This window comes from Eptatretus burgeri, chromosome 2, assembly GCF_056783735.1.
Source record: "Eptatretus burgeri isolate ZD-2024b chromosome 2, Ebu_testis_v1, whole genome shotgun sequence".
In the NCBI taxonomy this organism is placed as follows: domain Eukaryota; kingdom Metazoa; phylum Chordata; class Myxini; order Myxiniformes; family Myxinidae; genus Eptatretus; species Eptatretus burgeri.
The window spans coordinates 74181030-74246029 of record NC_140962.1 but is presented as its reverse complement, the minus strand read 5'-3'; the positions used below and the strand labels follow the sequence as shown (position 1 = coordinate 74246029).

General features: G+C 42.5%; 3 protein-coding genes and 1 pseudogene across 14 annotated transcripts in view; 2 read left to right on the top strand and 2 right to left on the bottom strand.

The window, feature by feature from the left end:
* Window positions 1-5286: 5286 nt before the first annotated feature.
* Window positions 5287-29286, top strand: LOC147032338 (uncharacterized). Its single transcript, XM_085869863.1, has 5 exons — window positions 5287-5527; window positions 6853-7873; window positions 15532-15606; window positions 26476-26616; window positions 26729-29286. Exons 2-5 carry the CDS (start codon window positions 6862-6864, stop codon window positions 27127-27129), a joined length of 1629 nt encoding a protein of 542 aa, XP_085725989.1. The 5' UTR covers window positions 5287-5527; window positions 6853-6861; the 3' UTR covers window positions 27130-29286.
* A 2711-nt stretch (window positions 29287-31997) lies between these two features.
* Window positions 31998-45245, bottom strand: LOC147032337 (migration and invasion enhancer 1-like; annotated as a pseudogene). Its single transcript, XR_015055125.1, has 4 exons — window positions 45091-45245; window positions 43295-43392; window positions 32636-32712; window positions 31998-32515 (listed from the first exon to the last, which is right to left on the bottom strand). The product of XR_015055125.1 is annotated as a migration and invasion enhancer 1-like (transcript).
* A 13578-nt stretch (window positions 45246-58823) lies between these two features.
* On the top strand, window positions 58824-64067 carry ZNF575 (zinc finger protein 575). The gene is made up of 2 exons (XM_085869851.1): window positions 58824-58956; window positions 60966-64067. Exon 2 carries the CDS (start codon window positions 60989-60991, stop codon window positions 63491-63493), a length of 2505 nt encoding a protein of 834 aa, XP_085725977.1. The 5' UTR covers window positions 58824-58956; window positions 60966-60988; the 3' UTR covers window positions 63494-64067.
* Window positions 64068-64816: 749 nt separating this feature from the next.
* The window catches only part of LOC147032335 (Na(+)/H(+) exchange regulatory cofactor NHE-RF3-like), a 94228-nt gene continuing 94044 nt past the window's right edge, over window positions 64817-65000 (bottom strand). For all 11 annotated transcript variants that reach the window (XM_085869852.1, XM_085869854.1, XM_085869853.1 and 8 more), the window contains one exon: window positions 64817-65000. This exon is cut by the window's right edge and continues 15 nt beyond it. In XM_085869852.1, coding sequence (XP_085725978.1) covers window positions 64956-65000 — 45 coding nt within the window. In that variant the 3' untranslated portion in view covers window positions 64817-64955.

The window sequence follows — 65000 nt, the reverse complement described above, 5'->3', positions numbered from 1 at the left end:
CTATCTCGTCCCCTTTGGATGAACAAAAGAGCATCCATTACAGATTCACAATCACAGTTTACTCTGGCACAACACCGCACCCCCCCCCACCACCATATTGCACCACACCACACCTCCCATTCCCACACCTTAGACACCAGTATTTCTCCCTCCTACCACCCCCAAAGCGTACTGGGTTGCGTTGGTCGGCCGACCACGCCAGGTATTGCGAGGCCGTTAGTCCTCATCTGCTCTCTTTCCTTCTGGCTATCTGATCTTCCTCAGGTGTGTGTGTGTGTGTGTGTGTGTGTGTGTGTGTGTGTGTGTGTGTGTGTGTGTGTGTGTGTGTGTGTGTGTGTGTGTGTGTTTGTGTGTGTGTGATGGCACCTTTCTTAGCATAAGTTAAGATAGTAGAAGTTCTAACAGGATAAGTCTGCTGTGTCTGCTTTTGTCAATTGCTTGCCTTTTGTGGCACCTCACAAATTCTTGCTATCCCTGCTGTACATACAAATGAACCCATTCACTGTACCACATACCTTTCCTTGCTTGATTGTAAATAAATGTTTGTGAATAAATGGTCCCAGCTTGTTTTCGTCTTTTCCATCATTGGTCCAGCATGGTCCCTATCCTAGCCTAGCCGGGACGTTATCCCCCAACGATGTTTTCTAGCTGGTACGTCCTTGGGCAGTTACGCTCGGCTGCATCTGATTCGGTAAGGTGATCTGGTTTGAACAAGGCGTACCGAGGGCGTGTCCCCCCATAATTATATCACATGACCATTAGGTAACCCATATTCATTCGACAGAGGACCCTAAGTCACGTGGTTGAGTTATTGGCGTTCACGGTCGATTAGTGACCCGCCGTGTCACGGAGTTATCCGTGTGTGATGGCCTGCAATTCCGGAGAGTCTGGTGGGAACCCGAGGTAGCATCCTCCCCCATCGTGGTCTTCTCGCCCCCGACCCCAGGTCCGCAACAATATGTATAAATGTTAGTGTGTGTCCGTCAGTCCGTCCGTCTCCTCCACAACTCCAAAACCATGAAACTTAGTCACCCCAAACTTTGCATACATGGTAAGGAAACTCTAATGTGGTGCATGAATGAAAATTTGGTGTTTGGCTTAATTTAAACACTCCATTTGAAGATAATTTAGGGGGTGCTCATCACAAAGTACCAAAATAAGCCTTACCAAGATGGCGGCACACCATCTTTGTCAGTCTTCTGTCAGCTCGCAAGAGTCTTAAGCCTCCATTTTTTTTATTGGCCTGTTCAACAATGCCTTGGCTTGGAGCAGACCGCAACGTTTCTTTTCATCCAATTAAGGTGAAAGTTGAACAGGGTTTGCATATTGTTTCACAGATGTGGTTCACCAAAAATCAGAGTGATTGATTTTGCAGTTTTGACAAGTTAATGGTTTCCATGACAACAATTTCACCCAATTATAATCAAATGGGATTTTCGTGATTTGAGTGTTATCATACCTCAGCAGTTTTTAAAGATTTCAAATTGAAACTTACACAGCTTATTTGCAGATTATATGTGTTGTATATGTTAGGAAATTTTGGTCAGACTTAGTCAAAGGTAAAGGTCAAGGTCAAAACCGTCTGAAGCTTTGAAAACACCTATTAGACCACAATTAAAAAATGTATCAACCAAATTTGTTACGCACAACTTTCTGTCATGTAAAACACTTTGTAGATCAAATTTTCAAAATTACAAAATTGCTGTTTCCATGACAACTATTATTTATTTGGATTTCGCAAGGATCGTCCTATGCACGAGATCTTTCTGTGCATGAGATCTTTCCTGTTTGTTTGGCCACACATAATGCGCCAAAGTAGACCACAATTTTTAGACGTTATCTTTTTTTCAACCAATACCTCTATAAAGTATGAACAATTAGAATGTGAATAGATATTATATAAAGTATAATTTGTATTGTACTTTATAAATGTGTTATGTGAATACATCTATAAAGTATAATGTATAAAGTATACATCTATAAAGTATAATGTACAAAGTATAATGTATAAAGTATACATCTATAAAGTATAATGTATAAAGTATACATCTATAAAGTATAATATATAAAGTATAATGTATAAAATATACATCTATAAAGTATAATGTATCAAGTATACATCTATAAAGTATAATGTATAAAGTATACATCTATAAAGTATAATGTATAAAGTATACATCTATAAAGTATAATGTATAAAGTATACATCTATAAAGTATAATGTATAAAGTATACATCTATAAAGTATAATGTATAAAGTATAATGTATAAAATATACATCTATAAAGTATAATGTATCAAGTATACATCGATAAAGTATAATGTATAAAGTATACATCTATAAAGTATAATGTATAAAATATACATCTGCAAAGTATAATGGTGATGTACAATTCGAATGAGAGTACGTCCATAAAATACATCTTATAGAACTACCCAAACTCCACACAAAAGAAGTCCTGGCGAGGGTCTGCAATCTTTGATTACTCCTCCTTCCTCGTTCTGGAATTCTTGGAGGATCACTACTTATGTCGCCAGCAGGGAGGTTGTTCCAATCGGGTATGGAACGTTGGACAAAGGCAAATTTGTCCAACATTACCCCTTGGTTGGTATATCGTGTTGAAGGGTAAGAGTATGTGTGTGCGTGTGTACATGTGTGTTTGTGTGTGTGTGTGTGTGTGTGCGTGTATGTACGTGTACGTGTGTGCGTGTGTGTACGTGTATGTGTGTACGTGTACACGTGTGTGTATGTGTGTGTACGTGTACATGTGTGTGTATGTATGTGTACATGTGTGTGTGTGTGTGTGTGTACACATGTGTGTATGTGTGTGTACATGTGTGTTTATGTGTATGTATGTGTATGTGTGTGTACGTGTACACGTGTGTGTGTACATGTGTGTTTGTGTGTACGTGTGTGTGTATATATGTGTGTGTATGTGTGTGTACGTGTACACGTGTGTGTGTATATGTGTGTATGTGTGTTTGTGTGTGTGTATGTGTGTTTGTGTGTGTGTATGCATGTATGTGTGTGTACGTGTACACGTGTGTGTGTGTATGTGTGTGTAAGTGTACACGTGTGTGTATGTGTGTTTGTGTTTGTGTTTGTATTTGTGTTTGTGTGTGTGCAGTCACTCAATCAGATATTTGTTTGGAGGGGTGAGAGAGGGCCGGTTCATCCGAATCTTCAAACTTAACCCGGATCTGCCATTTCCATGCCAATAGAAATGTATTTTTTGGATTCTTGCTGACACTAGGTTCCCACTGTCGTGCGATCTGTTACTAACGCCAAGATTGGCCATTGGTAGCTGATCATGGAATTTCTCTGAAATTTCAGGTTTGGATACGAGGTGATGCGAGTCGATACGTTCTGATACGATTTGTTGCGCTCGGATGCGATCTGTTCACGATTTGTCAATTTCAGGTGTCACGATCTATCATGGTCTGATCTTCCGTTCAGATACGATCACATACGTTCCGATAGGATTGTTTCGATGGAGTCCACGATTGGGTCTCGATCTGACACGATCATCACGATCGGGTTCCCCGAATTGGGATGATCTGGTACGTGCAGATACGTTCCGATACGTTCATCAAGAACCGATGCGCTCCGTTACGATAGGATACGATTGTGGTGGCGATGTCTTTCACGATCATGATCGAGGGTGATCACGATTTGAGCTACGACTGGACCCCGACGGGTATATATACAGCCCGACTGACCATGGACTTCATTGTTTCTTGAACTTCTACAGAGTGAACAGGACAACCCTCAACCATTGATGATGGCAGGAGTTGCGGATGATGACAACGTGGCATTTGCAGTATTAATGTATACTTACATTATCGCCAGAGAGGAAGAAGACGAGCAGCAGACAGACCAGCTACAATCCCAACCACAAAGGGCCAGGAGAGCTGCAGTCAGGCAGTTCTGGGTGCGACCATGGCTCAGAGAGGAGAGGAGACAACAGCTTGGTCAGTTCTCCAGCCTGCTGATGGTAGAGGCAACTACTGAGTTTTGGTTGGTGGAAGGTGTGAGTTCAGTGCCACTGGCACTTGCTGCTGATGTTGCTACTGCAAAGGAGGCCACATTTCTGGCATCCACCGTCTCAATGTGAGGGATCAAAAAAGAGAACTTATCCCATACCCACTTCTCTGTGCTGTTCATGTCAGTAATTGCATCTCCTCCTGACCCACTCTTCTTGGCACATTTCTTCAGCCGGCCCATCATGGTCCTCATGCTTGAGTACCATATTTTTAGCTTCTCCACAGTACTACTCATCTTGGCAGCCTGTGCAGCCCAGAGATTCTCCTTCTGGGTAACATCCTTGAACCCCAAAAGGCGTTTGCTGTACAGGACCTCATTTCTCATGAGGAACTCAATGATTTCCTCCTTTTGCTGTTCAGAGAAGGCAGTGACTGTTTTTTTTTTCTCTTTGCTTTCTCGGAGAGGTAGCTCTCATCCGTCTCCTCTGGTGCCGGCTCTGGCTGGACTGGTTCAGGCTCCAGGGGTGGGACAGCCTTGCCCTTTCCCTTCTTGCCTCTGGTACCCTTGGGTGGCATCTCTCAAAGGCTCTAAAAATTACTAGCAAAGGCAGGTTACTAAGATGTGATCTCTGCAAGAGTAGATCGCTGAATGAGACGCATTAAATCTTGTCCGGTATATATATATATATATATATGCACGAGAACTCGTAACAGATCCTGAGCGTTCGTGTAAAAACGTATCTACTCGTATCAACTGGTATCTGCTCGTGAGTCATTCGTGTCAGGTCTTGAGGAATGGGACCCGACAGAGCGTAACAGATCGTGGGAGATCGCAACACGTCTCAACGGAGCGTGGTGTTTGTCTTGTCAAAGATCGATCCCGATCAGATGCGATCCGTCGCGCTTTGTTACGATGCAATACGATCCGATCCGATGATCCATATTGACAATTGATCGTGTTGATCGTAGAAAAATTTTGAACCGTTCAAAAATTTTTCTACGATTAACACCATTGCCACGACTGACCTCAACATCTCATAAGATCTGATAGGATCACCACGACTCGTCCACGATTCCAATCGTGCCACGCATCGTGATAGTGGGAACAGACAAATACATGATACCAAGTACCTCCGATGGGTGTGAAACGCAAAATATAAACAGATATGAACCAGCAAAGCACGTGTGTAGTATTGCGAAGGAGCGTGCAGGTTGGGGCTACGCACGTGGCGGGTTAACGTCCCGTGCTCTATGTTTAGTGAGTTCCGCGCGTTCCTTGCTCCTTATAGCACGTGCTGTGTTGCACACTTATAATAACCGTGCTTCTGCCTCGGCGCGTGGTCGGCTCTGATTCGGCTCGTGTCCGTTCGTCCGTACACAGTCCCGGCAGCGCCGGATTGTTACCTCTAACCCCCGCGGACCAGCCCCGTGTTCATGTACCGCCTCACCACCGCGTCGTCTTCGTACACCGCGGCCCGTGTCTGCAGTCCGTGCTACTCGCAGCCTCGACGATCCACTGTGCATCTCCCCGCCACCTGTTCAAGTAGGTTTGTCGATTCCCGTGCTCGATTCCGCCTTCGATGTCGAACGCAGACGACGAACTCTTTCACGAGATATTTAATTCTTGATCTCCATCTTCATGCCATCATCAATCTGCCTTATAAATACAGTATTTGTATTGTAAGTTATCGCTATCATTTAAACATCATTATTACTGGCTTCGTCTGACACTCGAATTCCATGTCTTGGACATGAAGATTAGCCCTGCCCTGAATTATTTATTTATTTATCATCATCATCATCATGTGATGAGAATACAGTTTTTAAAACTGAAATGAATAGAAGCACATTTACTTGTGTTGGAGATTCTTTTTTTTCTTTTCCTTGTTACTACTACTACTACTACTACTACTACTACTACCACTACCACAACACATGCCCAGATAAAAAAGAGGGGTGGACCCTTTTGCACTTCGTTCCCTTGGGACAGGAGGAACACGAGGTCAGGGCAGGAATTTTTAATTTGTTCAGGGTGCCGGCGATAGCTCACCTACTCTTCGCGAATGACACCGTTGGATCTTTGACGTCCACTAACTAATTCCAACAGACAGGACACCCGGCTTGATGTCCAAGTGTCCATCGGAGGGATGTGTCACTTTTATGATGCAACACCCTGCTTGCAAAACACCAATCCAAGAGTTTACTGTCGGGTCAGGAATCGAACCCAGACTTGACAGCTCAAAGCTAAGTGTACTACCTTTGCACCATCCTACCAAGCCGTGTTGTATAGCAGTTTCTGAGTTAAACGACAAACAGCTGCTGACATTAACATTTCATATTCATCTGAACGGAGGCCACTTCTTGACATTTAACACTTCATATTCTACTTGTTGACAATCCAATGAAGACCTTGCCTGCTGAGTGACAAATATTAGAATCCTTTTTTCATAACTAAAGTCAGACACACACACACACACACACACACACACACACACACACACACACACACACACACACACACACACACACACACACACACACACACACACACACACACACACACACACACACACACACACTGTCACCAAAGAGCTTGCCAAAAATATCAGAAAAATTTCATGCTGAAGCGCAATATGAAAACCGGTACCTGGCAAGGTGTCCCATCTTCCACTTCATTTTTTTGGGCAGGGGGTTTATTGATAGAATTGTGGGTGCTTGAAAATCTTCATTGCTACTTCTCATACTTTCCTGTTGTTTAATGAATCGGTTCATACTGTGTATAAATGAAATAATTGCTACATTGTAGATACTGTGCTCTCACCCCTTGGCCACGTGTTCCACTGAGCTTGTTTGTTCTGTATCGCATAGGGTTCCTTCATGTGGTCGAATTTCTTCAACGCTGACAACTGGTGGAACAGTAATCATCCTCCAGGGACCCCACGACCTGGGGGTGGCCATCCACGTGGCCGTCCACCCATCCATAGAAGCAATGGTGGTGGACATGCCATCGCTTGCTTGGGCACTCTTGGCCTGGCACTCTTCATCATTGGCTTAGCCTCTGATTTCTGGGTAGTTATACTACCTACACGAAGCAGGGATTTGAATCAAAATGACAGGAATTTTGCAGAAGCAAGGCAGCATCAAAAACACTACTCGCTTCAGACCCTGGAGCGTTTACGTAGAGACCGCTCGGCTAAGATCTGGCCGTTTGATGTTGAGGAAAAAAGGACTTCTGTGGGAGTCGGTGATTTAATACTGAAAGAGAATATCATTCAGATTCATTCAAATCAAATGGCCGTGAATCGGTCGGTAATCCTTCATGGAAATTCTTCAGGACACAACAAAGACGCAGACTATGGGTCAAAGGAATCTACGCAAGTGACTCAAAAAGCTTTGGGCATGCCGAAAAGGACAGGACTGGCTACGAGTGTCGGTGCAATGAAGCTGAAAGAACGGAAAGTTTCACCTGCAAGCTGGGGAGCAAATTCAATGATCAATTATGTGAACTCCACTGGTATCCATCTTGCAAAACAAGTAAAAGGGGCCCGAGAAAAGAAGTTGCAAAAACCTCCACATAATCAATTGGCTACTCCAGCAAGGGTTCGCAGGAGTGACGAGAAGAATGAAGATACCTTCAAAATGGATAATGCAACACTGAGCAACAAAACTAGTGCTTCTGGTGATGATCAACAACTGGATTCGAAGCAAGAGCAAAGCAAAACTGGAGAGACCAAAGATCTAGTTGAGGAGAATGAGGAGGATATTGCGACCGTGATACCACCAGGGCACTGTGGCCCAGGACATGCATCTGTTTGGAGGATCTGCTGGAAGTTCAAGTGGCCAGAAGCTCAAGGAGACACCAACTGTGGTCCTGTTAACTTCCGTGGAGGTATGGACGTCCACTTGTCTGAAAGGGCTTTACCTTTGAGCATGATTTTATGTTTTGGTCCAATAGAAATGAGCTTAGGGTTTGACGTGAGGCTTCTTTGTTCACCATATCAGTTTGTGTTTGTCAATGTTTAAAAGATGCTGTGACCAAATTTTTCAGCATTTAATTAATTTTTATGTTGGCAACACAAATGAAATGCTGGACTGGCAGGATAGCTCACAGGGACGTACACTCACCTTTGAGATGTTTCAGCTGGGTTTTATCTTGGTCCAGCTCTAAAAATGCACGTTTGTGTCACATTCAGAGTGATGTTTCAATGTGTGCATTCTCCATCAGAATGATATTAAACCGGAGGACCAATCTTCCAGCAATGGTTCTTGGTGTACGTGGAAGGTTCCACGGTGTCTTTCGCTAAGAGTAGCCAAGGTATCACCGGCACCATAGCCAGACTCCGAATTCAGACTCAAACTTACAGGAGGCATCAGCTGCATCGATGAGCTCCCAACAATGATGCGAATATGCAGCCATATCATGCATGAATTAATGAATTTTCAGGTGTCACCTGATCAAGATTGCCTTATTGAGTGTAGTATAACGTCAAGAAGATTGTTGTTTTCAACAATAGCAACAGCAAAAATTAATTTGTGAGTGCAACACAACAATGATAGGCCAACTGGGATCCTCATTTCCTTGTTTAAGGTCTTGCGGTAACATGCAACCCTTCATTACACTCGGTGGAGACTGTGGACACTTTGTGAATTAATTTCCATTCTGTGCATTTTATATATAAATACCAGCAAATACCACCCGTCGCTTCACTGACGTTAATACCAAAGGGGTGGGGGAGAGAGAATTGGAAGAGGTGGAGGGGAAAGGAGAGATGAGGGAGGGGAGCGAGGAGGGGTGGGGGAAGGGAAGATGGTGTGAGTAAGAGGAAGGGAAGGCAGACATGTGGTGGAGTGTTAATTATGATTCATAGCGTTTCATCAAAATGATTCTGCATAGAATAACAGTGAAGATGGAAACAAAATAATGTCTGAAATCCATTTTCTATGGATTAAATGCTGGACTGGCAAGATAGCTCACAGGTACACACACTCACTTTTCAGATGTTTAGGCTGGGTTTTATCTCAGTCCAACTGCAAAAATGCACGCCTGTGTTTCACATTTGGAGTAATGTTTCAATGTGTGCCTTTTCCATCAGAATGATATTAAACCGGAGGACAAACGCCGCCCGGACGCGTCTGGAGACAAAAACGCCGCCCGGAGACGAACGCCATCCAGACATAAACGTCGCCCGGATACGTCTGGAGATTAACACCACCCGGACTAACCATCGCCCGGACACAAACTCCCATCTGGACATGTCCAGAGACAGACAGACAGACAGACAGACAGAGACAGACAGACAGACAGACAGAGACAGAGACAGAGACAGAGACAGAGACAGAGACAGAGACAGAGACAGAGACAGAGACAGAGACAGAGACAGAGACAGAGAGAGAGAGAGAGAGAGAGAGAGAGAGAGAGAGAGAGAGAGAGAGAGAGAGAGAGAGAGAGAGAGAGAGAGAGAGAGAGAGAGAGAGAGAGAGAGAGAGAGAGAGAGAGAGAGAGAGAGAGAGAGAGAGAGAGAGAGAGAGAGAGAGAGAGAGAGAGAGAGAGAGAGAGAGAGAGAGAGAGATATATGGATGGATGGATGCATGCGCCTGGTGTTGGCTTTATGGTTCGGATGGTGGGCTTGGGATCCAAGGAGCCTGAGTTAAAATCCCACTCAACTGTTGAATTAATACCAGGTGGGGATGACTCTGCCTGTCATCCTTCCGAGGTCGGCAAAATGAGTGCGAGCTTGCTGGTGTACTGTCGGAGTGGTGACCCGTCCAGGATTGTGTCCAATAGCCAAGGAGACTGCTTAGGCAACACCAACACTCTGCACAGAGTATGGGACGGACGGACGGAAGTAGGGGAGTTCATAGAAAGAATATGTTATGCTTTATGAACAACACCGTGCACGTGCATATATATATATATATATATATATATATATATATATATATATATATATATATATATATATATATATATATATATATCTCTCTCTCACACACACACACACACACACACACACACACACACACACACACACACACACACACACACACACACGCTTGGCCGATATCAGGAATTAGCAAGTTGGAGTCAGTGTGATACCAACTACAGTAGTTACTGCATACAACCCAGAAACCTTGAGTAGCTTTCACCAAAAAAACAACATTGCATTTATCGACACGTTTGAGGGATATGTTCACAAACATTATTCTTTATAAACAGCTGCATGTGACAGGTGGGGGAAAAAATGAATAAATAAATAGGCTCGGTAATTTGGAAAACGCGTTGAAACAGCAAACGGCTCGGAAATAAACTAAATAAAATAAAAAACAAACAGCACTAAATAAAATGAATTCGTTCAAATAATGACATCATCCACAAAAGAGTTGCTGCTTAATGCAGAACAATCTTAAAGACATCACAAAGTTCAATTGCCCATGAAATAAACATTGCAGAAAATCCGCCATTTTGCCTGCTCGTCTGTGCATGTGTCATGTTGTCGGTTCGAGTGGTATACGTGGTACATCGGGCCGCACAAATGTTATAACTTTTTTTAATGTTTTTTTTTACCAGATTTGCTTTGATTCCCTGTAGAGCACCTCGCGAAACTCTGAAAATATAGATATGGATCTGGCAGACACTGGGGCAGACACTTTGGATGGGCGGTCCCTCTGGGGAACAGGGTGTGAGGTCTAGCAGCGAATGCATTAAATATTTAGTCCGGACGATATCCAATCCTCAAAAGTGAAATAATATTTCCATGATATACTTTAATTCGTCTGTGAGAGTAGATCGTGGAAAATCGTATCATATAATGCATGAAATCACCCCAAGCTCCTCATTTGAAAACTATAGTACAGTACTTACAAAAGTGATGTACACAACGATTAGTAGCTATGACGAACAGGCATTTGAAAGTGTGAGGAAAGTGAAAAAAATACTTTATCGTGAAGAAATCGTTGTGGCCTGTGACAAGTCAAGGCATGGTTGAGCAGGCCAAAAAACATGGCGGCTTCAGACCCCAGCGAGTGAGTTGGCCGAGGATCACCTGATGAAGGATATAATTAAATAAGGCCGTTAATTATCTTCAAAAGGGGTGTTTTAATTAACCCAAACACTCAATTTTCACTCTTGTACTTCCTTGGAGTTCCCTTCGTATGCATGCAAAGTTTCAGGCTGCTCGGTTTTATGGTTTTGAAGTTATGGAGGAGACACACTCACACACGCACACACATTGCCTTGTATTCATATAGATTTAAATGCAATTGGTTTAAATTCCCGACAGAGAATCCACTTTCGATCCGCTCCAGAGGCACAAGTCAAGCTCGACCCTTCTCCCCACTGAGGGGATTAGACGGCACCATGTTGCCGGCTATAATTCACCTGGAACTTAGAATTTCTTGTCACAGGCAGTGTCATTTAATTTTACGCCCTCGAAGCCGACTAGCCAGTGTTTGAATCCCGACGCAGCTATAAACTCTCATCCCCGTGTTTCCCAGGCAGGGTGATTCATCAATATCTGTGCTGTCTCTTGGATGGACGTTAAACTGGGTGTCCCATCTTGGACGCCAAAGATCTCACGGTGTCCTTTCCGATGAGGAGGCGAACTATCGCTGGCACCATGACCAAATTCCAAATTCCTGCCCGAAACTACAGAAGGCATTGCATCAATGGCACAGCTGCACCTTCAGCCAATAGTGCTACCCCACAGCCATGTGCTGCTTACGAAAGCAGAAGAAGTGGTTAAAGATACTAGTTCATTGTTTGTCTGGGTGTTCTGTATGGGATTTGTACTCTTGTGTCATAATCTTTTAAATATTGCTCCACAATTTTCTTATTAGCTCCACCACAGAAGGTAGAAGGGATTTTGTATTCACGTCTGTTTGTTTGTGTGCAGGATATCTCAAAGTTGTGGACGGATTCAGGTGAAATTGGGTGTGCGACAAGGACGAACTGACTAGATTTTGGTGAAGATCTGGAAGATTTTGGTGAAGAATTTTAAATGGCGACTAGAATTTTCAAGTGATTCTTCACCATTGAGAGATCGGGCAAAAAACGATATTTCGCATGATATTTCAAAAATGTGTTGGGCCCGATATGTTCCGGTGGATCAGGCATTGTGTGGTGGAGGTATGCGCTCTCCCGAGTGCCCTTATAGTTCTTAAAGCATTTACAATTGTTTGAGTGGAGGCATGTTGGGAAAAACATAGGCTTCCATCTCCTGTGCATAGCTTTGAGATTGATCAATCATGCCTCAGTTATTGCCGGCTACACTCCATGTGCGAGCGGCTGGTGAGCGAGGGTTCACACATGCAACATATCTATAAAACTCTTTCTAACCACTGACTGATTCACTCACTCACTGATATTAAAGATTGGTACCTTCCCGGTGACATAGAAAGCTGAAATTTTGCGTGCTGATGGACATTGAAGCTGATACACCGGAAAAAAAAAAGTCACAGAATCGTCGGACAACATCCGTAAATGAAAATAGAGATAAATGAAAAATAAAATGCAGGTGAGTGACCCGAGACAATGGGGAAGCACGATAATTTTGTGGGCCGACGGATACCAAAGCTGATACACCAGGAAAAATCCACAGAACTGTTGGAAAGCATCCGTAAATGAAAATATAAATAAATGAAAAATCAAGTGAATGTGAGCGACCTGTGACAATGGGGTAGCACTGTTTGTATGCTTGCACAATGTGTAAGCACACCCCGTTAGTAAATATATATATATATATATATATATATATATATATATATATATATATATTCTATCTAATCTAATACCTTATAAAAAGATTGTTACTCTATTTCTACATTACACTTGGTGATTGACCATTCCAACCCGTTGATTACAGTACTTAGTATTGTAGACATTGCACAGTTTAAGTAACTTGCTTTCAAGTTGGCCGGGGGTGGGGGGGGGGTGTTTCCCCCTCACCAACCCCCTGAGGTTATGACTGCCATGGCCCAATGGGGAATGAATACTGGGCTCGTGTCAGAACTATGTATAGAAAATTAAATTAATTCAAAAAGAACCCGGGCAAAGCCGGGTGCATTCACCTCGTGTATATCTATTGTGGGCTGGGCGTCGGTGGCGAGAACGACCACTAGGTGGGGGAGGTTTGCGTCGTCTCCCACCAAACTCTCCGGAATTGTAGGCAGTCGCTCGGATAACTCCGCGAGCCGGCGGGTCGTTTAACCGACCGTGGTCGCCAATATCTCAACCGCGAAGCGTAGGGTCTATTTGTCTATAACCAATTTACCTAATTAACTATGCAATTTCGACTACCGGGGAAACCACGCCCTCGGCACATCTTGCTCGAACCGGGTCACTCTACTGACTGCGGTAGAGTTCCAACTACCGACTACCAACTCCAGTTCAGGTGCAGCCGAGTGGAAACTGCCAAAGCAGTGCCAGCTGGTATTAACGGATTATAGGGGATAAAACCCCGCCTAAACTCAGATCCAAACCATGCTGGACTAATTCAAGAACGGACGGAAACGGACTGGGAACATTTCTAACAAGTTTTATTTACAGTAAATGAAGACACAAAGCAAGACTTAACGCGAATGTGCAAGAAGTATTTACAATGATTCAAAAACACTTATTCAGTTCTACTTAAAGACGGGCCCACACGCAGACACACACACAAATGAAAAGAAACCCAGAGTTCTTTATTGGACCCTTGCAGCCGAGGAGAGAGACAAGCTGGGGGTTAGAGTTCAGTGGTGTACCTGACCGTCGGAGGAAGGGGGTAGTCCATGCTCCAGCACCTGACAATGGTCGCTGGTTTGGTCCCCAGTCGCACGTGTGGGACTCGAGGTTCATGGCGGAGCTCGGATTGTAAATAGCGGGGTCCACAGAGGGGGACGGGGTCGTTCTTTCCTTCTTTGTAGAGGCCCAGCAGAGACACATTCGCCGCCTCGATGACCTTCTGCTCAACCATCGTGACAGCCCTCATAACCCCTTCGTAACAGCAAAAATCCACCAAAACTCTCCAAGACCCCAAAAAAGACCCCTGCCTCAGAGAGTGCTCGGGAATTTATGGACCTCCCTCAGCGGGGCGGGGCCTTGGTTAACACACCTCACTGTCCGCCTTTGATTGGACAGGGTTCCACGGCATACCTTTCCAGGGCAGGGCCTTGGCCCCTGCCAGGAAACCCCAGCCACCCTTCTACATGGGTTCATACTTGACGAGTAACAGTATCAACACTGCAACGGCCCCTGCCGGCAAACCCCAGCCACTCTTCCACACGGGTTCATACTTAACGAGTAACAGTATCAATGTCGCAAAGGTTGTCGTGAAAGAGTTACAATGTTCGTGGGAGCCGAGAAACCGGAACCGCGAGATCTTGCCTTGGCACGTCAGGGGGCGAGAAGGCAGCTGGTTGGTGGTGGATCGTGATGGGCTGAGGGGTCATACAGATGGGATGGTTGTTAGATGGCTTGTTGGAGGGTTCGTTGGATGTAAAGATTTAATAACCTAACTAAAAAGAAATTGCAACGCACGCCTTTGATTCTCCCACAAGACAAAAGGAAAGGGATCTGACTACACACATACTTAACGACATAACTGACTTTTGGGACATCTGTATGTTGAATGCTTATAGTTTCCAGATCCGTAACAATATATATATATATATATATATATATATATATATATATATATATATATACATATATGTATGTATATTATATTTGAAAAATGAGGATTTTTGTATTTTGCAGGGATGTTTTACGTTGATTGAAATCATGTATGATGTAATTTTTTTGTGGAACTTAGAATTTCGTGCATGCACAATTATTTTTGCTTTGTCATCGAATCATTTATTTTTACCATTTTAAATAACAAGTTGTGAAATGTGAGCGAGGTTCATAATTGCAGTCAAGACGAATCAAAGAATTGATGACCACCATTGGAACGCAAACGGGACAACCAGCTTTCCGTCCCCCAACTCAAGGCAGAGGCATGCTCCGAGATGCAGCGTAACAGAACGTTCCGTTTAGTTCAGTTTGATCCCACTTGGAATTGAACCCAGACCAAACATTTGGCGCCCACGTAACCACTCGAGCTATCTTGAGCTCTGTTTTTCGACACTATCTGTGAACAAAACTGAAAATAGAGTTCAAAAAATTTGCTGAGATCATTTTAGTTTTTTTCTGTCTACAAGAGTCGAAAGACATTCTTGGGAACTTTGGAAGTTTTCAGCCTAAAATGACACTTTGTTTTCTCTTTCTCTCTGTCTGTCTGTCTGTCTGTCTCTCTCTCTCTCTCTTCCCAATTTAATTATTTTTAACATCGAAAAGACCATTGACATATATGACTGTTTGACTCACTTGGGTGGTGCTTTACGCTTTGAAACAACGTCAGTGTCGTTTGATTCACAAATGTATCAATTCATTATGTTCATGAGAAGGGAAAATTGTTGTTTAATTCAAACCTCTTGTTACTCACATCTGAACCTGGGCAAGGTGAGGTGTTGAGAAGAAAAGAAAAAGACTTCTGCTGCACATTTTCTCGTGTGACGTTCTCTCCACAGATTTCATTTGCACTTCCTTGCCTTTCTTGGAGTCATCACAAACGTTGACCGCCTTTGACCTGGCATCGCAGCGCGGTATGTGTTACATATATCATTACTCAAACATCTCATGTACACTTGAAATGCATGGATGTTGTTGGACCATTTCCTTTGATAAATGAGAAATGATCATTTTAAGTGGGTTCTGGCCTTGTTGACAAATAATACAAAAATTAGCCAGTTGCAAAGGAAGGAATCACCGGTTCAGGTTTCTCTCCTGATGGTGGACGTTGGATTGTTGCTTTCTGTTGTATTTCTACGGGAGACAGCATGACAGTGCCTTGCAAGGTAATGAAGGGAATTTCTGATTCAAATGTTTTTGTTTTCTGGCTAAAGGCATTTTTAAGTAGTTTTGAAGGTCAGGCGGCGAGATTGGTTCTTAAGCTTCAGGGCTGTGTGCACAGTGAAATATCAGGTTGCCTTAAAACCGCTATTTGAGGCAGAGGTAATGTAGCCTACACTCATCTGATCACTCACTCAGAGAAATTACTTAAAAGTCTGTAGTCAGCTTATCATAATGTTAGTCAAGATTTTAGTCCTGCCTCTGCAAGTCCATTCGTTACTTTCTTTACACATTGATAAGTTATTTCTCAACTGTATTTTTGCTATGCCACCAGAGACATTGTTTTCAGGTTGTACGTACGCGTTAATTTTCTCTTTCTCTGCAACTGCTTATCCGATCGACACAAATTTTTCACCATATGTGCGACTACTCATTGCCTGGTGTTGGCGCAGTGGTTAGGGCAGCGGCTTGGGATCCAAAAGGTCGTGAGTTCAAGCCCCGTTGGGCCACTGAATTAATACACCAGGGGGTTGACTCGGCCTGTCATCCTTCCGAGGTCGGCGAAATGAGTACCAGTGTACTGGGCCGGTGTATACCCTGGTTAAAATAGGTGTACCATATCCCTGTGTCGTAAGAGGCGACCAGGGTTGCGTCAGGAAGGGCATCCGGCGTAAAACATGTGCCAAATCACTATGTGGATCATACGGATGATCCGCTGTGGCGACCCCTAACAGGAGCAGCCGAAAGAAGAAGAAGAAGATGTGCGACTACTCATTGAGAACAAGCCAAACCCACGCTCCGCGCAAAGTTTTTTTTTTTTTAACTGAGGGTTCGTTAGGATGTCAAAATATCCCGTGTTCACATGTGATTTGTAGAATTTTTTTTAATATGCAATGTTTCTTGTTACATTTTTTGTGTCAAATGCACCTTCTGAGGTGGTCAGCATGTGCAGAAGAGGATTTTACATCGCAGATGCTGTTTTCTCGGAGTGGCATTACACCTCTCAGCGGTGACGGTTTGTCGACGACAGACGTAATGACGTCAGCGAATAACCAAGGATGTCATGACACTGTTACGCCTCAGCAGTGACATCACACGTCGCCATGTAAACGAATGTAAAAATTAGAAAATCGCCAAAAATTCCCAAACCTGTCCGTCTGGCGCGATCTCACATAGCCCATGCTGTACATTAGACCACAGAGCACCCGCATGCCGAAGGTGGTGACAATCTGTCCAGCAGTTTCGGAGGAGATACGTCCACAAAATATGGCTTAGCGTATTAATATAATGTTAGAAGGATAATTATGACATCATAGGTCACATGGTGTGGCAGCCATGTTGGAAAAAAAGGAAAAACTTTGGACCTCTGTATCTCTGAAACCGCTCCATGGAAAAATTTGAAACTTGGCACGTGTGAAGTACTCCCCTTGGGAAACTGTAATTTTTTTTTCATGATGTCATCATTGCATACGTCAAATTCTTTATCTGATCAGTATGAAAATTTTTGAGGGGGGAAACAAATTATCTAAATTGCATGGGGGGAAACAAATTGATGACGTCATCGGTCATGTGGTTCAGCAGCCATTTTTTAAACATAAAAACCTTCAAAAATCTTCTCCGAAATGGCTGAACAGATCGAGGCGAAACTTTACAGGTATGATCACCTATGACATCATAAGTCACATGGCTTGGCAGCGATATGAGTATTTGAAGCAAAAACCTTAAAAAAAATTCTTCTCCAGAATGGCTTCACAGATCGAGGGGAAACTTCACCCACATGTTCCCCAAGCCTTGGGGATACCAGGGTGTTCACGAATATAATTAATAGGTCACATGGTCTTGCAGCCATATTGGATTGAACAGAAATCTTTTAAAAAATATTTCTCTTAAAACGCTTCATCAACCGATGTGAAACGTCACAATTATGATCGAGTAGTCATAGAGAATATATGTTTCAAATTTCAACCTGATCGGACGCATGGTCTGGCAGCCGGAATCATTTAATATTTTGAATCTGGGTTCAAGGATTTAAATCGAACTTGGAACAAGTGTGTATAACGATGTAATAATGTGGGCGGAGGCGTATCTGGCGATGTTGCGACATCGAAGAGTGCCATTCGAGTTTGTTCATTTGTTTGTTTGTTTGTTTTTGTCTCTATCAACCTATGAAATATAATTCCAAACTTCATTTTAGGTACCAGAATGCCATTTTGGTTGTCAGTTCTCTGTAGATGAAGATGAAACATTTGTTTCTTGGTCATTGTCACTGTTTGCGAATCTTGCATTCTTATAATTCAGTCTCTTGGATATAGTTCTTTGATAACGCACATAAGCTTTTCTTTTAATCCAACGCTTCCCTGAAAACATATTTGAGGCACTCAAGGGAATAAAATTATATCGACAACAACGGATAGTGTTGCATCACTTGCAAACAGGACATTCGATTTGTTCATTCAACTCAGGCCTGTCGCAAAGCAAACTCGAGGGCTGTGAAGCACATTCGCCTCTAAGTTGGTAAAGGTTTTAACCTTCAGCAAGGTCAAATCCGACTAAAACTGCTGTTCTGGTGTAGTGGTGGCAGGGTGCTGCATTGTGGAGCATGTTGTCCTTCAATGTGGAGGAAAAACTGGGCGTCTGTCTGTACTTGCTTGGGACTGTTGAATATCACTTTATATACATCAAAAAAAAAAAAGGTAGGCCTTTGAACTGGTATTTTGATCAAATTTCAATTTGTGTGTATGGAATGGACAACAATGTGAATTGTGAGGCACTATATCAGCATTGAACTGTGCTTGGGTGTTTAATGGGACAACCAGCAGAACGAATTTGTAATTGAATCCCTGTCAGATATTCATATTCTAAATGAGTCTTCACTCCACTAACATTTGCTTCATGCATTACAATTTGAGCATCCACTTTTTTTTTTCCTTCCTTTTTTGCATACAAAGTCGGGGCTTGTGGGGAAGCGAGAACATAGAACGGATCAGGAAGGAACGGCAGAAAGAGAGAGGGGGAGCACACCAACAGCAGGGATGAGGGAGAAAATAAAGGGACACTTAGAGAAATAAGGGATGTGGGGAAGAGTGAGGGGTAGGGCAGGATACACGGGGGAGACAGATGGATATCGAAGCAAACTCTCGGGAAGGAAAAAACTAGAAATTTGGAAAGAGTTGGGCTTGGGGTAGGGTTCATAGAGGGAGTAAAGGTCATGGCTTTGGATGGGGGATGATCTGAGATGGTGGTGAACAGCTGTCTTGAAGACATGGAAGTTGGTTCCACAGGCAGGAAAGAAGAGGAACGAATGCGTGATGAGCAATGATTCTGAATTTTGGGAGTTTCACCAGAATGGGGTTACTGGTGGACTGCGTGCGGCCTACAGAAACCTGGTGGGGGGTGGGGGGGAGGAGGGTACAAAGCACGGAATGAACAGACAGCACAAGACCAGAAAGAAGGCGATAGAATACAGAGACCACCAACCTGTTTGCGATGTGAAAGTGATAGGCCTGTCGACTCGGCTTCATTGTGGGAGAGTCCAATAATCTTGAAGGTCTTTGTTTCCACAATGTCAAGCTGAGCAAGGTGTGAGGTAAGGGTGCCAGCCCAGAGAGGAGAGTAGTACGACATCAAGCTGCGGACGAAGGCCTTGGTTTCCACGTTGTTGTGCTGAGCAAGGTGTAAGGCAGGAGCACAACCCAGAGGGGAGAGCAGTATGACATCAGGCTGAGGATGAAGGCTTTGTAGGTGGATAAGAGTTCAGGTGTGCCACGGAAGGACTTTGCATGATGTCAGAGGCCCAGTCGCCAACTGGCTTTGGAGGCCAACTGAGAAATGTGGTTTGCTCAAAGATCATAGCTGAAAGTGATGCCCGAAAGTTTTAGTGACTGAGCTTTTTCAAGAGGATTGTGAAGAAAGTCGATAGGAGGATTTGTCAAATAGTTCTTTCAGAGATAGAGATATTGAGAGTGTGAGATTTGTCAGGATTGAAAGATTGAAAGTTTGTTTCACTTGTTACCACTACCACAGAATGTGGACGGAGGTTGTTTTCACCCCTGTCTGGCCGTTTGTCTGTCTCTCTGTCAGCAGGATATATCAAAAAGTTATGGACGGATTCGGACGAAATTTGGGGGACAGGTTCGAAGTGTGACATGGACGAATTGTTTAGATTTTAGTGAAGATCTGGATCCGGATACTAGAGTTTAAGTGATTCTTTACCATTGAAAGATGGGGCCAAAAACGAGATGCAGCATGATATCTCAAAACGTTGTGGACGGATTGTTTAGACACGCAGCACGCTAAGCCAATGAAAGAATGGACACTAACGAGCTGAAACATTGAACAAATGGGGTTTACTTATACAATGATGGGGGGGGGGGGGAACTAGGGAAGCACGTAAAGGCAGAGCTAAACCGAATATAAGAAATGCAAGTATATTCAGCAAAGGCACTTAACAGTTTACTACTTAAAGACGGGGCCCCAGACACACACGCGCACACACAAATACCCCAAAATGACCGGACCAAATGGTCTTGATTGAGACCTATCTTGGACCTGTCCGCCTCGTGCGGTCTTCAAGCTGGTCGGTCCGGCGAGAGGCGAGCCGAACCCGGACACCGGCGGGCGACCCTTGCGGTTCCTGCGGGGACTGGCGTCGCTCGAGCTCTCCATCGTGGTCAGGAGGGCAAGGACGACATCGACCACGACCGGCCAGACAGGCTCCCGGAGACGAGCGCTCCAGCAAGACGAGATGTCCAGGTTGGGAGATGCCTCTTTCCTCCCGAGCTCTGAGCTCTTCCGTCCCTCCACTCTTTCTCCTTCGACCAGCTTCTGCCTCCCCTTTTATGTGCCTCCGCCGGCTCGACCCCACACTCGGCCCGCGGAGAATCCCGGAGCAGAGGGTTGTTCTTCTCTGCAGAACTGTTCTAACGGTCATGTCTGTTGTTGTGCTGATTTATTTTCCAATAAGAATCCTAACTATAAAAATAAATCACAGCGCATGGACATTTATTTATCCATTAGACAAGGGAAAGGAAGCCATCTATAAAACACATACTTACCGATGTAACTAATCTATAGGACCTGAATGTTGTGTGCGATAGGTTTCCAAATCCGTAACAATATAATAGGATATCTCAAAAAGTTACGGATGGATTCAGATGAAAGCTGGTAGACAGGTTGGGTGTGTGACAGAATAATTTTTTTTTTTTTTGGTGAAGATCTGGAGAAAAAAAATGCATTTTTTTTTTTAATATTAAAGTGATTGTTCACCATTGAGAGATAGGGCCAAAATGATACAGTAAAACTTCCTGCAATGCAGGGGATACGTTCTGGGATAAGCTCGCGTTGGAGGAATCATTAAACGAATGGGGAAATTGGGGATATGTTCCAGGCTCCCTAAAAAGTGACCCTAAAACAGTCTTTCTTGCTTTATTTTACGTTTCTTTGTAGGGCATGGTGCAGCATTATGAAATGTACATTAAACTAAGTGTTTGTATAATAATAGTGTAGTACTGTATTATTGTAAAAATAACTCACCTCATTGGGAAGTGGTTGTTGGAGGTTTGGGTGATTTGCTGGTAGCTGCTGAAGTGGGCCTAAAGAATTGTGTTATAGGCACTTGCTTTGCCTTCTGTTTTAACCCCCTGTGAAGTTCTGTGTTGGGATTTATCTGCGGCCTTCGCATACAGTCCGAATGGTCGATTCATTCACGCCATATCGCCTGGCCAAAGATGAAGCAGAAACTGATGATCATTTAGTCAGGATATCAAGTTTGACCTCCATGGTCATTGTTTTCCTCCTCTTCTTATCTGGTTGGTTCAAATTGTATCTTTTGGGAACGATAATTATTAATGATCGACGTAAGTTCACTTGAGGGCCGCAGGTTCGGATATGGCGACATGTGGCAGCTCGTGTATATAAATTAAATAGTAATCAAGTAAAATAATAAGGACTAAGGAAAAAAGAATAGAATCTTTGGGAAAACACCAGCCACGATCACGTAAATGCGAAACACACCCTCGCGTTGGGGAGGTTATGACTCATTTAATTCAGCGTGAAAATTGGAAACCGCGATCGAGGAAACCGCGATCGAGTAAACCGCGTTGGAGGAAGTTTTACTGTATTTCAAAAGGTTGTGGATGGATAATGACAAAACTTAGTGGATGAGTTGGGTAGGTGACAATAACAAGACGATTAGATTTTGGTGTGTGACAAAATGAATGGTCCAGATGAAGATGCAGCCTTCGGTGGATCGGTGGAATACAAAACGTAAACTGTTCAGCCTGGTGGAGGTATGCGCTGTACTGAGTGCCATTCTAGTTTGTGATGTTCGATGATTTCCAAGGAGATGGAAGATGACAGCACAAATGATAGGATGCACGCAGCAGAAAGACGGTGTGCAAGAGCAGAGGAGCAGGTTTTTAGGGCACATTAACTGATTACATCTGGTCCATTTGCAGAATTGGAATCTCGCTTTGCGAGAAACTTCACCTCCTCAGGTGCAAAACAGAGTCCAGGAGCAGTTGGGTGCGACTGGGTAGGGTGGGTACAGAGAGCAAAGGGTTGGGGACACAGAATTGAGGCATTATGACTTCTCACGAGCGGAGTCAGCTTTGGTGCCATTTGAAGTAAAGGAAGGGATGGAGGTGGAGCATACTCTTGATACAGATTTTAAAAGGTGCCACCACATTTTAGAGGAGGGAGACGAGTTTGAAAGTTCAATCTTTGAAAGTTTGAAATTTCCATATTGTCCCATAGATTCAAGATTGCTTGAGAAATGTAGGAGATAGATTTTGAAAATCGTCATTTTCGCATTTTTGCCCAACTTTGAAGTCACGTGACACGAAAACGAAAGCGAATATCGAAAATCCGGCCCGACCAAATTTAGATATTGTCCCATAGATTCACATGCTACAATCAAATTCAAGATCGCTTGAGAAATGGCGGAAGAGATAGAATTTGAAAATCGTCATTTTCGCAACTTCAAAGGCCTCGTGACCTTGACCTTGACCTTCGGTGACCTTGAAAGTCATACCATCGTGAACATCTCATCGACCTCTATCAGGATCACTAATGACCAGATCTCCCGCTTCAACTTCATTGTGAACGGAGGGACGGATCGTCACCTCTCCTCTCAACACCAATACTATTAGGTCATGCTCGAAGAGATGACCTAAAAATGCAAATTAAAAAAAGAAAAGTTTTGATTATTTTTTTTCCTTAAAATTGAGATAGCAATTTAAAAACGACCTGATTGAGCGAAATTAGATACATTTCTGAATTCAGCATGGAAAAAACATATAGGAACCGTTGAGAAAACCTAGACCTCTAAAAATAATATTTCAAATGCAGCCCAGTGTAATCGGATACAGATATCCACAATACTTTTATTTTATAAAGCCAAATTGTGATGTAAAACTGTGGGTATACGATTTGTTTGTAATTAAGAAAGATAACCATATACAGACAATAAGAAAATAGGACCGTGTGTCCTGAAGCTCACCTGCATCAGAAGCAAGTCACTCTTTTTTTTTTTTTTTAGACCCTTAGACCCTATGCCTGGTGTTGACTTAATGGTTAAGGTGGTGGGCTTTGGATCCTCGGGTCCTGAGTTCAAATCCCGCTCAGCTGTTAAATTAATACCAGGTGGGGTTAACTCGGCCTGTTATCCTTCCGAGGTCAGCAAAATGAGTGCAAGCTTGCTGGTATACTGTGTCGGAGTGGTGACCCATCCAGGATTGTGCCTGGTAGCCAAGGAGACCGCTTAAGCAGCACCAACACTCTGCACAGAGTATGATCCCAATCTCCTTGGACCATGATTTTTTTTCTTCTTCTTCAATGCAATGAACAAACTTTGGTGCATCACTGGTGATTAAGGTTGTGGTCAAGTTTCATGGAAATTGTGTGTGTAGTTTTGGAGAAGAGAGCAAATACCTCTATTTTGGGGTCAACCCACCCCCTCCTCTCCCTTACACCCCTTTAATGAGTACAGATTTTGATGCAGTCGATACACTTTGGTATACCACAGGTTATGAAAGTTGTTTCCAAGTTTCGTCAAAATTGTGTGTTTGGTGCAAGCAATAATGATGAAGTGTTTACTGAGTGAGTGTGTCAGTCAGTCGCCACTCCCTCACTCACTCACCTACAGACACTGCTCCCGATCGCATAAGCTCATCTGACTAAAGTCCAGGTGAGCTAAAAATGGGAATAATGAAAGATGTGGAAGGGACAATTTGATGGGCAAGTATCATTTAAATTAGGTTAGTGTGCAATTGAAACAGGACGTGAAGGATTATTGTACATGGGGGGAAATCTATCATGTATGCACAGTAGGTGAAGCAGCAGGAAGTGTTCTGTCGAATATGGTATGTATGGGTTGGAGAATATGGTATGTATGGGTCAACATTTTTGTACCTAATAAATAGATGCTCCAAATGACACCAGGTGAAGCAATTTTATTGATAAAGACAAGAAATTGAATTTGATGTGAATGTGTCAATGGATATGCATCCACCCACGTTCGACACCAACCCACTTACGTTTGATCTCAATTAAAGGTCACATGAAAAATTAAAGTAGAAGAGAGAAAACATCAGATGCTTTTAACTCGTTATCTGCAAAATATTCTCAAAGGGCACATGACCTTTTCAACCTAAAAATGAGTCGGTTCATCTTTGTATTGCAGTCCATAAGTTTGTCAAGTGTAGTTGATATATCTTGAGTGGTTCATAAGTTATTGCAGTGATACAGATTTTCAATTAAAGGGCACTTGACTTTAGGCCTTCGACCTTTTGAACCCAAAATGTAATAGGTTAATCTTTGCATTACATTCCATAGTTGTGCTCAGTTTGGTAAAAAAAAAAAAAATCCCTTCAGCGGTTCACAAGTGATCACGGTAATGAAAATCTTTTACTTTCAGCCAAAGGTCACATGACCTTTGAACCACAAATCTAATCTGTTCATATTTGCATCATAAACCACCTATGCACCAAGTTCGGTAAAAATTGGTAACAAAAATCTTCAACCTTTTGACCCCAAAATCATATCAGTTCATCTTTTCATTATACATAGTACATACCTGCACCAGGTTTGGTCAAAATCCCTTTACCTGTTCACAAGTTATCATGGTAACTAAAATCTGTGACTTTCAAATAAAGGTCACATGACCTTTGACTCCAAAATCGAATTGGTTCATCTTTGCATCATAATGCACCTTTGTACAAAGTTTAACTTGTGGACCACTTAAGGGATTTTTTTTTTTATCATGGACACAGACGGACGGAAGAACAACCCAAAAACAGAATGCCGCTAGTGCCAGAGCCATAAAATGGATGAAATACAGTGGGTTTGATAGAATGGTTCCAGGACAATGGATTTGTAAAAAAAAGTGTAACCTTTCTTCTCCTCTCCCTATAAAAGCTGGAGTACTCCAAGACAGTGTTTTAGGCTCCATCCGATTCCTAATATTCATGAAGTATCTCACTGACTGAAAAAAAACAACTTCTTCTCTCTTTGCTGATGACCATTCTCTGCTGTGAAATCTCTCATCTTTGACAGACAGGCAGCAGCCTCTTCCCTCTCTTCAGACCTTGACAATATCAGAAACTGGTCAAACACTTGGAACATGTCTTTCAAGCCCGAGAGAAAATCTTTCTCTTTCTCTTTCTATTTCCACAAACCCTCCCATCTACTTTCTCAATAACCGTCACAAAGGTTCAGTCACTCAAACTCTTGGGTCTCACTCTAAGCCACGATCTCTCTTGAGAGGCCAACTTTGAAATTGGCTTGCCCCAAAGCCAGAGGCCGATTGGCAATCCTCCATCGTGCAAAGTTCTTCCTTGGCACACCTGAACTCCTATCCACCTACAAGGCTTTCATCCGCAGCTTGATGGGGTGCTGCTCTCCCCTCTAGGCTGGCTCCCCTGCCTCACTTGCTCAGCTGGACGCCAGAGAAACCAAGGTCTTCAAGATCATTGGAATCTATTGGATGAAGAGGAGGATATGGGTCTATCACTTCGCCATCGCCGACATGTGGGTTGTCTTTGTCGTCTTCCACCTCATTTCTAGTCTTGCACCCTCTTCCCTCTCTGTGCTGTCCCCTCCCACCCCCCACTAATTAACTGCAGGACACATGCAGTCCACCTGCAATCCGATCCTTCGTGAAACTGCCTGAATCCAGAACCACTGCTCACCTCCACTCATTTATTCCTCTTTTCCTGCCTGTGGAACCACTTTCCAATCTCATTCCACCCTCCCATTCTTCAAGACAGCTGTTCACCACCATCTTGTCCCCCATCCAAAGGCATGATTTTTTTTTTCTATACCCATTAAACCACACACACCTCTCAAAATTTTGCTTGTGTATACATCTTATCCACCCCTTCCATTCTCCCCGAACGCCCATCCATCGTTTGTCCTTCTCCTTCAACCCTGCTATCGGCATTTTCCCCCTTTCTTCTGCTGTTCCTTCTCTGTTATGTTGTGCCCTGATCTGTTCCATGTCCTTGTTCTTCCATGTATAATTTTTTTTTGAACTTAATTAAAATAAGACGTTTAAAGTTCATGGAGAGCATTTTAATAAAATGTGTGAAGAATGTTAGAGAATGACCACTCTCAATTTGCTGCAGACTGGGTGATCGCTGCGGTAGTCCTCGCAGCACTGGCATTACTTCTTGGAATAGCTGGTGTTGTCTGCTCTATTTACGGAATCGTAAAGCAGCAAGCTCTTGCTACACTACCATACGCCAGTGTAGGATATACTTTTACAGGTAACTTCACACTTAGATCATTTAACATGGTTATTTTTATATGTTACGTTACTTTACTCGTTCACAATTCCTATTCATAAAGCTAATTCAATGTTGTATTTCTCTTGTTTAGGTGTGTTTTCTGGAGTGGCAATTTTTCTCTTCACCCATGCAATGCTGAATGCTGCTCTGCCTTACGGGTGGAGGTCTCGCCTCGCATGGTCACACCATGTTGCCATGGCTGCACCACCTTTCTTCTTCATTGCTGCCATATATGCAGCAACTGTTGCCTGTTGTCAGCGCCGCCAAAGTCACCATGATAATCTTGCAGTTGCGTCAAGAACCCCAGGTCAAGCAGAGGCTGGAGTTACCAGGCATGGCCATGACCATGGCCATGTGAGACCTGTGAGTCGTGGTGGCAGGCCTGGGACTGGAGCAGGTAGGGGCATTGAGATGCTTATGTGGCAGAAAGGCAATGTTAGGGGGAGGAGAGGCAACGTTGGACAAAGAAACTTACATCGGCCACGGCGGTGAGGTTTGTAGTGTTGTCCTTGTAATATCTCACCCTTGATACCCACTGTCCACATTAACCAAAATAATGTGCAACTATTGTTTATGTGATGAAAGAAAAATAAAAAAAGGAAGAGTGGGGATAGGGAAGATAATAGAGGAAAGAGGTTGGGAATCAAGTGGGAAAAATTTCCCTATATATTGAAATATAAAAAGGCCCCTGCTTGCTTAGCATCCCAAACTACATTTTTTTTGTCCAAAATTGAAGGTCCAGAGCACTCAAACTCAACTCACCCTCTGCCCCCCACCCCACGCCACCAAAATAAAGGTGGAGGGGGTGAGCAATCAGCACATTGTGCAAGAGCAAGTCTCATGAAATTGCTTGATACAGGCTACATACATTATTAGACTGCAACTGTGCCTTCAGAAAGTATTCACACCCCTCGACTTTCATCATTTTGTTCTTACAGCCTGAATTTAAAATGGATCGAATTAAAAAATTGTCACCGATCGACACAAAATACCCCATAATACCAAAGCGAAAACATGTTTTCAGAAATTTTCACAAATTAAAAATCTGAAATGTCATCTTTCAGTGTTGCTTTGGCTCCATGCTTTTGATAATTGTCCTGTTTCAACATAAACCTTCACTACCGTCTGAGATCTTTTGCGCTCTGAAGCAGGTTCTCCTCAAAGATTTGCCTGTATTTGCCTCCATTCATTGTTCCGTCTATCATTTCAAGTCTCCCAGTCCCTGCTGCTGAAAAGCATTCCCGTAATATGATGCTGCCACCACCATGCTTCACGGTGGGGATGGTGTAAATTGAGTGATGAGCTGTGCTCGGTTTCTGCCAGACGTAGCGCTTTGCATTCAGGCCAAAGAGTGAAATTTTCACCTCATCAGACCACGGAATCTTTTGCCTGGGACTCCGAGTCTTTCGTGTGCCTTTTTCTCAAGAGTGGCTTCCGTCTGGCTACTCTCCCATAAAGCCTAGATTGGTGAAGTGCTGCAGCGATTGTTGTCCTTCCGGCAGGTTCTCCAATCTCGGGCAAGGAGCACTAGTTCTGTCAGAGTTCTTGGTCACCTCCATGACCAGGTCCTTCTTGCCCAATTGTTCAGTTTGGTCAGACAGCCAGCTCTAGGAAGAGTCGGGGTCATTCCATAACCTTTCCATTTCTTAATGATGAAGCTGACTGTGCTCTTGGGAACTTTCAACACTAGAAAATGTTTTATACCCTGCCCCAGATCTACGCCTCCTCACAATTCTATATCGGAGTTCCACGGACAGTTCCTTGGATTTCATTGTGGAGTTTCTGCTCTGACGTGTACTGTCACCTATGGGACCTTCTATGGAAAGGTGTGCTTCTTTCTAAATCCAAGTCCAATCAATTGAACAGGCCACAGGTGGACTCCCAGTTGTAGACATCAAGGATGATCAGAGGAAATGGATGCACCCGAGCTCAATACAGAGCATCATAGCAAAGGTGTATGAATACTTATTGATGCAAGATATTTCAGGTTTTCATTTGTAAACATTTCTAAAACCATTTTCACTTTGTCATTATGGGGTATTTTGTGTAGATCGGTGACAACAAAATTAAATATAATCCATTTTAAATTCAAGCTTTAAAACAACATGTGAAAAATGAAGGGGTGTGAATACTATCTGAAGGCACTGTACAGTCTGAAGCATTTTTTCAGCTGACCTCCACTCCCTGTTCATGTAACCATTAACGTTGAAGGCATTTAGACATGTCACAGTTACATATGAGATTTTTCCATGACCTACAAAATTCAATTTTGTTTGACATGATAAATGTTTATCACTTTTCCAATTCCCATAAATCTGATCTTCCAAAACCATTATGTACCCAAGATTCTTCAGGTACCAACACTTTTGTCTTAATTTTTCCTTGGGCTGATAACCCGATTATATTTTTAATCCGAGTGTTTTGCTGTGAATTTAACATGCTGTTCGTCCTTTATTGCACTGTTAATGTCTGAACGTAAAACTCAATTACCACAAAGACAAACCTTCCTTCAAAATATTGAGATTGTAAGTACAGTAGAAACATTGCCATGAAAGTTGTCCTTCATTGTAGCTACAGTATCTATCTGTATCTTCCAAGTTATGCTGTTGTCATCATTTTTATAAATGCCAATTAAAATTTTAATCACTTTTTCGTTTTCTTGCTCGTAATGAAATGCTCCATGGAGGAAGCAGTGAAAGCAGGTACTATACCTCAAAGAGCACATCAAAGCAAACAAAATAAATTCTAACTCCTGCTTCAAAGTTTTTCATTTATTTTGGAATTTCCAGGGATGGAAATGTGCATAAATTCAACTGCCAATTTCAAAATTTTAGCGAATTTTTTTTTTGCCAAACACCTTTCTTATATCTCCACCACCAAAGGTGGATAGAGGTTATGTTTTCACCCATCTACTTGTCTGAGCAGAATATCTCAATTGTGCACTGATTCAGACAAAATTTAGTAGACAGAATTGGTGTGTGACAAGGACTGATTAGATTTTGGTGAAGATCCGAATCCAGATCCAAGCACGTAAAGCGAGTCGTCACTGTTGAGTGAGTACAGCTAAAAACGACACATAGCATAATCTCAAAAAAGTTGTGGCCGGATTCAGATGAAACTTGGCAGACAGGTTTGGTGTGTGAAAACGAAGAATTGATTACTTTCTTCTGAAGATCTGAATGAGAATTTAAGCAATTCTTTACCATTGAGATATGGGGCCAAAACACGAAATTCCGTGTAAAATCTCAAAACATCATGGACGAGTTATGGAGTTGGGAAAAAAAAAAAAAAAAAAAAAAAAAAAAAAAAAAAAACTTTGTGGATGAGATGGGTAGGTCACAAGAACAAGCCAATTAGCTCTTGGTTCAGGTCTGGATGCACATCTGGACTATCAGTGGCATACAAAATGTAAACTCTTCAACCTGGTGGATATACAGTGCCTTCAAAAAGTATTGACACCCCTTGACTTCACATTCTGTCGTTACCTCCTGAATTTATAGATGGATTAAATTTAAATCTTTTAGTCACCGATCTGCACATAATACCCCATGTCAAAATGGAATTTTTATTTGAGAATTTTTGACAAACTAATGAAAAGCTGAAATGTCTCAAATCAATAAATATTCAACCCCTTTGCAATGTCACTCCAAATTGAGCTCAGGTGCATCTAATTTCCTTTGATCATCCTTGAGATGTTTCTACAACTTGGAGTCCACCACCTGATTGGAGTCCAAGTGTGGACCACCTATTGGATACAATTTAGAAAGAAACACCTTTCTATACAAGGCCCCATAGTTGACAGTGCACGTCAGAGCAAAAACTCTTCCATGAAGTCCAAGGAATTGTCCGTAGAACTCCGAGATAGAATTTTGAAGAGGCTGAGATCTGGAGAAGGGTATAAAACAATTTCTATAGAATTGAAAGTTGCCAAGAGAACAGTGAGCTCCATCATTAGGAAATGGGAAAAAAAAATATGGAACTACCCAGACGATTCCGAGAGCTGGCCATCTGACCAAATTGAGAAACCGGGCAAGAAGGACCTTTCTGAGGGAGGTGACCAAGAAGGTCAGGAAGGTGACCAAGAACCCAATGACCACTCTGACAGAACTACAGCAGTCCTTGGCTGAGAAGGGAGAACCTGTCGTGACAGCCTAGATTCGTTAAGTGCTGCAGAGACTTTCTGGGACAGTGAAAATGGAAAACACTCCTCAGAAAAAGGCACATGCCAGCACACCTGGAGTTTGCAAAGAGGCGTGTGAAAGACTCAGAGCACGAAGCAAAAGATTGTTTGGTCTGACACGAAAATTGAACTCTTTACCTGAATGCAAAGCGCTACGTTTGGTGGAAATGGAGCACAGCTCATCACCCATCTAAACACCATCCCTTAACCTGCTTCAGAGTGCAAAATATAATAGACTATGGTGAATATTTATGTTCCAACAGGACAACGACCCCAAGCATACAGCCAAAGCAGATGTGAATTCCATTGAGAATCTGTGGAAAGACTTGAAGATTGCTGTTCACCGACGTTCCCCATCCAACTCGACAGAATTTGGGCAAATCTGCAAGGAAGAATGGGAGAAAAATCTCCAAATCCAGATGTGCAAAGTTGATACAGACATACCCAAGAAGACTCGAAGATAGAATTGCTACTAAAGGTGCTTCGACAAAGTATTGACTCAGGGGGCTGAATACTTATGCAAGTTAAACGTTTCATTTTCAAAAATATGCAAATTTTTCTTAAAACGTGTTCACTTCGTCATGATGAGGTATTTTGTGTAGAAGTGACAAAAAAAAAAATTAAAATTTAATCCATTTTAAATTCATGCTGCAACAAAAAAAATGCGAAAAAGTCAAGGGGTGTGAATACTCTGTGAAGGCACTGTATATGCGTTCTACCAAGTGCCATTCTAGTTTACCAATGATACATCCCAGCAACCACCACTTGCTATCATATTTATAACCTGCAAAGAAAACAATTGGATAATGAAAGCATGTCTGCAAAAATGAAGCACCCAACATCAAAGTGTATAATGCTTGTTTTCTAAAACTAATGATCTGTTCATCTGACTTACATCATGCCACAAGGCAATGAGACCAGACAATTAGATACTGAAGGCAGGAAAGCCACATTAAGAACTGAATTTTGAACAAGTCCCCTCTTCTTCGGAACTGCTGTGTGATTATTTCGATGAGAAATGCATCCAAAGAATCCCACAACAGATCACCCTGAAACTACACCACATATTTCACTGGCTTGGGAACATGAAACTAAGAGACCACTTGACAGTTGAAGTTTCACCATCTTGGGAAATGCAGGGTTTTGTGACTTTCAAAGTTTCAAATGAAAATTTCTAAAATTCGAGAGAAGTGCAACTTTATTCCACAATTTTGACAAATTAACCAATAGTAATTACCCCAGTGTAAAAACATACAAATAACTCCATAGCAATAACATTAGGGTTGAGAAGAAAGTCAATAAAAGTACCTCAGAGACCAAAATTACACATTAAGGCTTTTGGGTTCAGGCAGAAAGAAAGACATCAAAAACTAAATGCATACTAGTTCAACACAAGTTCCCAGGTAACGGCCTCCCATCCGCTTCCTCCTCTCAAACCTGAGGTTCAAGCACTTCCGCAGGTTTGAACCCTTCATGGAAGTGCCATCATATGTTGGTTTGAGGAAGGGAATCAGAAAAGGGAATTGTTAGCAGACAACTGAATGCAAAACGTTAAGCATGAGCTACAAGATAGATACATTGCGATATCGCGATTTGCAAAGCAGGCAGTTAAATAATGCGGCAGTTTGGGGCAGGCAAGACCTTTTGCGCATGTGGGGCAGGCTCTCCAGAGACCATTTTCTTCAAACACTCCATTATCTTAAAAAAAAAACAAAGCAAGAAAACAAACAAAAAAAAAAATCACACCAATAAAACAATGTAATAATCATTTTGAAGATATGTGCTGATTTATGGCATAGATCCAAAACCTATACTTACTTCATCTTCATCTGGAAAACCATTTTTCTCAAGCTTTGAAAAGATGACCATTTCATTCACTGTGATTTCATAGCTCACTGACGACAAAGAGAAATAAAGTGGTAAGTACCAAAGAGGATCTGCCCAGTTGCAATGAAATTGTATTTGAGGAAATTCACCATTAGGAAAGGTTAAAAAATAATAATATATCACAAGCACAATAGGCAAAGTGACAATCAACTGTTTTTGGCCAAACATTGAGTTTTACGTTTCTTTAAATTTTTGAGAGTATGGAATACTCATGCAACGAGTTAACGAAAATCAGGGTTAAGGAAATGGTTAATGTCTGCCCATCTGATCAGTTTGTGATTAAGGAACAACTTATTTAAATTGAATGTTATATTTTGAACACAAATCGGAACATTAAATGGGAAGACAAGTTTGCCGTACTTTGCCTCTGAACTCGTCCCAACCACGCATGCGCAGAGGGGAGTGAATATTATTTTATTTTTTAACTGTCTGCCTGCCGGACAGTCAAACACAATTGAAAATCATTCCAATAAGGAAACTTATTTTTAAGGATGTTATAAAGGACACAAACAACAGACATGAATAACTAATGTAATGTGTTAGATAGGGTGATGTTACAGACACAGGGTACAACCTTGAATAAATAAACTTGTATGCCTTGAAACATTTATCAAAATTTAATTATATACTTGAACACTGCAGAACACAAATCACCTTCATACTACTTCCAAGAATATAATTCATAATATCTACATTAATAAATGTTGGTGTGTGTCAGTCCATCCGTCAGTCTCCTCTATATCTCCAAAACCATGACACCGAGCGGCCCCAAACTTTACATACATACTATGGGTAACTCCAAAGTAGTGCATGAGTGAAAATTGGGTGTTTGGGTTAATTAAAACACCCCTTTTGAAGATATAATTTATGGTCTTATTTAATTATCTTTTATCAAGGCTCATCCTTGGTCAACTTGCTGTCCCTCGCTGAGGTTTTCATTCGCAATTTTTTTTTTCGCCTACTCAACAATGCCTTGACTTGGAACAGGCCACAATGATTTATTTCTTAATGACAAGGTTTTTATTGGGTTTTTTTTCCCCCACTTTCCTCACTCATGCTGTATCATCAAATGCCTGTTCATCATAGCTACGAATCGCTGGATACATTGCAATGCTTATAAACGCCAGGAGACGCCGGCGTTCATGGTTTCATTTCATTTCCACACATTTCATTTTGTGGACAGGTTGGGTCTGTGACAAGGCTGAACTGATTAGACTTTGGTGAAGATCCAGATCTGGCTACGAGAATTTTTTAAAGTGATTCTTCAACATTGAGAGATCGTGCTTAACCAATATATAGCATGATATCTCAAAAAGCTGTGGACGGATCCAGATGAAATTTTGTGGACAGGTTGGGTGTGGCAAGGACGAATTGATTTAATTTTGGTGAAGATCCGAATCCGGATACGGATACGAGAATTATTTAATTTTCTAAAGCGATTCTTCACCATTGAGAGATGGGGCCAAAAATGATATAGTACTGTTTCGCAATTTCAAAAATGTATTGTGCCCGACATGTTCTCATGGATCAATCATTGCATGGTGGAAGTTCGCACTCCGAGTGCCCTTCTAGTTTGTACTTCTCTCTTGTCAAGCAGGCATATGGGACAAGATGAGTTGCGAGGGCTTCGAGTTTGGCCTTCAATTCTATTCCCTATTCCTTTATCTATTTACTTCGCACACATGACCTCTCTTCATGCAAGCATGCATGCTACAGACTGCACGTTAACAGAGAGCTTCATTAACATATGCCACCAAAACTCTGTTCAAACCATACACCATTCCTCAACGGACACTTTATTTCAACCTTCTCCGTACTCGAACCACAATGCTACAACCTTCATGCAACCACAATGCCTTCCTAAAAATCCCCACAACAACCTCCTCACCACAACCATGACAAACGCTTCACCCACCTCACAACAGCACTTCACCACTTCACCCACCTCACCACAGCGCTTCACCCACCTCACCACAAACACCTCACCACACCACCACAACTGCTCAACTAACCCAGCTCATTGAGGAAAAGGAGTAACTGCCAGAGCAGGTGTTCAATGCTGATGAGACCAGCTTGTTTTGGAAAAAGATGCCAATGCGAACTTTTATCTCGAAGCACGAGAGGACAGAATCGGGATTCAAGACCGCAAAGGACTGGGTATCTCTTCTCCTCCACACAAACGCAAATAGTGACTGGATGATGAAGCCCATGATGCTGTACCATTCCCTGAACCTACGTGCTCTCAAGGGCAAAAACAAGTACACACTGGCAGTGTTTCACAGGGCCAACAGGAAGGCATGGGTGATGGCAGCAATTTTCATGGACTGGTTCCATAACCGTTTCATCCCTCAAGTCGAAAGATAGCTGACAAAGAATAAATAAATAAATAAAAACCTTGCATTCAATGTTCTCCTTCTCGTTAACGCTCCTGGCCAGCCCAGGGACCTGAATCGAACGTTGAAGTGATCTTCCTGCCATTAAACACCACCTCCCTGATCCAGACACTCGACCAAGAGGTAATTTCGACTTTCAAAAGCTATTATACCTGCCGCATTTTGGATGTGATAGACTCCGACCGAGAGCTCACCATCAGGCAGTCAGGAGTTCAGCATAGTTCATTGCATCGGCGCAATCAGAGTCGCTTGAGGAGGTGAGAGCCTCCACCATCAACACCTGCTGGCACAACCTGTGGTCACAGGCAGTGAACTTCAGAGGCTTTCCGTCAACACAGAGGAGAGGCATGAAATTGTTGGGTTGGCAAGGCAAGTGGGAGGGGAAGGCTTTGACGGCATTGAGCCTGAGGAGTTGGATGATCTTATTGCCTCACATGCAGAGGAGCCCATTACTAAGGTTTCCGAGGAGAGGGAGGAAGAGGAGGAGGAGGAAGCAGGCAGTGATTAGGAGGAAGAGATGTCGAGGTTCAACCTCACATTCAAGTTCCTTGGTGAGATGTACAACATGCGGTCAATGATCGAGAGGCTGCAAGACGCCGAGCTGTTCATGGTGAAGCATTAACGAAAGTTCAAGAAGGGGTTGGATGACGTGATGCTCCCATGTATGGAGCTACATCGAAACCTGCGGCAATCTGCCAGACAGCTCACAATCACCCACTTCTTCCGCCTTGTTCCCTCCACCTCAGGAGCATCAGCACCCTCAACTGCCTCTCCTGCCTATCCTTTGGTGAGCAACTAATCAGGACCCTCACCTACATTGTTTTTAGTGCATGACTCAGATGACTCCACTGGGTTCACTGGCTTTTAAAATAATCATTTGAAAAGTTTCGTTTTTGCAAATAAAAATTTGAAACGGTACCTGGTTTTTTTTTTGGGCGGTTTTTTACTTTTACGGTAGGTTGGTGAATTTTAATAAACCGTAATTACATTCCTTCAATAAACATGAGAAGTGGTACCTGGTGTTGGCGGGTTCTTTCTTTTTTTCTAAGCATTTTTTATGAAACTAATCACGTGCATTCAGTGGAAAAGATTTTGAACTTTTAAAAGTTCCCCTATGAATCAGAAACCGCCAGGAACCTATCCCCCTTTTACACTTGAAGCAATGTGCGACACTCGCGGTGTCGACACTCAATGGGTCATGAACCGCTGGGAACCTATCCCCCTTTTTTCCATTGAAACAATGCCCCAACATTCGCAGCATTTTTCAGGAACATATCCTCTCACAAATAGCGGGATATGACAGTCGTTCCTTCTGAAGCTTTTGAACGGCAAGTCAAAACTTTGTCAATGTATTGCCTACCAATGAATCAGTCAGCATGCTTTACTGGCCAACTCTATATGCCTTGATATTAATTTGAAAGGAACACGCCCTTGTGGTGTGTTTTGTTTGCAAGCGACTTGCTTTTGCCGCTATATTGCAAATGGGACACCCCAAGGGCGTGTTCCTTTTCAATTAATAAATTACCAGGCTATATGTAACCAGAACATGCCCAACATGAACGGAAAAAAAAGCTCATTTCTATGAAGTAGGAATTACTCAAAATAAACATAGATTCCGGTTTACTACTCAATTCCTTTTGATTCCATGGTTAGAATTGAGTACTTTGGAATCAATTCCACCCACCACTATTAAGCACTCAAGCAAGCACTCCAATGAAACGGTTGATAAGGAACGGTTGGCTTGGCAGCGATTAGTGAACTGCTCCTAAGGTGAAGTCCACAGTTTTAATTTGGCTCAGGTTGAGACATTCTAGAGCAGGGGTCGGGAACGTGTGGCTCGCGAGCCAGGTATGGCTCTTTTGATTGCATCTGGCTCGCAGATAAAATTGGAGTTTGAAACTTGGAAAGCCCAATATTTCTCGCGGAAGCTTTACCTATAGTTTGAATGGTGTCGTGCTTCATTCACGTGCAGGGCTGAACTTGGCAGAAGGAGAGAAGAAAAACACCTCCGAATTGTCTGAAGTGGTTTTTGTTTCGTCCAGTCATGCGGCCGACGCGAGTAGTGATTTCGGTTCCTCCAATGACGTGCCGCCGCCGAGACGCGTCACGGAATTCATCTCGACCAATCACGCGCCACCGCTGAGGCGACAGCATCCCAGAGTCGGCCGGCCGCGCCGCACCTCTCGAGTATGTCAGCCTGTGCGCAGGCCAGCCAGACTCACTTGGGTCAACATCTCCCTCTCTTTCATTTGCTCAAAGCTAACCCTTCGACGAAGAAGATGGCGAAAAGAAAAAAAAGATGAGGAGTATCGTACATTTCAAGACGAATGGGCCGAAGAATTCGCCTTTGTGGAGAGAGCAGGTTCTGTAGTGTGTCTAATTTGCAATGACAAAATTGCATCGATGAAACGGCCGAATATAAAGCGGCACTTCGACATACGCCATGCTACCTTTGCATCAAAATACCCTGTGGGAGACAGCAGAAAGAAAGCGTGCCAAGAGCTACTGAGCAGGGTGCAAGCCAGCCAGCAGCAACTCCGCGTATGGACCCGGCAAGGTGACTATAATTCCGCCAGCTTTGCTGGATCTTTAGCAATAGTGAGGAACGGAAAACCATTCACAGATGGCGAGTATGCAAAAACGTTCATGCTGGATGTCGCCAATGAACTTTTTGATGATCTTCCGAACAAAGACAAGATAATCAAACGGATACAAGACATGCCTCTGTCGGCAAGAACTGTTCATGATCGTACCATCATGATGGCAAACCAAGTGGAGGAAACGCAAGCGAAGGACATAAATACAGCGCCGTTCTTTTCCCTGGCTTTGGATGAGTCAACAGACGTAAGCCATTTGTCGCAGTTCAGTGTGATTGCAAGATATGCTGCTGGTGATACACTGCGCGAAGAAAGTCTTACTGTTCTGCCAATAAAAGGGTCCACAAGAGGTGAGTATTTATTCAAGTCTTTCATGGAGTTCGCTCAAGAAAAAAATCTACGAATGGATAAACTTATCTCGGTGTGTACTGATGGTGCTCCGTGTATGGTGGGGAAAAACAAAGGATTTGTGGCGCTTCTCCGTGAACATGAAAATAGACCCATCCTAAGTTTCCATTGCATTCTACACCAGGAGGCACTTTGTGCTCAGATGTGTGATGGGCAGCTTGGCGAAGTGATGTCGCTGGTCATTCGTGTGATCAACATTGTTGCCTGAGCCTTAAATGGTCGCCAGTTTAAAACACTGCTGGATGAAGTTGGAAATAACTATCACGGTCTGCTTTTGCACAGCAATGTGCGTTGGTTGTCAAGAGGGAAGGTGCTTAGCCGTTTTGCGGCTTGCCTGAACGAAATCCGGACTTTCCTTGAAATGAAAGGGATTGAGCATCCTGAGCGAGCCAAACTGAGTGGCTCCTCAAGTTTTACTATCTCGTGGATATGACTGAACATCTGAACGAGCTCAACGTGAAAATGCAAGGCATTGGAAATACAGTGTTATCCCTTCAACAAGCCGTGTTTGCTTTTGAAAACAAGCTGGAGCTCTTTATCATGGATCTTGAAACAGGTCGTTTACTACATTTTGAAAAACTGAGACAATTTAAAGATGCATGCACAGCAAGTGAGCCCACTCAAAACTTTGATCTCCACCAGTTAGCTGGCTTCACATCCAGTCTCCTACAGTCATTCAAAGCACGCTTTGGAGAATTTCGTGAGCACACTCGTCTTTTTAAGTTCATCACCCATCCAAACGAGTGTTCACTGAACACAGCCGACCTGAGTTACATTCCTGGTGTCTCCGTCAGAGATTTTGAAGCAGAAGTGGCTGACCTGAAGGCCTCAGACATGTGGGTGAATAAGTTCAAGTCACTGAATGAAGATTTGGAAAGAATCGCACGACAGAAAGCAGAGTTGGCGAGCAAGCACATGTGGACAGAAATGAAAAAAAACTTCAACCCGAAGACCAGCTGATTATCAAAACTTGGAACGCGCTTCCTGTCACATACCTCACACTGCAGCGTGTGAGTATTGGTGTATTGACCTTGTTTGGATCTACGTATGCATGTGAGCAGTCATTCTCACATCTTAAAAACATCAAGTCCAACCTACGATCACGTCTAACGGATGAAAGCCTCAACGCTTGCATGAAGCTTAACCTCACCAAGTACCAACCAGACTACAAAGCCATCAGCAAATCCATGCAGCACCAGAAGTCCCATTAATGGTGAGTATTATTACAACATTATTTAAAAGAATAAATTCAGAGGCTTATTATACTCACATTTAGTTGAATTCAGTCTTAAAATATATTATATGGCTCTCACTGAAATAGATTTCCAAATATTTTGCTTTAATGGCTCTCCGAGTCAAAAACGTTCCCGACCCCTGTTCTAGAGCTTATTGCATATTTGGAAATTAAATAAAGGCATGAACACTGGTGTCTCCAGGCATTTATAAGCATCATGTTGTATCCAGCGATTTGTAGGTATGAAGATCACGCAATGATACGAGTGATCAAAGCGAAAAAAAAAAATTTGAGTGCTTTATTGTTGAACTGTCGCGCGCGGCTTGTTCCAAGGCAAGGTATTTTTGAGCGGGCAAAAAAAAAAAAAAAAAAATAACAAGAAGCGAATACTTCGATATTGCGCGGCTGGGGGCAGTAAAAGTCCAGGTTAAGAATGATGAAACAATTTTGCAGTTATAAAATTTAAATGTAGACACGGTGAATCAGCATGCGTGATGGGAAGAGTTGTGACGTTGGACAAATTTCTCTTTATAGCCCTCAGATCAAAGGGATGTATGCGGCTACAAGTGTGACAGAAGACGTGACAGAAGACACAGGACAGAATAGCCAATTTTTTTTTAACAGCGCGAGGTCACCACGCTATAAAAATGTGAATTAAGACCTCAGCAAGGGAGGGTGGGCTGACCAATGATGAAGCGTTGATAAAGGATAATTAAATAAGGCCGTTAACTGGAAGGGCACTCGGTCGAGCGCATCCCTCCGCCATGCAATGCCTGATCCAACAAAACATATCAGGCCCAAGAAATATATCGTTTTTAGCCCCATCTCTCAATGGTGAAGAATCACTTAAAAATAAAATAAATATCATATCCGGATCCAGATTTGGATCTTCACCAAGATCGAATCAGTTCGTCCTTGTCACACACCCAACCTGTCCAAGTTTCGTATGAATCCGACCACAACTTTTTGAGATATCCTGCACACACACAGACAGACAGGGGTGAAAACATAACTTCCTTCCACCTTAGGTGGCAGAGGTAAGGTGTGCTTAAATTAAAAATCTTCCAAAGGTGTGCTTAAATTAACCCAAGCACCCACTTTTCATTCATGCACCACCTTGGAGTTCCCTTCGTATGGATGCAAAGTTTCACGCCACTAGGTTTCATGTTTTGGAATTATGGAGACACACTGACATTTATTTATCTTGATTTGCTGGGGGGGGGGGTTGGCAGGCAGGGGGTGATGTGAAATATGCAAGAAGGGAAAGAAAACTTCGAGGCCGACTTACTGGAATGACATTTCCATTCCATAATCTAAATTTCCTTTTGCCAAAGGTTTGATAATAACAGATACTGCTCTGGCAGTGTGGCATTAAATTGTGGAAACAAGCCGATTTTGGAGTAAAAATGGGAGGATGGGGGAAACATTGTGTACAATCTGTGTATGGTGAATACATTGCAGGCAGATCAGATTACATTTGTCAGGTTTACAGAAGTAATATTGGGCATAATATGACTGACTGTACTTTATAGGATTTTGCATGTATGGCAAGTTGCAATGACAATGTAAACTATCCTGTTACTGTACTCAAGCATTTTGCTTGTATACAATATAGCATGGGCAGCATTTTATCGCATTTACAGTTTAAAAAAAAAAAAAATCCTCTCCGCTTCCACTATGACCTCTGCATACAAGAATAATTTAAGATGATCCAATAAAACATATGGGGCAAGAAAGCTGCCAAAACGGTTTGCAATGGGTAAACAGGACAAACATGGTAAATGTTGCCCAAGACCTTCAACGGAAGATCAATAATCGGTAATACTTGTGTTATTATGTTGATGTACCAAGCTCTTTACGGCACGTTGGTGCTGCCAAAGTAGTTTATTGGCATGGCAAGAGCTATACTGGGTGGTATGCCACTGCCTTCCCAGCGTTGATTGTCCGTGCTCTATCTCTTTAAATGATGAGCAAGGAAGCAGCATGTACCTTTTTTAAAAGACTTTGGTACAACTCGGTCGGGGTTCAAACCACCGGCCACCCAGACTCAGAGTGGACGCTCCAAGCCTCAAACCATTACACAACCAAGTCTGGTAGTTGTATTGTACATATTCCACATGGACACCATTTTTTGGAAAAACGTGTTATTTTCATAATTACCCTGCGCTCGCTAAGGAAAGAGCAGGATTAAGCGATAGGTAGTGTACTACGTATGTCGTGCATCGAAAACTGTTCAGCGGAGGAAATTCAAACTTTATCACATGAAACATAACCATGTGACAAGTCTGAAGACGACGATGGTTCATGAGCGGTATTTGACGATGTAGGTTGTTTTAGAAGTCAAGGATGAGACAATGTGATAATGTTTGACCAAGTTATAAAAATAATCAACATGATGTGGTACGAGTGACAGGTTATTCGCTGCAAAATGTTGAAAACGCGGTTTCGTTCAGCAACTTTAAAAATTTGACCTTTGCATAACCTATAAAGGTCACAAAACAATGTTGTGGACATTAAAATAAGGAAACAGGATACGTGCTATAGCTTCTTGGAGTTAGTTCGTCGAAGAAGATCGAAAACCCGGTTCAATTCCCACAACTTTGAAAATTTGACCTTTGTGAACTTTAAAGGTCAAGGATTATGACCTTTGGTGCAAAACTTCCTCTGGAACATTCCAGGAACAATATAACGTCATATAGGCTAGATGGCATTTCGCACTCCTCGGATTATCCATACTTTGATGAAATCAGCGTAAAAACAAACTTGAAGGGGGCGCCACGGGCAAGGTGTTCGAGATAGAGCAAAATGGTTTCAAGACTTTAGGTGGGGAATGACCTCAAGATTATGCATAAAAAATATTGTCATCCCAGCTCTCAAAGTTTGGGCGGTCGTATAATTTTTATGTTAAAATTCGAAATTTTCTAAGTTCGTGACCTTGTGACAAAAATGGAAAAAAATAAAAAAAATAAAAAAACGAGCTCCGTGTGGCTATGCAGTTGTCATTGGGCTAACCAAATACCGAAACCCCTGCCAGATTTGACAAACCCCTCGGAGAAGATAATTTTTATGTCAAAATTCACAATTTAAGTTTGTGACCTTGTGACGAAGAGAAAAAAAAAAAAAAAAAAATAAAAAATCGAGCTCCGTGGGGCGATGCAGGTGCCATTGGGCTAACCAAATACTAAAACTCCTGTCAGATCCGACAAACCCCTAGGAGAAGATACAAATTGAAATCGGCTACCCACTAAAAACACGTTTTTTGGGCGTGGCTCCACCCATAATGGGCACACCACGCCCATTCTGAAGAAAACAAAATTAGATCATGATATCAACCTCTCACCAAAATTTTATCAGGATCGGATCAAAACCCACGGAGCTATGCTCAGGAGACAGACAGACACACAACAATAACGAATATAGTGGTCACTTATTTTTTTCATGAACCAATTACAGACAGACAGTCACTCTTTTAAGGCCGATATAAGCCAAAGGGCAACATAGGCCAAATTTCATCAGATCGACTTAAAATTTGAACAGAATTTTCATAAAAATGACCATCATGTGTCACGTGGTCTGGCAGCCATATTGGATCGAAGGGAGAAAAAAAAAAATCTTTGCAGGAGAAACTGCTGAACCGATCAATGCAAGCTTTAACTAAACAATCAACTACCCATGGGAAATATTGTTTGATAAAAGACAATGTCAGTCATTTGGATCAAAGGGGGAAAAAAAAATATATATATATATATTTATTTTAAAAACCTCAAAAAAACAAGAGTTGGTTTGCATGTATTTTTTTTGCCATCTATTTTTTCTTAATCATCCCTGCTGTGGTGCATCACATTTAGAAATATAAAAGCATGTCTTAATAAAACAATTTTCCAATACCCCCAAACACTTCCTCTGCCATTGAGGTACAAATGATGCAATGAATGGAATGTAGAAGTGCGTTTCGTACTTTTCCGGCCTTTAAAGCCAGAAACGTCAGCGCTCGGGAACTCGCTCTTGATGCGCTGAGCGAGGTCCTTGTAGCGCTTCTCGTAACCTCATCCACCACTGCAAACAGACGTATCACATGACCACCTCCACAAATAACAACAAAGGTTGTACAATGGAGCAAGAAAACAAACAAACAAAAAAAAAACACACCACAATCACCTTTGTTTTTAATGTGTACACAGGTGACGAAAAGGGGGAAGGAGGGGTGGGAGGAAAAAATAATAATACAGTAATAAAAAAACATTCACCTGCCTCCGATAATAATCCACCGTTACAAGGTGAGGCAAGTCATTACCTGCAACCAGCTCAACACAAATAAAAACTTACATGAGAGGCATCACCCCAGGCTTAGACAATAATCTTTTCTGGAATGGAAATAAGGACGTCGCGCAGGTCTTCTTTAACGCAAGACAGAAGACTTGGCAGAGGAAATTGTACGAGTGAGGTAGATCTAGACCGGTACATTAGCGTTTGTAAGCTAAGTGGCTAACCAGTAAGAACTAATGATATAAAAGAGCAGGCATACCTGATTGAAACGAATATCAATGCGAGACTCACAATTGACTCGCCTTACATTTTTAAACTTCAGACAGAAGCACAACACGATAGCACGATTGCCATTTGTGTGGGGTCTGGTTTCAGCTGCCACAAGTGTGCCACAATCTGTTTGTGACGGCACGTCATCCTTCGCATTTAAGCTGTTCACATTCATGACCCCAAGAGATCAGGGGCTAAAGAGTTTGCCATTGGGAACCGGTGCTGCAATCCACAGGAAAGGGAAATGCTGTCACATGGGTCTGGGTCTGTCTCTCTCTCTGTCTCTCGTGCAGCCTGTGGCTGCTGGTTGCATCATTGGTTGGGACGTGGCTGTGCCGCTGATGCAGTGTCCCCCTTACCAGTACACCGGTGCTCATTTTGCCGACCTCAGAAGGATGACAGGCCGAGTCAACCTCCTGGTGCATATTAATTCAGCGGCCAACGGAGCTTGAACTCAGGACCCCAGGATCCCTCTAGGATCCCAAGCTGCCACCCTAAACCACTAAACCAACACCAGGCTTGTCACGTGGGTGTGGCAGAGGCACCATTCAAAGGTTATATCGAGTATCCAAAAAAAAAATAAACGAATAATACGTTTGAAAAGGTCAGGCTCTGGGTGTGGCACGGTTTGGGATTTCAATGATATCGAGGAAAGGGTGAGGCAGAAGAAGAGGAAGAGGAAGAGTCGTCGTCGTCGTCGTGCACACCCCACAATGACTCAGCAAATTTTAACAATCTCGGCCCTGTGATCCAGCTCGTCCCCCGGGGGTTTAAACCCAATCGTTTATTTATTTATTTATTTATTCGTATCAAGCCGACGGCTGCTTGGTCTTGGTTGCACCATTTTCTGAGGGCGCGGCTGGTACTCATTTCGTCGACCACAGGACGGACGGCAGGCCGAGTCGACCCTCCCTGGTGTGGTGTTAATTAAACGGCGTGACAGGGTCTTGAACTCAAGGCCCGACGATCTAAAGACGGCCAGCTTAACCGTAAAGCCAGTACCAGCAGGCTCACACCTGTTCACACACAACGAAGGCATCACCGACTCGTACAGGTAACAGTTTCCCAGACCAAGTAAGGCGCACAAATCCACAGACGACGGATGAATGGAGTACGCGGTGAGAAAGCGTCCTCACGCCTTCCATGAAACATTGACTTCCTTCAATGGTTGGTTAACACTCAACTCAATTACTCAAAATCCCACTCGGATCATCTTACCAATACTCCACTTTCACGTCCAGCCCCATGATGTCGGTGCGGATACCACGAGCCCGGTGCTCGGACGCCTCAACGTCCAAAATGAGCCGCGGAAGCCGGGATCCGGTAAAATACCGTGGACGCACAAAAAAAAAAAAAAAACAACAGCGGTGACGTATGCTTGGCACGCCCACTTTTAATCGAAGCGTTTTTAACATAACATCTGATTTTCAAGATTCTATCGTCGAGTTCGAGTACTTATTTCAAAACAATAATATATCCGTAAGAATTATTATTTTTATTTTATAACTGGCAATAGTTCTGAAAAATAATCTGTGAAGGTAGACCACCAGCCGAGCTGCACAAACGAGGGAAATACGGAGAAAGCGCCGATGCCCAGGGCTTTTCAATAATAATGCTTTACAATTCCGTGTCTTTCAACAGCTTCACCTTCTTTCTTCCTTTGTTTAATTATCGATTTCCATTTTTAAGCATCTATCTGCCGTAGGTATCTGTAAACCTATCTGTAAACAAGCTCAAATGAGCTAAGATCCTCGTCCTCTTAATGATGACGTCATAAAAACGAATATGACGTCATTGTGATGTATCAGGTTTGCGATCAATTATCTGTGCTAATGCCCGGCTTGATTCCCGCAAACAAAATTCAAACAGCTTGCCTAGTTTCGGAGATACCGGTCGAGGCGATTTCCATTAGCGGCGATATTATGACGTCAACTTTTTTTTTTCTCGGAAGAATTTCCAAAATCGGAGATGGTTCCTGCCTGCGCGTGGGCTTTCTGCATATACGTGGCAAGTTTCACGAAGATCCGATGAAAACTCTGGGTTGTGAAACAAAAAAAAGGCAAAAAATAGGAATGACGTCATAAAAATTGATATGACATCATAGTGATGTATCATATGTGCGGTAATTCATCTCTGCTAATGCCCTGTTCGATTCCTGCAAACAGAATTCAAAAAGCTTGCCGAGTTTCGGAGATTATTTTTTAGGCGATTTCCATTAGCGGAGATATTTTGATGTCAAGTTTTTTTTTTCTCGGAAGAATTTCCAAAACCGGAGATGGTTACTGTCTGCGCAGGGTATTTTTACATATATACGCCAAGTTTCAAGAAGTTTCGATGAAAACTGTAGGCTGTGAAACAAATGAAACAAAAAACAAAAAAATGTCAAAAAAAAATAGGAATGACGTCATAAAAATTGATATGACATCATAGTGATGTATCATATGTGCGGTAATTCATCTCTGCTAATGCCCTGTTCGATTCCCGCAAACAGAATTCAAAAAGCTTGCCCAGTTTCGGAGATAATTTTTTTCGGCGATTTCCATTAGCGGAGATATTTTGACGTCATAACTTTTTTTTCTCGGAGGAATTTTCAAAACCGGAGATGGTTACTGTCTGCGCAGGGTATTTTTACATATATACGCCAAGTTTCAGGAAGTTTCGATGAAAACTGTAGGCTGTGAAACAAAAACATCCACAAGAACAACAACGTGAGTAAGACAGAGATCCTCCACGAGGATCCAAAAACACCACTAATCATCTGCATTAATGGCTCGGATTATATTATTCGCTCACCTGGACTTTAGTCTGATGAGCTGAAGGAACTGAGCAGTGTCCGTAGGTGAGTCAGTCTGTAAACACTTCAGTCATTATATCTCTTGAACCAAACACACCATTTTGATGAAACTTGGCCACAAGTTTCATCACCCATGATGTACCAAAATTTGTTCATGGCATTAAATTTTTTTATAGGATCGAAGGGGGTCTGAGTGTCTGTTACTCCTGATCCAGGTGAGCTCCAGGACGTGCTGTCCTATTTTTTATCATGGTGTCAGGAATTTCATGGCATGATCTATAACTGAATATACCTTCCAGTATCGATGTGATCCAGTGATCCACGGGATATCAACAGATCTCTGTGCAGACCACATCAAATACTCTACATTCATCACTGAACCAGAAGACCAACTGCAACACCTCAACAAGAATAATTGTACCGTCAGCAGAAATGGTCTGATACATATGGCTTGTGCATTTTAACTGAGAAAATTCGAAGCTCATACACATACCGGGTGACTATTGGATGAGACCTGATGGCAATGTAACCACTCTTTATACAGTAGACCATGAAGAAGACCTTGGTGCAGTAACTCTTTATCTGTATTGGTGAGTGTGCCGAGAAAGCGAGGACATGCAGGACCTTGTTTGGAATCTTTAGGGTAACTGTACAAGGTTTTTGTACATCCACACCCAGAATATGAAAGTTCTGTATGAAACCCATATATTATTAAGCAGGTTAGTCTATCGGAATGTGTTCAGTGCCGAGTGACCAAGATGTGTATCTACAGTTCTGGTAGTTAGAACAAGTGGCTCACTGTTCTCAGACAACAAGCGCAACTATCTCCTACCTATTTCCCAAAACCTCCACCCACACAATCCCTCCCTCCCCCCTCACAAAGGGTGGTTTTCAACATTAGCCTTTGGCTGTTTCCCCTTTCTGTTTTAATCACTTCGGTTTCTCCTTTCCAAAATATGACACTGATAGATTAGGTGTCCTCTTCTCATCTTGCAAAATGCACAAGTAAGTCTTGATGAAAATTCAGTGGTCTGTTTCTGAACACCAGAAAAATTAAACTTCTGGTCGGCAGGCTTAAAACAATCAAACTTGGCATTAGGGTTTTCTGGAGGACCTTTAAATAAGGGTCAACTTCCCTGACTTAGTTTACTGTAGCTCCCTAGATTGCTTTTGGTTGTAAAAATGGTTTGTGGAGATATATATTTTTTAAGTCAGAGCATGACCGTCCACTACAGTTTCTGCGTCGTGCAATTTGTCGACCTTTCGTTCGTCCAAATGCATCCAAATGTGAGCATGCACACACTGCTTCAACACCTACACGAACATCAACAGCCTTAATCTGTCAAAGTCTTTCACAATTTCCTTGGAAGTGTACCACATATCAAACAAAGTTTATTTTTCTTGAGCAAATTCCACATGAGTTTCACCATCTTTCTTCTTGCACTGCCTAAACTTCTGCATGTAAGCCTCCGGGACCAGTTCATAGGCTTTAAAATTGCCCTTTTTACCTCGTCATACTGTGAACACTGGTCAACAGGTAAAGCAAAGCAAATATCTTGAGCTTTGCCTGCTAAAAAACATTTCAATAACATAGTCAAAGTTTCCTTAGTGCAACCCAAGGTTTGTGCCACTTTTTCAAAGTGAAGGAAGTATTTATCTACTTCTCTGTCATGAAAAGGGGGAACATACCTCACACTTCTGGTAATGCCCCAAGACTTTTGACTCGTCGACCGAGAGAATTGGGAAGATGTAGTCCTATTTCCACTTTGTAATTCTAATTCCCTTCGTTTAAACTTTCCCTGAATCCCCAGCTCTTTAATCTCCAGTTCTTTTAACCTTTCTCTTTCGTGAATCTCCAGTTCTTTCCACTTTTTGGCTATTCCCTTTCTCTTTCATTTTCTTTTCCTCTGCTCCGCATTTACAGTTATTTGAAGTGCGGCTCCAATTTTTGCAATTAAAAATGTTCAGACTTCTCATCTGTTAACAACTGGAATATTGATTCCTCCTAATGATTCTCCGCAACCAAATGGTTTACTACCAATAACAAAATTTCAGCTTTCTTTAGATTTGGTCTAACCTCTGTTACAAGATTTTGCCACTTCAAGAAACTCCGATATATTTAACGTACCGAGTTGTTCCTCATCTGGTGACTCAATAAACTTCTTTACATCAAACACCATTATGAATGATTGTTGTTTTCACTCCGTTTCTTTGAATCAATTTATTATAATTATCATTGGCAATTTGGTTTCAGATCCCTGATGAGCCCCCAATTTCTGGTATGTGCCAACCTGAAGACACCACTGGTAACCCGGAGAGTGTCATGGCAGAAAATAAATGAAATCACTGATGTGCCTTTCATGTTGTTCTAAGGGTGAAACCAATGTATGACAGGAGACAGAAAGTTAATGTTAAAATAAATATTTAATAATCCCTAATGTCGAGCAAAAGCACAATAATATTAATTAAATGTAACAATTAATGACTTTACTCAGAATCCCCAAATTAAATAATAACTTAGTGTTGTTAGTGGGGGTCTCATCAACAGGTGGTGTGGTTTATGTGTGTGCGTTTTTTTTTACCCAAGAATCATCTTCACCCATGTCCCCTCCCCTGGAAAGAAAAAAAACTGCAAAAAATTGGTCTGGTGTTGATGTGGAACGGCCTACATCTACATCAAATTACCTCCACCACCGAAGGTGAAAGAGGTTATGTCCCCCCCTCTCTCTGTTTGTTTGTCTGTTTGTTTATCTCTCTGTGTGCAGGATATCTCAAAACGTTGGATTAGGATGTCGCAAAACAGTGATTTTGGTGAAGATCCGAATCCGGATCTGGGTAAGAGAATTATTTCATCTTTACAGTGATTCTTCACCATTGAGAGATCAGGCCAAAAACAATATATAGCATGATATTTCAAAAATTCATTGGGCCCGATATGTTCTCGTGGATCAGGCTTTACGTGACGGAGGTATGCGTTCTACCGAGTGCCCATCTCGTTTCCTTGTGGTTTCTTGTGTAAGGTTATAGAAAAAAAAACTTTTTCCAGAAGTTTACCACCGGTGATGCAGCGTCTTTTACACCACCTTATTTAACATGTTACATGAGTCATTTGTGCCTGTTGTTTGTGTTATTTATGACATCCTTAAAAACAGTAAGTTTCCTGTTTGGAATGATTTTCAATTTTGTCTGACTCCCAGACAGGCAGACAGAGTAAATTTTTTAAAAATGGTACTCTTGTCCGAAGTTAGTGGTGCAGCTTAAAATAAAACAAAAAGAAAGGTCTGTTTGTGTGCACATGTGGCGAAACTACAAACCCCATCTTGCGACTCTGCTTATCCCCATTTGGAGGACTAGTACGTGCCTGTACGTGCGGAGCCGTACGTGCAAAAAAAAAAAAAAAAAAAACTTTCAAACTGCGTGCCAGAAACAACAACCACACAGGCCGTTCCTTCGCTCTCGCATGCCCATACGTGCGTGCCCGTACGTGCGTGGCCCGACATGCAAAAAAAAACAAAAACTTTCAAACCGCGTGCCAGAAACAACAACCACACAGGCCGCTCCTTCGCTCTCGCGTGCCCGTACGTGCAAAAAAAACTTTCAAAATGCGTGCCAGAAACAACAACCACACAGGCCGCTCCTTCGCTCTCGCGTGCCCGTACGTGCAAAAAAAACAAAAAAAACTTTCAAACTGCGTGCCAGAAACAACAACCACACAGGCCGCTCCTTCGCTCTCGCGTGCCCGTACGTGCAAAAAAAACTTTCAAACTGCGTGCCAGAAACAACAACCACACAGGCTGTTCCTTCGCTCTCGCGTGCCCGTACGTGCAAAAAAAACAAAAAAAAACTTTCAAACTGCGTGCCAGAAACAACAACCACACAGGCCGTTCCTTCGCTCTCGCGTGCCCGTACGTGCGTGCCCGTACGTGCATGGCCGTACGTGCAAAAAAAGAAACTTTCGAACCGCGTGCCAGAAACAACAACCACACAGTCCGTTCCTTCGCTCTCGTAAACGACGACTGGATTGGGGCATTGTGTTTATCTATAAATGCGCATAAGAAATCGAGAAATTATTACAATACAGTGTCATCACTATCCGGAAGTAGTGCGTGCCTGTACGGAATGTTCACATGCATTCCACGAATTATCGCTTTCATTGAAGTAACAACTGCTGTGATACTTACACACACAGAGTTAATTAAAATCAAAATTAAAATCAAGTTTACCTCCCTGTCTTTGCTTGCCATGACATTCGCTGCCAATGACCATTGCCACTCCTATGCCACGGTAACTAAGGCGCCCTTTCCCCATCGGCCACGCCTACGCAGCAACGTCTCCTGTCATTGGTTTGGTAAATAAATGTCCATAACTTGGGAACCACTTGTCCGATTAATATCAAATCTTAAAAAGGCACATACTCAGGTCCCTAGCAATATACCTGGCAAGTTTCAATTAGATCGGACCAGTGGTTGTCGAGAAACAGCGGTCACAGACACACACACAAACACACACACACACACACACACACACACACACACACACACACACACACACACACACAGATTGCTGGAATTATAGATAGATTAGAAAGGTTCTTCTTCTTCATTTTTGACGGATGGACAGAAGGAGGAAGGAAGGACATTCCAAATAGTCAAGCGACTACACCGCTTAAAAATTACATCACTCCTCTCTGCGCATGCGCAATCGGGACGAGATTCCAAATAATTTGCCAAATTCAGAGCCAAAGTATTGCTAAACTGTGGGTCCATGTTACAATTTGTATTCAACATATAACATTCCGTTGAAATGAATTAGTTCCTCGTTCCGAAACTGACGTCTGCAGACAGACAGACAGACAGACAGACAGACAGACAGACAGATAGAAGTGAACCAATTGCTTAACCCTGCTTTTTTCTTTGGCGCGTGGGGTGTGGGTCACATATTCCAATATCCCACAGCAACCGAGACTTCATCGGAAGTCTTCCACACAACAAGGTCTTGGTGAATGTGAATTGCGGTCATTTGTCAACCCTCGAGGAGGATGTATCTGCCTGGTGTTGGCTTTATGGTTAGGGTGGTGAGCTTGGGATCCTAGGATCCTGAGTTCATATCCTGCTTGGCTGTTGAATTAATACCAGGTGGGGTTGACTCTGCCTGTCGTCCTTCTGAGGTCGGCAAAAAAATGAGTGCCACCTTGCTGGTATCCTGTGTCGGAGTGGAGACCCGTCCAGGATTGTGTCCAATAGCCAATACAAGGAGACTGCTGACCTAGCACGAATGTTCTGCCGAGAGTATGGTCCCAATGGAATGGAATTGAGGAGGATGTTGATTTGGACTGTTCTTAGAATGTTGATTGACATCCAAATCTTTAATATGAACTCACTGAATATTCCAAAGATTGCGAGTTTGGGGTAATGATTCACTGTGAGGCATTAACCAAGGTGTAACCTGAACCTGTATAAAGAGCACGTTTCTCATCACCTGACAGATAGGCCCCAAAAACGACATATAACAGGATATCTCAAAAATTAAGGACGGATTTGGATGAAACTTGGTGGATGAGTTGGTTTGGTGACAAGAACAAGCCAATTCGATTTTAGTTCAGGTCTGAATCCAGATCCGGCCTTTCAGTGGGATACAAAAGGTAAACAAATCAGTCTGGTGGAGGTATGCGCTCTACCAAGTGCCATTGTAGTTTCATGTTGTTTTCTTTGTAATTGAGACTTTCTTGAATTCCCAGATCGTCCTCACATGTGGTGCTATACACGGTTTATATTAACGCCCCCTGGTGGTCGTACACACTTCGAGTTGGACTTGCATGCAAGATGAACTCGAGGGGGAGCACTCGGTAGAGTGCAAAACCTCCGCCGCCAATACTGCTGGGTCACTTCAGTGAACCTGATATCCTATTCATTGTAGGTCAAAACGGATCAGACTCCACTGAACCACGATTGAATAAACTAAACTAGATCGACGCGCATGTAGAAATGCCCAAAAAAAAATCCAAATTTTTTTGAAAAAAAAAGGTGCAAAATTTCTGGGCTTTTTTCTCTAAGAAATTTTTTTGTGGTTGGAAATCACTTCAAACATGTAGAAATGCAAAAAAAAAAATCAAATATTTTTCAAATAAAATCGAAATTTTTTTGAAAAAAGTTGCAATTTTTTTTTTCTCTCTAACAAATGTATTTTTTTTTTGGTTGGAAATCACTTAAAACATGTAGAAATGCAAAAACAAAAATTCAAATATTTTTTTAAAATGGCCACCATAGCGGCCATATTGGACTTTGGACCAAGTCCAAAATCTAATGGCATGATCCTTGGACCATACCTAATCCCCCCACCAAGTTTCCTCGAAATCTGTCCAGGAGTTTTTCCGTAATACTGTTCACAAAGAAACAAACAAACAAATAGGGGTGAAAACAGTAACCTCCGTCCATCTTCGATGGCGGAGGTTAATCAATGCGTGCTTTCATTTACTGTCGTTTGTAGGGGACACACTGTATTTACATACAAGGTACGATATCACATGTGCACCCTATATTCATTGCTAGCACTGCACACTTCAATCACGGACGTCACACACACACACACACACACACACACACACACACACACACACACACACACACACACACACACACACACACTGAACAATGGCTTCTGATGACGCCAGCACTGATCTCTGTACTAACTGGGCGGGAGAAGCAAATTTTTTGAAGCCATTTGTCCACAATCTTTGCTCTCCCCAAACGAACGAATGGGACTGTTTGGGCCAAATTCACGAAAGGCATTCAAGAGTTAAACGCGTGTGGAATGGCTAATCGTTTGATGATCACCCGTTTAAAGTTAATCGTGTATCACCGAAGAGGGTTTCTCTAACGCGCGATCAAAACCGAGTGACACGCGTTTAAATAACAAAGGAACCTTCAAACATCGGCGAGGCCATGTTTATGAGTGCGTTTAAGACCATAAAGCAAGCATTGCACAGCTTACAATTTGTAGTTTCAATTGGAGGTTGAATATGGATGCGTTAGGAGTTATTGAATGAGCTCAAGAGGAAGCAGAGGAGGAGGGCAGTTCGTCGACGTGCATTGAGAATCTTCGAGGACAGATGCAATCCTCTGTTGAAGTATGGCAATATCAAATTTGTCCGGAGTTACAGACTCTCGAAGGAATCGTTTCGTTGGCTGCTCAATTTAGTACAAGATGACATGGATCATCCTCCACTGAAGAGCAATGCGTTTAATCCCCACCGATTGTCTGTGGCGCTGCGATTCTATGTAAGTGCATCATTTCAATTGAATGTTGAATTGAATGTGTGTGTGTGTGTGTGTGTGTGTGTGTGTGTGTGTGTGTGTGTGTGTGTGTGTGTGTGTGTGTGTGTGTGTGTGTGTGTGTGTGTGTGTGTGTGTGTGTGTGTGTGTGTGTGTGTTGTTTCACAGGTCTCATGTTGCAAGGTGAATCTTTGTGTGTCACTGCAGCCATTTGTGAGGAGAAAGTGCACCATACATTTTCAGGATACTCCAGAAGAAAGGAGAGCTGCAACGGAAGGATTCTATGCGATACCACAATTTCCTGGGGTTATTGGAGCTATTGATGCATCTCATGGAGTCATGTGGCAATTGTAAATCCTGGCGGTCCAACCACACTCAGGTATATGAACAGAAAAGGCCACTACAGCCTAAATTGCCAATTTGTGTGCGACCATCTACTTCTGTTCACTAACGTAGTTGCCAGATGGTATGGGTCAGCAGATAAATTGAGAATCGAGTCGCAGCTATTTGAGAAATCCCAGAGAGGACAATACCAGGGCATCGGCAGTCTGAAACAAACAAACTGCTTCAGACATACCTCGATTAAACCCATTCGTTGCTGAATGAATAAGTGAATTATAACTTCGAAGTGCATAATTAAACGGCTGTTTACACTGGGATATTAATCTCCCTTCATAAATTGCTGTTTAACGGTATGGAAGGAGTGGCAAAACTTCACCAAATATGCATACGTAATAAATAGATAGCTACTGATTAATTAATTTTATCTTGTGTATATAACCCAAACATAAAACATGACAGATGTTTCAATAACCATCATCCATCACTTCAACCCAGATTACCCGAGTGGCACACATGTGAGAACCACAGCTGGTATACACAGATTGTACACATTCACAGATTGTCTAATCCATGATCAATGGTTGGAGGAATGGATGGGTGAGTCGAAGGATGGATGGATGATTGGAAGGATGGATGATTGGAAGGATGGATGGATGAGTAGAAGGATGGATGGATAAGCAGAAAGATGGATGGATGAGTCAAAGGATGGATGGATGGATGAGTCAAAGGAAGGATGGATGAGTGGAAGGATGGATGGATAAGTGGAAAGATGGATGGATAAGTCGAAGGAGGGGTGGATGGGTTGAAGGAGGGATGGATTTGGGGAAGGAGGGATGGATGAGTGGAAGGAAGGATGGATGAGTGGAAGGAGGGATGGATGAGTGGAAGGAGGGATGGATGAGTGGAAGGAGGGATGGATGAGTGGAAGGAGGGATGGATGAGTGGAAGGAGGGATGGATGAGTGGAAGGAGGGAAGGATGAGTGGAATGGATGGATGGATGAGTGGAAAGATGGATGGATGAGTGGAAAGATGGATGGATAAGTCGAAGGAGGGGTGTATGGGTTGAAGGAGAGATGGATGGGTTGAAGGAGAGATGGATGGGTGGAAGGAGGGATGGATGAGTGGAAGGAGGGATGCATGAGTGGAAGAAGGGATGGATGATGGAATGGATGGATCTCTCAAAGGAATCATTTCATCAGTTGCTGAATCTAGTGTAAGATTACCTGGATCAACCTACGATGAGGTGCAATGCTCTGAATCCCATCCAGCAATTGTCCGTGGGGATTTAATTCTTTGCAAGTGCATCATTTCAATTGGATGTTGGAGATATGGGTGGAGTTTCATTGGCCAATCGGCTGTTCATACGCGCACAACGATTACAGATGTTAATCTCCCTTCGTGAATTACTGTTTAAACGGGTAAATAGCTGTGCACGTACAACTATGTTTTTGTCAGAGTTTAAGGGTTAGACGTGTGTGAGCAAAACCCTCACTAACTGCCTTTCGTTAACTCGGTCCTTTGTAACACTTACCGATGAAATGTGGTTCCTCTCTCCTTGAATCACGACCGTCGCGGGTTTACAACCGTAACTCGTAAGCAGCACACGATGGCATTTCATAAATATACTGTAAGAATGCTTTTTTTTTTGTTTCAACACAGGAATGGAATAAAATCAAGTCAGTTGGAAGGTGTAGTTTTCTGAGGAAGCAAGAATATAGGATCCGTCGCTTCGCTGACTGTGATGGATACCAATGCTTGCTGTGATTGCTCATCAGTAGGGAAACAAGAACAAGGACAAATGTGTCCAAGAGCCGCGTCCTAAAGGTTTTTGTCTTCACCAGAAGAAGAAGAAGAAGAAGAAGAAGAAGAAGAACAAGAAGAAGAATACGAAGAAAAACACCAACAACTTCCGATATTTCGTCACGTGCCTTGACGGAGCCAATAGCGAGACCCGTCCTGGACGATCGTCGTTCATGACGAGAAAATAGTGTATTTACGAAATTACAATACATTAAATGGTATAATCTTTAAATAGTAACGTGAACTTTTCGAAACTTTAAAACAAATGTCCGAATATATTTAAAAGTTGATGATAGACGCTCTCAAAAGGCACCCTCAATGCAAGGATGAGTACAGGTGTTTAGTATTTAAGGAGATCCGGATCCTGTATAGAAAAGAGCCGAGTCCTAAAGGTTTTGTCTTCACAAGAAAAAAGAAAAACAACGCCGAGCTCTCCTCGAGCCAAACTAAAAAGGATTCCCGGCAGTGCAGGGATAAAGGCCCGGTCACACCTTGACGTTTTAGCCAGCAATGGCAACGTATTAAAATGTATGTAAAACACTGGCTTACGTTGAACTTTTGATGTTTTTTTTAAAGATTCGGACGTATTCATAACGAGTTGGTCATATGCATAACATATTAGTAACGGACACAGAACGTTTCGTTGTCTTATTGATAACTTATACCAACGAATGCTTAGCCTGTTGTCGGCGTTCACAACCTATACCCAACGATAGTCTAACTTATGCATAGCGCGCTACACGTATCGCCGACGATCACGTGGCGTAGCCTATTAAAAGGCTGCCGCACAACGATTCAAATCATAACTGCCAGAGAAATGGAAGTGACAACATCGCAGTCACACCTTGGCGATTTTGCCAGCGTATGCCGACCTCTGAAAAATGTGTCTAAAACGCTGGCGCACGTCGAATACGGTATGGGTAAGTTTGGTATGCGTGAATAAGACGCTAAAGTACGCTATCATACATCGTAATAAGTGGAGTACGTCTTGTAATTTTAAACGTGTTAAACATTTTACGACGTACTTGCCGTATGCCTCACACGTTCCGCATGCGATGGGAATAAGTTGTATGCACAATATGCGATCGTTGGCACACGTCGACAAAAGTTACTTGTAAGCTACTCATAGGTCGAAACACGAAGAGCTAATGTCTAGCGTACCCGAAAGTGATTTCTAACTTATGAGTAACGTGGTTTGAACCAATTCCTTACGTATTTCCAACGCACATTGACGTATGTAGACGTATTTGATTGACGTCTTCCGGACGACCAAATAACTAAATGAACGTGTTTCTAACTTACAACTACCGTATAATGGCGTATTGGCAGAGTTTAGGGGAATTGGTATATAAAAATGGGTTTCACAGGAGGAACCTGTCAGTGTTCCAGACTCCATGTTTTTTTTTTGTTTGTTTTTTTCTTCGGTATGACGGTGATGTTGACACTTCGATTTCTCGTGCGGTTATGATTTAAATTGTTGAGCGGCAGCCTATTAATTATATTATATTATAACCGCACTAGAAATCGAAGTGTCAACATCACCGTCATACCGAAGAAAAAAACAAACAAAAAAAAAAAAACCATGGAGTCTGGAACACTGACGCTAAACATTACCTCGACGTGTTTCGACTTATGAGTAACTTACAAGTAACGTGTGTCGACGTGTGTTAACGATCGCATAACGTACCTACAACTTATGGCCAGCGTTATGCGGAACGGGTGAGTCATACGCTGGCATAAGTCGTAAAATTTCAAGCATGCTAAAATTTGAGGACAACCGCAAAGTACAACGATGAAAGCCAGCGTACTACGACGTATGGCAGTGTTTTTCAGCGTGCTCTTAACGTATACAAAACTTACCCATAACGTATTCGACGTGTGCCAGCGTTTTAGACAAATTTTTTTCAAAAATTGGCATAAGCTGGCTAAAACGTCAAGGTGTGACTGGGCTTGAACCAGCGTCCCAAGTTGGCGTTTAGCAGTTTCGCCACGTGTGCCCATATTTCCATTAAAAAAAATAATAATAATAAAAATATATTTTTGGTCACAAACCTTCCCGGGAGTTCCCTGACTCCACCGTATTTGGATTTATTGCAATCCGTTAATCCGTTCTCAGGTTATAACACGACAGACAGACAGACAGACACACACACGGCTCCTTTCCCCATAGTGAAGATGGATGTGCACCTCAGAGCAAGTGTTTGGATTTTTCTGTGTTGTGGGAGAAGCAATATGGCGGATGGGGCACTTCCGGTGGCTTCAGGACCGGCCGACCAATTAACGTTCGGCACCTCATCCAATCAGTTCGTCAGTACAGAGATCAGTGAATGCCAACTATGAACTTGGTGATATTTTTACCTTTCCAAGTTTAATCAAATTTACTCTTCCTCTTAATTAAATGCTTTTAAATCATGAGGCAATTAACGTACTACCAATTGATTTATCTGAAGACCGACGTGTTGAATCTGTCGTGATCTCACTGCCAATATCGGCGACTCACCGCTCCAAGTCCTAAAGCCCCAACACCCCGATTCGGACACTATGACTGACTATATATGATTTGAACAATCTGAGAGGTCTTGGTTACATCCGGAATTAATTTTATAAAAATTATTATTATTATTTTTATCCCGTAATTTAATATATCTCATTTTATCTTCTGTCAATCTGTTGTCTTATTTTATTCCTGTACGTGGTTCTATGCGTCCTTTCATTTAAAAAAAAAAAAAAGTTCCATAAACAACAACAACAACCAAGCGTCGGGTGAAGCTTGTGACGTCATATCAATGCCTCGGGCCTGCTGCACCGACCGACGTCCTCGAATAAAGAACAATCACTTCCTCATTTTGAGACCTTTAATTTAAAAACCTGTGACGGTGAGAAAGACGTTGAGTTTTCATTGCTATGTTCTCTCCGTCTCTATTGTCGTTATGATTTCGCGTGTTTACGAGTGTTGAATATTTTAAAATGTTTATTTACCTGATCGATAATATAATCGTTGTCACGTGATAATATTTACTGGATCGAGAAAGAACCAAATTGTTATTATTTCCCAATGTTTGGTTTTCTTGACCGACCGACCCTTGGGTGGCAATTCTTGCTCCATTTCTATTTGTTATTGATCACCGGGTCCCAATACTAATGCTCAGCAACTTGTTCCGTCCTGTGATCATGAAGAATCAAAGGGTAATAATGGCCATTGGGTTAAGGGGGGCGAAAAACAAAAATCATTTCCTTTGTCTTGTTTACATTAATGACGTCACACCAGTCCACAAACTCCAGTACTTGGTTCACATATATCCATGCTTGTCGTTCAGTTCAAACCCACTAATTGTTGTATCATCAGCATATTGGATAACACCACAATTTGGACTTTAACTGTCGCAGCCCTTAAATGTAAACAAACAAATCAAAATGGGGGAGAGAGAGAGCACGCAACCAACCTCGACTCAAAAACCAAACACGTGATGCCATATTATAAAACACGTCACCCGTTGTGATGTATGTCAGAAAACTGGGAATTGATGTTGGAAATTCAGGTGTGACGTCAAATTTCACTGATATGAAGTCACTGCGGAAGTCTGAATACTAATCTTACAAGGCTTGGGAGGATCCAACATAACTTTATGGCTTTACAGTATTTCCAGAAAATTACACAAAACAATTGGCCGTGTTTATTCATTCCCCTTTTGTTCCAGATGGCATTATTTGTGAACATCGTATTGCTATCTCCTCTCTCTCTCTCTCTCTCTGATGTTCCATACACTTGACGGAGCATCGGTGCCACCGAAGTAGCTTCCTGATCAAGGGTGATGATACTGGGTGGTTTGCCATTGCCTTTCCAGCAGTAGTTAGGCAGGAATTTGTTCATGGTGTGGGCGAGAGCTCGCAGACTCCTCATGAAGGACACCGTGGGATCTTTAACGTCCACCAATGAATGCTGGCAGACAGGACGCCTGTATAACGTCCATCTGAGGGACGGCACACACATTGATGAATCGCCCTGCCTGTGAAACACCGAGATGACAGTTTATAGCTGGGTCGGGATTCAAACCCAGGCTAGATAACTCGGAGGCGAGTGTGATTATATCGCCAAGGGCTTACTTAATGTTAAAACGTGTGTAAAAGTTACCAAAGCAGTGACCACATTGCATATTCCGTACATGCAGTAATTGTTCGTCATATCCAGGCAAATTGAAGGAAAATTAAAAAGGCACATGTTGTATGCCGCACATATGATAGTCGTAACACTTACATTCTCGCCTTTGAGCTGCCGAGCCTGGGGTTCGAATCTTGACCCTGCTATAAACGTGTCCTTGTGTTTCGCGTTCAGGGCGAGGCATTGACGTGTGTCGTCCATAGGATAGTGGACGTTAAGCCGGAGCACTCTGTTGCCAGTGTCAGTTGGTGGACGTTAAAAAAAAAAAAGTTGTATTTCACGAAGAATAGACAAGTTATTGCTGGCCGTCACCTTGAACAAATTACAATTTCCCGTCATACATGACGGATGGGACAGCATCTGCAACCATACCCCTTGCGAAGAGACTCCTTTTGCAGTCACATCGCTCTGTCAAGAGCGTGGTACATTGATGATGATGTCGTATACAGTAAATTTTGTGGTATGATTGCTGGTAATATTTCAATAGTACATGTGTTTTACATGAGAAAAGAGAAGAGATCTTTGTTTTGCAGTGAAGTGACAGCTGTACCCATGATATGAAGCCACACCCATATTTTGGTGGATTTATTTATATATTTATTTAGGTATCAATTTATCTGACCTGAGAGGTTTATTTAATCTGTTAGTATAAAATGCTTGCTTTTTTTTTTTTTTTTCTTATTTATTCTTTCCCTCTGCTTTGTCTTTATCCCTTTCCCCATTTAGGCCTGGCATTGGTTCTGCAGATTATGAAAAAAAATTGCCATTTGGCTGTCATGAACAATCAACAAACATATGTGTCAGTAAAAACTTCTGAAGACTCGGCTGAGGAAGCAACCCAAAACCAAGAAGGGGAAAGTGACTCGTTTGTTGGATGTGATGTGACCGAGTCAGCTCTTCACACAAAGAAGGAGGAAATGCAAAATGTCATATTGAGGCAGCCAAAGGATGAAGAGACGTTTTGTCATCTCAAAAGTCCCGTGTCACAAGCAATGGACGAGTCCTTTCTCGGAAAATTACTGGGACACTCGTATGTAAAGCGGTTGCAAGATGAGGAGACTGATGGAGTCAAAATACAGGCCCAAATGACAAGTGGTAGCCAAGACATCTTTCCTGTCAGTCCGAATCCCAGCCTCTCAGAAATTTGTTCTGGTGAGTCTCAAGGCCTGGGTTGTGACTCTGAGCCGAACCTCACACCACGCTCCGGGATGATCCAGTCTTTCGTAAAGTGTTCAGTGTGCTCGTTTGTTGCTACCGGCGGATACTCGGCGCTTTCTCAGCACTTGGCTGCCACACATGCAGAAGCTTTCCCCCTGAAGTGCGAATTTTGCTTGCGCATCTTCCGCACAATTCCAGAACTGGTAACACATCGCACCAGTGCACATTCCCTGCCTGATCATTTGCTTCCCTGCCCGAAATGCCCAGCCACCTTCGCCTTCAAGGAAAATTTAAAGGCACACATTAACCACATTCATCAAAACTTCAATCTTGGCCAAGTGGGAAATGCTACTCTGACAGATATTTCAAACAAAGGGTCTAATGAAGTTAAAAGTTGGATTAAATCGCTGAAACAAGCAACAACTGATGAAGAATGCAGCGCCGATTCACAAAACCTGATCTCGCACAAGGACAAAACGGATGGTGATGGTTTGCACAACAATTCGACATCCATGAAAGACATTTCCTCAGATTTGATGCTTGATATGCCAACAAGCAAATCACCAGAAAAGTTGGATAACTTTTCAACTTATACTGCTGGTTGTGATTCAATGATGCAACCTTTAGAAATGCCTTTCCTTGAAAAAGAAGTTGATTCTTCCCAAAATTCTGGTGATTTCAAAAAAGTAAACACTGACCCACACTGGAAATTTCTTGAATCTCAGCAAGAATATGGTTTAAGCACATTGACAATGACAAAGAACTTTGAAGTGGAATTCCAAAAAATAGAATCGAATAGCATTGGTACAGTAGAACCTTGCAAGCCTTCTTTGTCTTGTAATGATTCTTCTTCTTTGAAAGAGATAGGAGAGGCTAATCAAACCTCAAATGATACTGTTTTAGCCTCCCAATCAATATTGCCCAGTGCCTCTCGTCTTGTACTCCGTCCACAGAACTTTACAGATCCATCACAAACTCACTTGTATTGCTCACTTGTTGAGGGGCCAGATGAAGATGAGAAGAAGACAACAGTGACTCGCCTCCGTGCACTCCTTTCTGGAACATATCCCATCCCATCCGGTGTTCATATCCTCGGTGATGTTAATGCTGCCCGTTACCCAACGTATCGCCCAGCCCCGTTCCGTTATCGAAAACCAGGCCGTGGTGCCAGTACTGCCACAATGGTTACTGGACAGTTGATCCCTACTGGACGAATCCCAGAACGATTTGAGGTTCCGTGCCGATGCCCACGCTGTGGAGAGTTACACACACAGCTGACGTCATTACGAGAACATGCCATTGCTTGTGGAAGGGAACGCCGTCGGATGACGGGTGTTCGCACAACTTTGAGCTGCTCCACAGGACAGCCGGCTTCTAAGGAGCAGCAGTATGCATCAGCAGCAGATGGACTTAGCAAAACTGCAGCAAACAAATGGCGAGGTCTGTCCATTAGACAGCGGCGTGCCCCAGATGCTAAATTAACTTCACAACAGCATTGGGAGACATTGCCAAGCATAGTAGATGCAGCAACTACTAAAACTCCTCCGCTCATGCCCAAAAAGCGTTCAAGTTTGGGGTCCCAAAGTGCGAGACTGGCCAAGGAGGCAAAATTTCAGGACAGACGCCTATCTTCTGGTTCCCCATTGTCGTCGGCCTCTAAACTTGAACGAAAGTGGGCAAAGATAGCAGCAAATGACCGGGCAGTTGGTGGAAAACTCAGTGAAGTCTACTGTCCAACTGCACGCCACAGCAAGCCTGCCACGGCACTAAACCTGAAGGTGGCTAGACCTTATGAACAGCTAGGTATAGAGCGCAAGAAAGCAGTATCTCCTGCTTTTGTGGAGAAGCGTTCTCAAGGCCTTGCATCGTTGAAGCAAAGTGGTGCACAGAACACACCTCCACCTAAACCATCACCCGTTCCCCGTTCTTCCCCAACTCACGCTTGCCCTCGATGTGGTCGTGGTTTTACTTACCTGGGAAGCCTCAGCAAGCATGTGGCTTTATGCTTATCAGGGCAAAGTGGCCGAAAACGCGGACCCAAGAAAGACAGACCAGGACAAGGTGTGAGCAAGAAGATCAAAAGCCGTAGCATGTAGTGGGATCATTTTCTTAAGTCTTAGTCACGGAATCCTTATCCTGCTCTTTGCCTGTTTCTCTTCTGTAGCGTTCAACATTCTGCCTTTCTTTAGCCGCAAGACTTAGTTCAAGTAACTGTTCATGAAGACAAGCTTAACGATTATTTTACCAATCAAACCACTCTTAACCTCAAGCTTATATTTCATTTGTCACTACGAATTTTGACTCATAAGACTTAAGATGTTCCCATTGAATTTAAAACCATTTATCCACAATCTGTCAATGATTCATCACCTGCAAAATGTGGTGAAATGAGCAAATGAACCTTCTTCCTTTATTTCCACATCCCAGTGATTTAAAAACAAGAAAAAAAGAACCATCTACCTGCAGACATCATCGAAGGAATTTTTTGTATTAATTTCTAAATTCTCACTTCTGTGACACCAAATTTGTGGATATTACAGAAATGGTTTGGGGCTCAGTAAGACCATCTCTATTTTTTATTTTCTTTTGAAATAGCTTCATTAAAATAACTGGAATAAATGCCTTGATAGTAAGTGACGGTACTAACAATAAATAAATCTTTGCTTATTATTGATGTCCTCTTCTCTTTGGATTCCCACTGCACATACCAAGCACGACTGTGATTGCTTTAGGATTTGAAGAAAAACAATTTTTTTTGCATAATGATTTGATTTTTTTTAGTTTCTTGTATCCTCTCCAAAACCTGCAGTTTTCTTTTGTGATAAAAGGCCTTCAAGTTTTGTCTCCTGGGACTTTCAACGGCAGATTGACGAAAATGTTTGCTGACATCACTTTTGTGTGGCGTGTATTCGGGTTTTGAATGTCACGATGCCTTCAAATTATTAATTCCGAGCAGGGTTACCCGGTACTGTTCTAATTCTGCTTGCATTTTGAAGAAATCAAATTGTTTTTTTCTATTTTATGTGGGGGCCTAAATCACTTCCCCACACCCATTAAAGGATGGGGTCAGGGATCATTTAATTTTACCATTCACAGAGCTACAAAAGCTTAGGCACGAAAGAGCAATTTTTTTTTAATCCCCAAAAATAGAACTTAAAAAAAAAATTTTTGGCCTAAAACACTCCACGACATTCACTGATGAACCTCTGAAAGTTTGAGGAAGATCCGTTCAGCCATCTCTGACAAAATGGCAACACACAGACAGAAAAACATCTCTCATAGTATAGTTTGTCCAACCAATGATGCAATATTGAATTGCTCTTTCCACTGATATTGCGGAAAGATGCTTTGGTTTGATTAAATATTTCGGCTAACTTGAGTCCACAATTCTGTTGAAGTAATGTTCTCAAAGTTCAAGGTTAACTTTTTGATTTGCAAAACATTTTTATTGGTTGAAATTCCCCCCTTTTGCTAACAGGATGCAATATTTCATGTTCAGTAAGCATTCTAGCAGCAGCATTATATATGACATTGGTGTGACCTCAGATGGAACTTCAATCAACATTTTTCCACATTGCTTCTCTGCTGCTGATGGTAGCAGAA

Coding starts and splice junctions, on each gene's coding strand:
- LOC147032338 (XM_085869863.1), top strand. CDS start 6,862: ATGTGGTCGAATTTCTTCAACGCTGACAACTGGTGGAACAGTAATCAT. Junction 7,874..15,531: donor TCCTGTTAACTTCCGTGGAG/GTATGGACGTCC, acceptor TTCTCTCCACAG/ATTTCATTTGCACTTCCTTG. Junction 15,607..26,475: donor TGACCTGGCATCGCAGCGCG/GTATGTGTTACA, acceptor AATTTGCTGCAG/ACTGGGTGATCGCTGCGGTA.
- ZNF575 (XM_085869851.1), top strand. CDS start 60,989: ATGAAAAAAAATTGCCATTTGGCTGTCATGAACAATCAACAAACATAT.